Raw genomic sequence first — 72,089 nt, 5'->3', positions numbered from 1 at the left:
CCCAAGCGAAGCAGGAAGTGCTTACAGGACATAGACGAGATTGGCGCAATCCTGGACGACCTACTCTACCAGATGAACGAGAAGGGCCAGTGGTCGATCAACATGGCCATCAAGAAGATGGTAGCACGCATGAAGGAGTTGCAAGTGGAAGTCAAATCCCATCTGCAGGCGCCAGAGGATAAAAGGGCAGCGCCAGGAGGATGCCAGTGCCATGATCACACTGCAGGCCCAACTGGCCCCCTACCCAGGATGACCAAGCCCAGTGCGACTAAGGCGACGCAAACGGCATCAGGAGCCCACAAGAGCGAGGCAACACCCCGAACTGTGGAGAAGAGCGCGCGCGGAAGGCCCAGGCAAGGACACCAAGCTGACGCCACTCGACAAGAGGAAACCAAGATGCAGTGCGGCAAGGCGGAAGACACCAACCCTACACAGAAGTGGAGTGAGGTGAGAGGCAGGCGTGCGAAACGCAAGCAGACAGGCCGACCAGACGCAGTGCTGGTCAAATGCACCGAGGAGGCATCATACGCCGACATCCTCAAACTGGTGAAGGCAGCACCAACGCTCCAGAGCCTCAAAAACAGGGTTCAGGGCATCAGGAAGACAGCCTCGGGCGAGCTGCTTTTAAGGATGCAACAATCCTCAGACCCCGCCACCCAGGAGCTGCAGATGGCCATCCAGGAAGCGCTTGGGGACAAGGCAGCCGTGAAGGCCATGCAGGAGACAGTCGCGGTTGAGGTACTCAACAAAGACGAGCTCACGACAGGCGACGAGGTATGTGAGGCCATAGCTGCAGCGATCGACGGCGACTTAACACAAGGAGCAGTGCCGTACATGCGGAAAGCACATGGCGCAACGCAGGTAGCTACGCTGAACCTTCAGCCCGCACTCGCAAAGAAGCTCCTGGAGCTCGGAAAAGTTCGAATCGGCTGGGTTGTCTGCCGCGTGCGGCAACGGATTGCGCCAACCCGCTGCTTCAAGTGCATGGCCTATGGACACACTGCAGCCAGGTGCAGATCCAAGCGGCCTGTGTCAAGCAATGCATGCTACAAATGTGGTGGGGAGGGGCACAAGCACAACCAGTGCAACAACCCGCCAATGTGCATACTATGCGCTGGCAAGCCAGGAGACGTCCGCTCAGCAGCCCACTCGGCCCTCAGCCGCAGCTGCCCTGAGTATAAGAAGGCACTAGCAAAACTGGTTGATGGTTAAGCTCCTGCAGCTCAACCTAAACCACTGCCGAGCTGCTCAGGATCTGTTGGCGCAAACAGTCCTGGAGCAGAAGATCGACATAGCGCTACTCAGCGAGCCGTACGGCAAAAAACACGAAGGAGTCTGGCAGCAAAGCTCAGACGGAGGAGCAGCAATCTGGAACTGTGGCCCACAACCAGGCCAGCTTACCCACAGAGCATCCAGAGTGGGATATGTGAGAGCTAAGCACAGCGGGACTTTTGTCTACAGCTGCTACATAGCACCAAGGTTCACGCAGCAGGAGTATGAGGCGATCATCAGCAACATCGCTAACGACGCACGAGGCAAATCGCCGGTCCTGATAGCGGGCGACTTTAACGCCTGGGCCACGACTTGGGGCAGCGCCAAGAACACACCCCGTGGGACATCGCTCCTGGACGAGTTTGCAAGCCTGAACGTCTGTCTCCTCAACACAGGAACCACACCAACGTTCAGCAAAGCAGGGCGGGAGTCTATTATAGACCTCACCTTTGCAAGCCCAGAGCTCGCACGCCACGCGAAGTGGCAAGTGCTGAGTGCTTACACCCATAGCGACCACTTAGCCGTAATGACGGAAACCTTTGCACCCAGGAACACAACAAGGATACAGCGGGCGCTCCAGGCCGGGTACAAGGAGGAAAGCCTGAGCAGAGCCGCGCTCCTCTCGGCAGCAGAAAACCTAAGCGCCGCCGGGGATGCTGAGGCATCCGCGCTTGCCGTTTACAGGACCGTCAAAGCGGCCTGTGATGCAGCCATGAAAAAAAGAAAGATCGGAGGAAGCAGGCACCGGCCAGTACCGTGGTGGAATGAGCACATTGCCAAGGCCAGGAGGGAGTGCTGCGCAGCTCGGCGTGCCTACCAGCGAGCAAGAGGCTCCGCCCAATTTGGCAGAAATGGCGCGGCATTCAAGGCCAAAAGAAAAGAGCTGAAGGAGGCCATCAGAAGCAGCAAACTCAAATGCTTCAAGGAGCTCTGCGATGCGGCCGATGCGGAACCTTTTGGTGGAGCATACAAACTAGTCATGGGGAGATTAAACAGACAGCCTATGCCCAAGGATCCGGTGCATATGAGAGAGATAGTCGGCACCCTATTCCCTAGACAACCACCCTTACAAGAGGAAGCTAGGGTAGAAGGAGCTAGCCTGAGGGACACCACCACCATCATCACTGCCAGAGAAGTACTGGATGCCACGGGTAAGCTGAAGATCGGGAAAGCGGCAGGGCCAGGTGGAGTCCCTAATGCAGCACTAAAATGCATAATTAGAGCCCATCCGGAAGCATTCGCCACAATGTACACCCAGTGCCTAGCGGAGCGGACAGTCCCACGAGCATGGAAACGGCAAAGGCTGGCATACCCAAGCCAGGCAAAGAGCTCAACGACCCATCGTCATACCGGCCGCTGTGCATGCTGGATACCATGGGCAAGATTTTCGAGAGGATGGTATGTAACCGACTGGAGGCGGAACTGGCTGAGCGTCGCCGACTTTCCGACCTCCAATTCGGGTTCCGCAAGCAGAGGAGCACCACTGACGCCATCGAGATGGTGACAAACCTTGCCAGGGAAGCCATGGCAGGAACGCGATGGGCTGGAGGCGACAAAAAGTACTGCCTAGTATGTACACTAGACGTACGAAACGCCTTCAACTCTGCCAGCTGGAAGAGCATCCTAGAGGCCCTGACCAGGAGGGGCATATTTGAGCAAATCACACGGGCTCTGCGAAGCTATTTCACGGACCGCGTCCTGATCTACGACACGGAAGAAGGAGCAGAACATCACCAAATCACCGGAGGCGTCCCACAGGGCTCGGTCCTAGGGCCGATACTGTGGAACGTGATGTATGACGATATCCTGCGGCTTACATTACCGGAAGGGTGCACCCTGGTGGGCTTCGCCGACGACATAGCACTGGTGACAGTGGCGAAACACGTAAGAGACGTAGAGGAGAAAACCAACGTAGCAGTCAGGATGATAGTGGCCTGGCTCGCAGCCAACGGGCTAGCATTGGCGGAGAAGAAGACGGAGGCTGTGCTAATGAGCAGCAGAAAAAAGGTCGAGCAGGCATGCGTGAGAGTCGGTAGCACGATCACCAGGACCAAGCCTGCGCTAAAGTACCTAGGGGTAATGATGGACCAGAGGCTTAACTTCAAGGCCCACCTGGAATACGCCAGCGCAAAAGCGACTGCAGCAACGGCGGCCATAAGCAGGATGATGGCCAATACAGGGGGACCACGGCAGCGTAGCAGGCAGCTCATCGCTGGGGTGGTCACCTCCATAATCTTATATGGATCAGCAGTGTGGGCACCAGCAATGATGGTTTCCACATACAGCAGAGACTGCAGAAGCGCATACCGACGCTGTGCCCTGAGGGTTACATGCTGCTTCCGGACGGTGTCTGAAGACGCCGCACTTATTGTGGCAGGCATGGTCCCACTGGATCTCCTGGCAGCTGAGCGGCAGAGCGGAGTGGAGGTAGCCAGCGAGCGGCGAGAGCGCACTATAGCCCAGTGGCAACGGCGCTGGGACCAAGCGGCAAAAGGGAGGTGGACCAGACGTCTCCTTCCCCAGCTTAGCCCATGGCTGCGAAGAAGGCACGGCCAAATGGACCATTATTTGGGCCAACTGCTGACGGGGCATGGCTGCTTCAAGCAGTACCTGCATCGCTTTAGGCATGCTGACGACCCGTATTGCAGCTGCTGCGGGCCTGGAGTCGACGAGGATGCAGAGCACGTCTTCTTTGTATGCCCCCGCTTCTCGCAAGAACGAACGAGGCTAGGGGAGACGCTTGCAGAAGTGAGTGTGGACACCCTCACCGACCAGATGCTAGCCGATGAGCAATCTTGGAACGCGGTCGCCTACATGGCAGCAAGCGTGATCAAGGAGCTGCGCAGGCTGGAGCGAAGCAGGAGCATCCAGAGTGGGATATGTGAGAGCTAAGCACAGCGGGACTTTTGTCTACAGCTGCTACATAGCAACAAGGTTCACGCAGCAGGAGTATGAGGCGATCATCAGCAACATCGCTAACGACGCACGAGGCAAATCGCCGGTCCTGATAGCGGGCGACTTTAACGCCTGGGCCACGACTTGGGGCAGCGCCAAGAACACACCCCGTGGGACATCGCTCCTGGACGAGTTTGCAAGCCTGAACGTCTGTCTCCTCAACACAGGAACCACACCAACGTTCAGCAAAGCAGGGCGGGAGTATATTATAGACCTCACCTTTGCAAGCCCAGAGCTCGCACGCCACGCGAAGTGGCAAGTGCTGAGTGCTTACACCCATAGCGACCACTTAGCCGTAATGACGGAAACCTTTGCACCCAGGAACACAACAAGGATACAGCGGGCGCTCCAGGCCGGGTACAAGGAGGAAAGCCTGAGCAGAGCCGCGCTCCTCTCGGCAGCAGAAAACCTAAGCGCCGCCGGGGATGCTGAGGCATCCGCGCTTGCCGTTTACAGGACCGTCAAAGCGGCCTGTGATGCAGCCATGAAAAAAAGAAAGATCGGAGGAAGCAAGCACCGGCCAGTACCGTGGTGGAATGAGCACATTGCCAAGGCCAGGAGGGAGTGCTGCGCAGCTCGGCGTGCCTACCAGCGAGCAAGAGGCTCCGCCCAATTTGGCAGAAATGGCGCGGCATTCAAGGCCAAAAGAAAAGAGCTGAAGGAGGCCATCAGAAGCAGCAAACTCAAATGCTTCAAGGAGCTCTGCGATGCGGCCGATGCGGAACCTTTTGGTGGAGCATACAAACTAGTCATGGGGAGATTAAACAGACAGCCTATGCCCAAGGATCCGGTGCATATGAGAGAGATAGTCGGCACCCTATTCCCTAGACAACCACCCTTACAAGAGGAAGCTAGGGTAGAAGGAGCTAGCCTGAGGGACACCACCACCATCATCACTGCCAGAGAAGTACTGGAGGCCACGGGTAAGCTGAAGATCGGGAAAGCGGCAGGGCCAGATGGAGTCCCCAATGCAGCACTAAAATGCATAATTAGAGCCCATCCGGAAGCATTCGCCACAATGTACACCCAGTGCCTAGCGGAGCGGACAGTCCCACGAGCATGGAAACGGCAAAGGCTGGCATACCCAAGCCAGGCAAAGAGCTCAACGACCCATCGTCATACCGGCCGCTGTGCATGCTGGATACCATGGGCAAGATTTTCGAGAGGATGGTATGTAACCGACTGGAGGCGGAACTGGCTGAGCGTCGCGGACTTTCCGACCTCCAATTCGGGTTCCGCAAGCAGAGGAGCACCACTGACGCCATCGAGATGGTGACAAACCTTGCCAGGGAAGCCATGGCAGGAACGCGATGGGCTGGAGGCGACAAAAAGTACTGCCTAGTATGTACACTAGACGTACGAAACGCCTTCAACTCTGCCAGCTGGAAGAGCATCCTAGAGGCCCTGACCAGGAGGGGCATATTTGAGCAAATCACACGGGCTCTGCGAAGCTATTTCACGGACCGCGTCCTGATCTACGACACGGAAGAAGGAGCAGAACATCACCAAATCACCGGAGGCGTCCCACAGGGCTCGGTCCTAGGGCCGATACTGTGGAACGTGATGTATGACGATATCCTGCGGCTTACATTACCGGAAGGGTGCACCCTGGTGGGCTTCGCCGACGACATAGCACGGGTGACAGTGGCGAAACACGTAAGAGACGTAGAGGAGAAAACCAACGTAGCAGTCAGGATGATAGTGGCCTGGCTCGCAGCCAACGGGCTAGCATTGGCGGAGAAGAAGACGGAGGCTGTGCTAATGAGCAGCAGAAAAAAGGTCAAGCAGGCATGCGTGAGAGTCGGTAGCACGATCATCAGGACCAAGCCTGCGCTAAAGTACCTAGGGGTAATGATGGACCAGAGGCTGAACTTCAAGGCCCACCTGGAATACGCCAGCGCAAAAGCGACTGCAGCAACGGCGGCCATAAGCAGGATGATGGCCAATACAGGGGGACCACGGCAGCGTAGCAGGCAGCTCATCGCTGGGGTGGTCACCTCCATAATCTTATATGGATCAGCAGTGTGGGCACCAGCAATGATGGTTTCCACATACAGCAGAGACTGCAGAAGCGCATACCGACGCTGTGCCCTGAGGGTTACATGCTGCTTCCGGACGGTGTCTGAAGACGCCGCACTTATTGTGGCAGGCATGGTCCCACTGGATCTCCTGGCAGCTGAGCGGCAGAGCGGAGTGGAGGTAGCCAGCGAGCGGCGAGAGCGTACTATAGCCCAGTGGCAACGGCGCTGGGACCAAGCGGCAAAAGGGAGGTGGACCAGACGTCTCCTTCCCCAGCTTAGCCCATGGCTGCGAAGAAGGCACGGCCAAATGGACCATTATTTGGGCCAACTGCTGACGGGGCATGGCTGCTTCAAGCAGTACCTGCATCGCTTTAGGCATGCTGACGACCCGTATTGCAGCTGCTGCGGGCCTGGAGTCGACGAGGATGCAGAGCACGTTCTTTGTATGCCCCCGCTTCTCGCAAGAACGAACGAGGCTAGGGGAGACGCTTGCAGAAGTGAGTGTGGACACCCTCACCGACCAGATGCTAGCCGATGAGCAATCTTGGAACGCGGTCGCCTACATGGCAGCAAGCGTGATCAAGGAGCTGCGCAGGCTGGAGCGAAGCAGGACAAACTAAGCCAGAAAGATGACCCCACAGCCCGCACCGCGAAGTAATGCCTAGGGGCAGTCCCGCGCGAGCGGCCCCTAGTCCAAACAGTACTCTTGTCCGTTAAATTAAGTTAAATATAAATTGTATAGTATATATTATAGAGCAAATAAATAAGTATATGAATATAAAACGAGAGGGAACGTTGTGAGTTGCTGCGGACACCGCAACTCTACATTTATACCCGATACTAAGTCAGTATGGCTCTCCTCCGGCAGACGCCGCTAATATTAAACGACACGACAAAGAGTGCGTGCGAGAAAGACAGAAAATCAGTCTGAGCGTGACGTCGGGCGCTGCGTAACAACTGCAAATTGATTTGTTCCTATTGGCTATAAAAATGATCCGATCTGATCCAGATTCAGGAATGTGATAGATATGGTCATTATCTATGATTCTGCGTTTTTAGTTTTTTCGTATCTTCAATATTGTGGATGCACAAGATTTTCGTCCTTTGTGTTGGCTGAAGGGGGTGAGGCGAAAATTTGAGATATACGTTTTATAGTGAGATTTAACAGGAGTGCGGATACCAAATTTGGTTACTCTAGCGTTAATTGTCTCTGAGATTTGTGAATATTCCCAGATTTTCGTCCATTGCGGGGGCGGAAGGGGGTGTGGCGAAATTTTGAAATAAACTCGTCTCGGTCCGATATATTAGGAGTATGGATACCAAATTTGATTGCTCTACCTTTTATAGTCTCTGAGATCTAGGCGCTAATGTTTTACTCTAAGCAAAGCCGGCTATACTACGTGTGTGTTAGAGAGAGACAGGGCGAGAAAAAATGAAATTGTTTTCTTGATGCTGGCTCTAATAATAATACGATCCAATTCAGATTCTGTAGTCTAAAATATATAGTCATTCTCTACGATTCTGCGTTTTTGGTTTTCTCGTATCGTTAAAATTTTGGATGCCACAGATTTTCGTCCTTTGTGGGGGCGGAAGTGGGCGGGGCGAAGTTTTGAAATATTTTTGTAGCAGTGACATATCTATCACAGAAGTCTGGATCCAAAACATCGTTGCTCTAGCTCTTATAGTCTTTGAGCGCTAGGCGCTGAAGGGGACGGACAGACGGACAGACGGACGGACGGACAGACGGATAGACGGACGGACGGACAGACGGACAGACAGACATGGCTCAATCGAATCGGCGATTGATGCTGATCAAGAATATATATACTTTATGGGGTCGGAAACGATTCCTTCTGGACGTTACACACATCCACTTTTACCACAAATCTAATATACCCCAATACTCATTTTGAGTATCGGGTATAAAAACACAAGCGGTAGCACACACACTTGCACACAACACACATCGGACATCTCACATTTCACATCTCACTTTTTCACCACTCAGCCGATATCGCACATATGTTTCACTTAAAACCCGTGTCGCAATCGTTTCGTTGTCAAATTATTTTTTAGATGTCTCTCCCCTTTAAACATGCATTAGTCGGGGGGCGAATCAATAATGAATGAATCGATTTCCCTGGCTGTCAATTGGCCTAGATCCGAATTCCCTAGCTTAAGATGTCCTTGTTGTTAGGTTATGGCGTTTAGTTGAATTTTTTCAGGAATTGTTTCTGTTTCTATTTATGTTTCTGTTTCTCTAGAGTTACGTACGTTGTCTATTAATTTACCATTTTGTTAGCCAAGAAAAGAGGCAACTAAAAGTTGCCCACCAGACCCCCACCAGACCCCCACCAGACCCCCCGCCACAACACCAAGCCCTGCCCGATCGCAGGGATTTCCCTAGAAAAGAAGAAACATAGCCATAACTAAAGGCTCCGCATAAACGTAGTTTAAATGTTCAATTTCATAAATGGTACAGTTAAGCACCGAAATAACTAACAAAGCAAGAAATAGCAAATAAATCCCAAGGCAGCTGCTTATTCATCTACGAGTAGTTATTTAAGGTCTCTATATGGTTTATTCTTAAGCTTCGCACTGGAAAATGAAAACGAAAACGAAAATGTTACTAAGGCAAATACAGAACGGCACTGGCACTATCTCTCCATTTACGAATAATATACACTATACACACACACACTAACACAAACACTAACTGCCCTCTAGTACCAGGCAACTAGTTCCGCACTGGTGCCGCACTAGCTACCATTCTCACCTCCTTGGTTCCAGATCGATTACCCGCAATGTATTTCAGCGGAGAATTTAACACATGCATGTCCTAGGGCGGAACCACCCCTGGTTCCCGCTCGATTACCCTTCGATTACCCGTAGTACCCGTACCAAATTCGCAGCATGTTGCAGCAACATATGCTTTATAATGTGCAGCTTGGCAACATGTTGAATGTAAATGTGCATCATATTGCTATGTTATTACGTGATCATGTTAAATAAATACTTATAAGATATCTTATTAACATTGAATTGGGAAACAATTTCTGCTATGTTATTAACTGGTCAAGTTAAATAAATACTTATAGGATATTTTATAAGTATAGAGGGTTGAATGGTAAGAGAACACAAATTAATGGAGATATATACAGGAGCACACAAAGAATAAAATTATAATAGGAAGACATAAAAATTAATTAAGCTACTTATATTAAACATACGGCCGTCCCTTATCCTTTACTACTTGGTGGCGCCACCTATCGGTGATAATGTGAACTAACTTCGATCTCAATCCTGTTTCTCAACCATGTAAAATCCTCTCAAATCGATCCTTCGCTCATTTATATTCTCTCTCCTCCCTCTTACTGTCAATGAACCTGTTTTTACGATTGGTCCCGTGTTGCGATTCAAACAACCCTCAAACAGGTAGGTCATCCCTTTGCAATGAATCTAATGTGATAGTTTAGAGGTATTTTTTAAGTGTTTCCTGAAAAACGGATTCGATGCCCTTGAACCTTTCTACTTTCTCTATAATTAATATTCCTCCTTTGTGTACCTAACACTGCCCCATAGCAAAATGCCTATATAATAACTACTCACAGCTAACAGCTAGTACATAAACTAGTAATCTTTCAACAACGATGGATGACCTTGAAATCATTTTTATCGATTCCCAACCGGAATCAACCATAAATCTGGACTCTCAGCCGAGCTCCGTAGACCTGTCCTTGATTTTTGGGATTAAGACCCAAACCTATCTCGAGAGCAACTTGACCTGGTTAAGTGACATTAAATGGGATGATGACGACGATGACCCAAGGAATGCAACGCCTAATAATGATAATCCATCATACATTTTCCCGGATGATGACAACATTTTCGATTTAGTAGATAATCAGGATGATGATAAAAGATCTAAAAAGATACCATTTAAAAAGGAAACCCTTATTCCTATTTCAATAGTGAAAGTGGTTAGTTCGATAAAAAAAAAAAAAAAAAAAAAAAAACTTAAAATGGCATCAAAAGTTAAGTGCAACATGTGTGATAAGTCCGTTGACTTTTCAGAGTTTCAATCTCATTATGAGAGATGCTCTGATTATCGTAATAATGTGGTGTGTGATCTTTGCTCTAAGTCCATCGACTTAATAGAGTTTGATAGTCATTATGAAGCATGCTTGGGACCTAGGAATGCTTTTGAGATTCTTATGAGCAAAGGATCTAATTCAAGTGATCTTCAAGGTCCTTCAACGTCAGGAGCTTCAAAACGGCCTCGATTGAATACTCCGATGGAACTAAGGATTATTGACTGTTCAATTTGCGGTGAAAGTTACCCTTCGTCTAGGGAAAGACGCCATATGATGTCGGACAAACATAAGAATGCAAGAGCAGCTCAACTAGAGGAAAATGAAAACGTTATTTTAATTTCAACGGAGTCGCGATTTCCTTTAAAATCATATCGTGTTCACTCAAATAAAAGTGAACAGATTGATTTAAAAGAGTTTTTTCATGATTGCAAAAATGATATTATAAATTTATTGCGTCACTGAATGAGTGAGTACAGATCCATAAAATACAATTTAAAAGTATATGGATTATACGTTAAAAACACTGATGATGAAAGCTTAACAGAAACAATGAAGCATTTCATTACTCCATACAAACCAATATATGAAAACGAGCTGATTGATGATCATCTAAATGATACCATAGAAAATTTGATAACTCTCAGCAGTGAATTCCAGGAGAAGGATTCAGGTTGGGCAATAAAGTGTTTTAAATATTTTGAACTTACCATGATAAAACTAGAGCATATCGCTGCAAACAGGTTTATCCAAGCTCCCAAAAAAATTAAGTCACGAAATGCACTCATAAATGTTAAAAATGACGATGATTTTTGTTTCAAGTGGTGTGTTTTAGCATCATTGGCCTATGAAAAACACCTTAAAACTATATATCAAACAGCAGCATTAAAAAAAATTTCCCGAGATAAGTTAACAATACCATCATCCTATCGATGCGGAAACATACGGCAAGACATAATTTATTATGAAGGAGTAAGACTAAATTTTTCCGGAATTGAGTTTCCAATAACAAGCAAAGGAATCAAGCGATTCGAATCAGCAAATGAGGATTTTAGCATCAATGTTTATGAAGTCGATGAGAATGGAAAAAACGTTGTGGGACCCACAGTGAGGACTAAGAAAATTCGGACTCACCACATAAACTTGCTTGGAATTAATAGTGATAATATGCAAATGATGCATTATGCATATATAACGTGCATGAGAAAATTATGTTATTCACAACATAGTAAATCCCATAATACTGCATATTTTTGCGAGAACTGCTTGAAATTTTATAGTCCAACAAATACTATACATGACACTAAAGAGTGTCGAAAAGTTGCTGCTTTGTATCCTGAACCTAATACCAAAACTGTATTCAAAAGTTTTTCTAAAAAACTAATGATCCATCAAAATCATCAACTACTATGGCAAAGAGGCATACAGCATGTGCAGCATCATTTTATATTGTACATAAATACAATGAACATCTAAATGAGATGTGGACATACGAAGGTCAATATTTTAACATTCCAGCAAAGGCAATTAACTCATAAACATTATGATTTCGTTATTTCAGGACCGGATTGTATCCAAAAATTTTGTCAAGCACTAAGGATGAAAACCGATGGACTTTATGAGAAGTACTGGAAGTCCTATAAAAAACCAATCTATCAGTTTAACATTTGGGATGAGGATTATCAGGAACACGGTGATTGCTATGCCTGCGAGAAACAAATTTCTGATGATGATCGAGAAAAATTCTTTGATCAGTTTACAGGACAATATGTAGGTCCTATTCATAAGCTGTGTAAACAGACATTTAGATTAAGCGATCCCTTTTTCCCGGTAGTTTTTCATAACTTGTCTCGTTATGATATACATTTATTTGTTACGTCAATAAAAGATGAACTAAGACCCATTCCTTGCAATAAAGAGTTATATATTGCGTTAACTCAAAATTGTAAGCTCGATGAATCTTATCTTCATCAATATAAAATTAGATATATAGATTCAAATAGATTTTTAAATTCAAGCTTAGAAAAACTCGCTAGTTATATGAACATAGCGAATTTTAAAATTTTGAAAACTAAATATCAAGGTGAAAAATTTGATATGCTACGACGAAAGGGAGTATTTCCCTATGATTATTTGGATAGTTTTGAAAAATTTGATGAATCCCTGCTTCCTTCGCGAGATAATTTTTATAATTCACTGAATGATGAGGAATGTAGTGTTGAAGACTACAACTTTGCTCAGAAGGTTTGGAGTGCATTTAATTGCAAATCTATTAGAGATTATTGAAAATTATATTTGGAAAGCGATGTTTTAATTCTTGCTGATGTATTTGAGAATTTTAGGAGTCTTTGTTCCCGAGTGTACGGGTTTCAGACCATTAATTATGTTACTGCTCCTTCAGTTTCATGGGATGCAATGTTAAAATACACAAGGGTAGAATTAGAACTTGTTAGTGATCCTGACATTTATAATTTTTTAAAAACTGCTGTTCGTGGAGGGTTGACCCAATGTACTCAACGGATTGCAACAGCAAATAACAAATATTTAAATAATAAATTTAAGCCTACCGAACCCATAAATTTCCTTTCATATATTGACGCCAACAACTTATATGGATGGGCTATGAGTCAACCCCTTCCATTTTCTAATTTTAAATTTCTAAGTAACGATGAAATTTCATCTTTCAACGTTCTTAGCATATCGGCATCTAGTGATGTTGGATATATTTTAGAAGTAGATATGCGATATCCTGATGATATTCATAATAAGCATAATAGTTTACCTTTTTGCCCCGAAAATAAGATTCCACCAGGAGGAAAGCAGACAAAACTAGTAGCTGACTTAAGTGATAAAAAGAACTATATAATCTATTTGAAGCAGCTACAGTTATGTATAGAGCAAGGTATGATTTTAGAAAAAATATCTAGAGTTTTATCATTTAATCAGTCCTGTTGGCTAAAACCTTACATTGACCTCAATACATCTCTTAGAAAATTAGCTAGCAATGACTTTGAGATAAACTTTTACAAATTAATGGTTAATGCCGTTTACGGTAAAACAATGGAGAATGTAGAAAAACGTCGTGAGGTTGCATTAGTTAAGCACTATGATTCAAGAGAAAACTCAGCAGGGTTTAGACAACGCATAGCAAGACATAATTTCCAGTGTTGAAATCTTTGGAGATAATTTGGCTGCCATTGAATCAACTAAGTCCCGATTTTTTTATGATAAGCCCATATACATTGGAGTTAGTGTACTAGAACTTTCAAAATGGTTAATGTATGACTATTTCTATAATTTTCATTCTGTAAAATGTCCATCATCAAAAATACTCTATATGGATACAGATTCATTTATTATATCATCAGAAGAAGATTTTTATGATTTAATTAAATTCAATCCTAATCGCTTTGATACAACCAATTACCTAGCCTCAAACAGATTCGGTATCAATCTCGCTAATAACAAAGAGCTTGGATTAATGAAAGACGAAAATGCAGGAAAAATAATGACGTCGTTTGCCGGATTAAAAGCGAAAGCATACTCATATTTAATTGCTAAAGATGATAACACTGACTATAACGTAAAAAAGGTTAAAGGCGTAAAAAAGTCAGTAGTGAAACGATTAACTCATACTCATTATATTGAATGCATTAAACATAAAAAAACTTATTATGGACAACAGAGAGTTATTAGAAGTAGAGGTCATACAATTTATACTGAAATTGTAAATAAGATAAGTCTAAATTATAAGGATGACAAAAGATTTATATTACCTGATAATATTTCAACATTAGCTCATAGTCACTATGAAATTAAAAATATTTTAGGTGCTAGTAATAATACACAAAATATGGTATAAGTAAATTTAACATTATATTATTATTATTTTTTAATATGTGTATAATTAAAACTATATTTCAATGTAAAAAATACACAAAAATAAATTAAATCTGATAAATATTTTGCGTGCTTAATTATTTTAATATACTCTTTTTATCTATCCATGAATTGTGTGTTTCATCGAAACCTAACCATTTAACAAAAACTTGTTCTTTTTTCCTTCTGAGTATTTTTTCCACTAAGAAAGCATTTTCATCTTTAACTTTTTGGAGTTCTTGATCATAAAATGAGCCTTTGATCATTTCCCCCTTATAGTCCTCCAGTTCATATGTTACAGGATTAGTAGACTTTACTTTTAAAATTTTAAAAACTTCGGTTGTCCAGTTTGGATCATAGCCCTTTGTAAAAATACCTTTATATTTACTTATTCTAACAGGATCACCAATGGAAAACTTGTGTTTAGGAAATACCTTACAAATATTATAAGCTGTTTTCAAAATAAACTATTCATTTTGTTTGTTTACATCTATAGGCCTCATTTTTATAGTACGGTGATATGAATTATTATAATCTTTTAGTAAGTCATGCAAGGTATAAATCCACGTATGATTACCCTGCATACTAAAGATTTTCCACTTACGATTTTTTAATGTTCTATTAAAACGTTCACAAATAGATGCCTTAAGGTGTGTATATGTGTGGTAATGGTTAATGTTATTCTTGTTCATTAACTCTCCGAAGGCTACATTAAAAAACTCCTTTCCTTGATCAGACTGAATATTTTTAGGTTTATGTTTAGATATTTTTAACATTTTCTTCAATGCTGATAAAACATCTAAAGCTGTTTTAGACTTAACGGGAACTGCATATGCATACTTCGAGAACGTGTCAATTACTGTCAGAAAGTACCTATATCCTTTGTTTTCCTTATAAAAGGGTATCATTTCAACTAAATCGATTTGCCACGTGTCATTAATTCCCTTTTGTACGAATTTACGACGAATGAAATTTCTTCTAGCAGGCTTATGTATTTCATTAACAACTTGTTGCTTACTCATTTTTAATATAATTTTTATTTTCTATTGTTATGTTGGGATGATTGCTTATTTAAAAGTGTTTGCTTATACTCAAGAACATCGCGTTTTATTTGATTACACATTTTTTTGGAAATTTCAAAGCATAAACGTGTTAAATCTATTTGCACATTTCTATCATAAGTACCGTCTAAATCAGCTAGTTGAACATCAAATTTTTGTAAGGGTGCACACTTAGGAATAATATTATTATAGTAGAGGTATATAATTTGTTGCTTAAGTATCGTATTCCAACATAAAAATGTGGTAAAAAAAATGCCTAATCTTAAAAACGATCTCCAGGACTCACTATCAAATTCAATTTTATTTCCAAACTGATTTATTATAAACACATACTGCTTATCTGATTTTCGAAATCTAAAATTACACTTAATTGTGGGTAATGTTTTTTATCCCCAATCGGCCGACTAATTATTTCGAATTAAAGAAAACTCGGCGCAGAAATAAAATTACGATATGTTCTTTAATGCGTGACATCCAAATTGCAAGTGTGGCTTGCCTGCCCTTTACATTGCCGCTCCGATCGCTAAGCGCAGCTTCGCTCGGCCGACGTCGGTAGACAGACGCAAAGCGGAGATTGCGAAGAGCGAGCTGGCAGAGAGCGTTTAGCAGGGCAAGCAAGCGCAAATCTTTAACAAACAAATGAGTGACATAGACATAAGTAACAAACAAAATAAGCGGCTGAGGGCCAAGAATTAGGTGCTATTTGGCAAGCAGCTAATCGGCTGGGTTTTGCTCCGAACATTCACCCCCCGTTGGAAGGCAAAGGCTTTCAACAGATCCATCCTGAAGGGGCAGAACCGCTATTTTTCCAACGGCCCTCTGGAAGATGCTTGCTTGGGCGCAGCTGGCGGCTACGCTGGGATGATCGTCGAACGCAGCAATCGGCGCTTCTTTACGAAGGCGGCTTGTCGTGATTACGTCTTGATCATCGGGAACCTCTGTAATTGCATAGAATGGCAGGAAATTTGGCAATGTAGAAATTGTTGAAAGTTGAATTTCATTTAGCGTGGATATGTAGGTTTTTAAAACATGGAAAAGTTTGCGCTGCAGTTCCTAATTCTCCGATCGCATTTTTTCCACTTGCACCTGGCACTCGAGCAGCTGCTTCCTGCATTGCTGCTCTAAGTTTTGGTACTACAGCGTTGTGGGTCGAAAATCGTCAATAGAGATGCACGAGGAATTTTCAAAAGCGGCTAAAGCTGCACGCTTATTCTCCGAGCTACCAATGCTTCCTGATACTATCCAACCAAGTTTAGTCTCCTGCAATGTTGGCAATTGGGCTGATAGTCGAATCTGTCCGACGCACATTAAATCGAAGAACAAACCAGAACCTATCAACAGATCGATACGTTGGGGCTTGGAGAAATTAGGATCAGCTAGTTTTAGATTATTCGGCATTGGCCAATCCTTTGCGTCTACGCCGAAGTTAGGCTGCATTTCCGTAATTGAGTTGGTGACAATTGCAGCGAAGGAAGCTCGATAGCTTGCGTCCTGGGATTGTACAACTATATGTACAGACTTGCTCGAAGGTAGAATGGAATCTCCGATTCCAGAGATGTGAACATAAGACGAGCGATTATCCAACTGCAACTGATCAGCAAGTCTTGATGTTAAAAAGTTTGCCTGTGATGCAGAATCCAAAATGGCACGACATGGGATAAGTGCTCCATAACGATCTGTTACATGGACGAGGGCAGTAGGTAGCAACACGTTCTGGCTAGGCTGAGATTTTTGGATCGAGGGGGGAGGGCTAGAACACCCGCTTGCTAGAAGCACAGTCGCGGCCTCTTGCTGGATCGATTCCTCGGCCGGTGAAGAGGAAGATGAAGCACCAGTTCCCGATGGAATGTGGAGTAGCGTGTGATGTTTGGCCTGGCAATGCCTGCAAAGTCCTGACCTGCACCTCTGCAATTCATGGCCTTTGTTGAGGCAGTTCAAACACAAGCGTCTCTTCTTTGCTTCTTTGTATCGTTCAAACGCAGAGAGATTCAGGAATGCCTGACATCTAGATATGTAATGCTCGGAGGAATTGCAATGGTTACATATGGGGTTAGGATGGTCGTTACTGGAGGTAATAAGGGTGACAGGTTTGTCTTCTCCCACCTGTTGACTAGGACTTGTTGCCATGGCTGATCCCAAATTCTCCAGCATCCGACATCTCGCTGAAGTGCACGCAAGTGCGAATTGATTTTGTCGCTGAGCGCGCGCAAGCCGATAGCTGAGCCCTTCTCCACCCCTTGCAGCCCGAAAATAGCCTTGACGTGTGCCTGAAAATGTAACAGTTTATTATCGAATCGCAACATTAGCAAATTCAACGCCTTGTCGTAATTCTCCTCAGAAAGTTCCAAGGAACGAATCGTATCCAGCGCAGCACCATCTAGACATCCACGAAGATATTGGAATTTCTCGAGTATTGCTATACGATTGTCTTTGTGCACCATTGTCGAGAACATCGAGTGGAATTCTGGCCAATCCATGTAGTTCCCCCCGAATCGCGGAAGCTGCGAACAACGACGAATTCCCTTCGCGAGGATGCCGAGCCGTTGAATTGGCAACATTTACCGTGCGAGCAGCCATCAACTCCCGCGACAGCCTGGACCTAACCTTCACATAAACATTCGAAAAGTCCAGTCGGGCATCATGGGCTAACTGCAGAAAATCCAGCCTTTCAAGGCTCGTTTGAGCGGCATCGAAATCCGCATTCATTCGCTCGATTTGCTCTAAGCGAGCTTGAAGTTCTGCCTCATCTAACTCGGCAAGCTCTTCCTTGGTGAGAAAGCGATCCATGGCCTTTACTTGGCGCGCGATGGACTCGGCCTTGTGCTTGTAGAAATCTACATCACTCGGCATTGCTGCGTTCGCGACATTGGTAGGCTCAGGTGCTGCCATGTTGAGGTTTTAAAAGAGTCACTCAGCACGACCGAAAAAGACACCCTGTATACGTATAAACGTGGGAACCGAAAGCAAAGGGATTACAGCTAATGCCTTTAGCTGTGCGGCTGTGCGAGCTGTCCGATTCCGCTTTGTACTCCGCTTGTGTGTATTAGTGAGTTCGCTGCACTGCCTACCGCACTGCACTGACCGAATTGTCGCGACAGAGAAATTAATAGCCAGCAATGCGTGTATGTAGGTGTATGTAAGTTTGTTTTAGCACCGAATTGGGCTTAACCGCCGAAAATTTGCTAGGGCTAACGAATGTCGATCGCGAATGATTATTAATTGACACTGCAACTCAGAGATCACGTCGGGGTCACCAAATTTTATGTGGAGATAATGTTTTTTATCCCCAATCGGCCGACTAATTATTTCGAATTAAATAAAACTCGGCGCAGAAATAAAATTACGATATGTTCTTTAATGCGTGACATCCAAATTGCAAGTGTGGCTTGCCTGCCCTTTACATTGCCGCTCCGATCGCTAAGCGCAGCTTCGCTCGGCCGACGTCGGTAGGCAGACGCAAAGCGGAGATAGCGAAGAGCGAGCTGGCAGAGAGCGTTTAGCAGGGCAAGCAAGCGCAAAGCTTTAACAAACAAATGAGTGACATAGACATAAGTAACAAACAAAATAAGCGGCTGAGGGCCAAGAATTAGGTGCTATTTGGCAAGCAGCTAATCGGCTGGGTTCTGCTCCGAACAGTGGGCAATAATGGATGGTCTATAATTGTATCAGGCATCAAAAAATCTTACTGATCAAGTTTCAATTGGATATACTCCTTGTATGTAACCAATTGCATCCATTCATCTTTATCTAAACCGACGAAATTGTTTTTGCTTTGCTGCATCCATATCATTGGAGTGAATTTTCTTGTAGTTGAAAAACCGCATTTAAGTTTTAAATTATGTACTACATAATATTCGAGACCGAAAATGACTTCGTGATCCTGCTTCTTTCTAGTGGACCTAATTCTTTTTGATTGAAGCGTGTCCATTTGGGTTGAATGCTTTTGTTAAACTAAGAACTCTTACTAAATTGGGCTGTATATAAAGGAGATAGGAATCAACGACTCATTCAGTTTATTACAAAATCTCAACCCAACATGAACACAATCGACAGGAATTCAAGCGTTATAGTTGATTTTCAATATCTCTTTGGAAATAATAAACAACTTTTTAATAAGGAATTGGCGTTTATGCAAACCGGAACAGTAACACCAAACTTCTTTCATTTCAAACCACCATATCATCTGAATGAATTGGATAATGAAATGATTAAACAACAAAATATTAATCGTCAAACCATAAATGGATTGGAATGGTCAGATGGTGAAATATCATATTTAAGTTTAGGTGAAATACTTTCACCACTAAATAGATTTAGCACCGTTATTGTACGTGGTGAAATTAAAAAAAAGTTTTTATCTAAGTATTTAACAAATAATATTATTGATATCGATATAGGAAAAAGTCTCACATTTGTAGGCCGTCTAACCCGGGAATTGTAGTGACCAATATCGGTGCGTGAGTGAACTGTATAGGTATAAAAACACAAACCCGGTGATTTAATGTAACTCTTTTTTATTAGCTGCGCGTCCGTCTCTCACAATCGCCATTTACAAAGTGCCCTCACTCTCTTCTCGATGTTTCTTATCCGATATCTCACTATTGGTATTTCCCACCGAGTGTATCGATGGTGCGGTGAATACCAATGCGCGCTGTATGCTATTTTAAATACTAGTTGAATGCCTCACTAATTATTACCTTGCTACAATTCGGCCATCCTGACCGGAGTGCTCCTGAACTCCTTACATTTAATTTAGTTTCTAGATAGGTTGATTTATTACAGTTGGGTGTGGTTTACTCTTAATATTCTAAGTTTACGTGTTACAATCATTTTCTTCATTTTGATTCCCTGTGACATTTGCATTATTACCATTTTCAATCCACGGCTTCATATTTGCCACCGCCCAAACTCCTTTATACGGGATCCTTGATTGTTGAAACCCCTCTACATCTTCTAGCAAATCCCTATCATTTTTTAACCCCTTTGATATCTTATAAGGTCCTTTGAACTTCGGGATAAGCTTTTTAGACACCCCTGTATGAGTGTCGAAATTTCTCACCATAACTAGATCATTATCTACGTACACGTGTGGCTCCCTTCGCTTTGAATTCGTTGCTTGTTTGTTATTAGACTGTATTTTTTCCTGATGAGTGCCTGCTACTGCTCTAATCTTTTCTATATCCCTTGTTGCCCGCTGTTCGGTTAGTTCGTCTAGATGATCTTTTAGTAAATCTGAAACCTTTCCTTTTTGTACGACCCCAAACAACATTCTGCTCGGGTGTTCATTAATTGTTCTTTGAATTGTGTTGTTCATCGCGTGTTCTACTGTTTCCACTACCATATCCCAATGTAATCCTTTTTCCGGGTCAACAAGCTTTGCAATCATGGGTCCCAAACTTCTGTTCACCCTTTCTACCTGCCCGTTGGCCTGTGGCGACCCTGTTGCTATCTTTACGTGTTTAACATTGCTCTGTTCTAAGAATTCTTCAAACTCTTTTGACGTGAAACAGCTTCCTCTGTCTGACACAATGCATCTGGGTCTACTGTAAGCTCGGAAATAATCTTTCATTGCAATTACTGCTTCCTTTGTGCTAGTGGTTTTGGTCGTATAAAGTCTTACGAATTTGGTGAACGCGTCTATTACTACTAAAACATGTTTGTTGGCCCTGCCTTTGTCGACTGGCCCGAAATGGTCGATATGTACTACCTCGAATGGTCCTGACTCTTTTGGTATGTTGTGTAAAAACCCTACCTCTTTTCCGTGTTTTGCTGAGTACGCTATGCATTTTAGACAGTTTTCAATGTGTCGCTTGGCTTTATACCTTACGTTTGAGATCCAGTAGCTTTTCGATATAGCGTCGGTCATCTTGTCTATACCGACGTGCCCTAGTTCATCGTGGTACTTATAGAGTACGTGGCCTTCCATTTCCTCGGGTACGCAGAATAGGATAGTATTGTTATCTTTTTTCCTGTATATTATTCCGTTTCTCATCTCATAATGTTTGTGTTCTGATTTCTGTAACGTTTCTCTCAGCTCCATCAGTTTGTTATCTCTGTTTTGGCATATAATTAAATTTTCTTCAAAGGTGTTTGTGTCTACCGTGAGTATCTGAACGGCTCTGCTTAGCGCATCTACGTGTTGCATTCTACTTCCTGACCTGTGTTCTAACTTGTAGTCATAATTTTGTAACTCTAACGCCCAGCGGGCAATGCGTGGATTGAGTTCTTTTTTGTTTAGAGTCATAGTTAGCGCGTTGCAGTCTGTCACTATTTTGAAGGGTATGCCTTGCACGTATACTCTAAACCGTTGTAGTGCATAAATTATCGCTAGTGTCTCCAGTTCAAAGCTGTGGTATTTTGCTTCGGTAATTGTTGTCCGCTTGGAGAAATAAAACACCGGGTGCATTCTGCCATCACCCTTCTTCTGCATTAGAATTGACCCGAAACCTAACGAACTTGCATCGCAATGTAATTCTGTCGGATCTCTGGGATTGTAAAGTGCCAAGATCGGTGCTTCCAACAAATTACTTTTGAGTTGTTCGAAACATTCTAGTTCTACGATACCGAATTCAAACTTCCTGTCTTTTTTGACCAAATCATAAAGGGGCTTAGCTTTCGTAGAAAAATCTTTTACGAACCGTCTAAAGTAAGAACATAACCCTAAGAAACTCTGCACTTCGTTCGTTTTCGTGGGGACTGGGAACCCTTTTACTGCCTGTAATCCCTTCGTATCTGGTTTAATTCCGTTACCCGATATGGAATAGCCCAGGTACTTAACTTCTGACTGTAAGAATTCGCATTTATCAATCCTTAATTCAAGTTTATTCTCTACCAATCGTCTCATCACTTCTTGTAAAATTTCCATGTGACTATCACTATCTTTTGTTGCTACCATAATATCGTCCATGTATATTATAACTTTGTCTTCCTTTACCATATCTGCAAAAATGTTGTTTGTGAATCTTTGAAACACCGCCGATGCATTTCGTAACCCGAACGGCATCCTCAACCATTCGTATTGTCCCATGGGGGTCGTGAACGATGTGTATTTAACTGAATCTTTATGCATAAATACGTGGAAGTATCCATTCTTCAGGTCTAACTTGGTGAAAAGTCTTTTCCCTGACAGTTTATCTAGTAGGTCGTCTATCAGAGGTGTTGGGTAATTGTCCTTTATCATACCTTTATTAAGTGTGCGATAATCGACGCACAGTCTCAACTCTCCCGAATTCTTTTTTACCAGTACTATAGGCGAAACGTATTCTGACTCACTGGTTCTGATGTAACCTTTTTCTGTGTATTCGTCTATCATTTTCTGTACTTGGGCTTTTTCGCTATACGACAGTCTTCTAGGTGGGCAATGAAACGGTTTTTCGTGTTCGAAATTCAACTTCATTTCCCACTTGGTTTGTGGTAAGTTTGGTCTTTCTGCGTTTACATACGCTGTCCTAAACATGTATTTAAGTCGTCCTGCGAGTTCTTGGCTACAATCTGTCCCTACTTTCAACTCCCAGTCGTTTTCTTTGTCTGGATACTGGCTTGGTAGTTCGTTGAAATTGGTTTTTACGCTCTCGCAGGTATCGCTGTCTTCCAGACACTCAACCATTGCAGAACACTCATTTTCTACCTTGCCTCCACTTTCTACTTCATGCTTATTCTCTTTATCACCCTCATCTTTAACTTCACATTCATATTCTCCTAAACACTCATTCTCTATTTTCCACTCATTTTTTTCTAAACACTCATTTTCTCCTAAACACTCATTTTCTTCTAAACACTCATTTTCTCCTAAACACTCATTTTCTTCTAAACACTCATTTTCTCCTAAACACTCATTTTCTTCTAAACACTAATTTTTTTCTAAACACTCATTTTTTATTTCACACTCGTTTTTTGTCTCACTCTCCTTCTCCTTGCAAATGTCACTTACAATTTTAAATTTGCATAAATTCATAAAATCCCTACCTAACACAGCCTCATAGCCCATCGACTCGTCTGCCACTACTAGTAATTCAAAGTTGATTCGATTTTTGTTAATAATTACAAAACTGGGTATTTTACCAAAGATGTTAAGTTTGCTATTATTTAGTCCAACATAAGCGTAATCCGCATTTTTATTCAAAATAAATTCAATTTCTCTGTTTTTCTTGTCTTTGTTAAACTTATATAAACTTAAATCATCTTCTTTGATTTCGTTCGAACTTAATCGTGAGCGCTCTTCCACTTTATTTAGGTTATTTTCCGACTGGTGCTCTAGACACGATAACTTCATAAAACTTATTGGGCTCCCTGAGTCGATGAGGCAATCTAAGGACAAGCATTTGTTATTGTAATTGCTAATGTATATATTAAATTTGTATATATAATCGTTATGTACCTTGTACTTCTTTTCGTCACAGTGTGACACCTGGTGACTCATGCTGCCGCATCCGTAGCACGCTCCTCTTTCGCGCTTGGGCTTGCGGCACTCCCCTGCCACGTGGCCCAAAGAGTTGCAGTTGTAGCAGCGAATGGGTGTTGGCGAGGCTCCAGTGTTTGCCCCTTCAGTTGAACCGTACTTCTTTGGCAGCATGATCTTCTCGAACGCCTTGAGTAGTTGATATGGAGCGCCAAAGCACTGCATGTGGGCTTGCCTACGCAGGCCTACATCTGGGATACCTTCGATGACTCCGTCAATAAACTCCTCGTCGTCAATGACTATGCGGGATGCCAGCGACACTTTGGCGTTGAAGTACATCGAGAACTCCTCGCCACGTGCCCATGAACGGGACTCGAACTTGCGACGGAGCAACAGTTTGCTTTCCTTGGGATGGAAAGTGTCTTCCATGACGTTCAACAATTGATCGATTGGCAGCGACATGTGCTCCGGACTCGAATGCAGCCACACCAATGCTTTGTCCTTAAGCTTCGACATTAGCAGCATTAGTAGCTTCTCATCCTTCAGTTTGTTCACTTTTGTGACGGCCTTAAACTGCGCGATCCAAGTTGTGACGTCATCGTTGTTTCCAGAAATGTTGCCATGATATGTTGGCAACATGTCTTTGGCGGCATTTAGCAACATGACGCCAGCGTCATTGCTGGCGGCTGGTGTTGTGTTCTCTCCTCTCCCTTCCTTCTCCCTCTCGCTCTGCAGCTTCAGCAGCTCGATTTGCAGTTTTAACATTTCAACCTCTGCTCGATATTCGCCATGGTTGTTGTTGTGCCCAGGCGCTTGCGGTGCTTTTTCGTTCTTCTCTTTGCGTTCGCTCTTCGTCGAGTCTTGATCTGCGGCCGCCTCATCTTCCCTCTCGTTCTCGCATGTTTCGGCTGCCGGTGGTCCCTGTCCCCGCAGCTCTACTGGTATTTCGTTAAGTCTCGCTGCCATGGCAGCTTTGCTTCCACCTTTTGGTAGATTGAGGGACTCCAGCCATTCGCGCAGCTGGGCGGCCGAGAACTCCTCCGTGCCGACCAAGTCCGACATGTTTTTTTTCAGCGATGGCGTCTTCGACGGACGAGATAATAAAAATTTTCGCTATTTTTCACTGGCGGCGATTGATCGTATCCCACTTCTGAAATTGTAGGCCGTCTAACCCGGGAATTGTAGTGACCAATATCGGTGCGTGAGTGAACTGTATAGGTATAAAAACACAAACCCGGTGATTTAATGTAACTCTTTTTTATTAGCTGCGCGTCCGTCTCTCACAATCGCCATTTACAAAGTGCCCTCACTCTCTTCTCGATGTTTCTTATCCGATATCTCACTATTGGTATTTCCCACCGAGTGTATCGATGGTGCGGTGAATACCAATGCGCGCTGTATGCTATTTTAAATACTAGTTGAATGCCTCACTAATTATTACCTTGCTACACATTTTATCCAAATTTTTTTACAAACTGTAGAATCCACAAAAAAATTCCTCTGAGATGTGCTCTAAATAATTTATTTAAGCTATTTGTTATCTTGGAAAATTCTAACTACGCTATCTACTGTAATAGTGACTCATATGTTTAGATTTTCAGTTTATATTCAGCACTTGTAGTAACTAGTTGTTTAAAATGGATTCATTTAAGCGTTTGTTTGAAAAGGATCCTCACAAAAGCGGATACACACAAGTTGTTTATTGTAATTATTGCGGATCTGATACTCACTTAGAAAAAAACTGCCCCAAAAAGCGCGATCAGGAGACGCGTAATTAGAATATCTTAGATGTTAGAAAACATTTATAAAATATTAATAAATAAAACATAACCCAAAAATGTTTAAGCAATTTATACATCCTTTTACAATGCTTATTTGCGGACCTTCAGGATCTGGTAAGACAACGTTTTTAGAAAATTTAATAAACAAAAGGAATGATTTGCTGAGCATTTCAATTAATCGAATAATTTGGTGTTATGGAGAGGAGCATGCTAAGCCAAATTTTAATCCCATCGAATACTATAAAGGAGTTCCCGAAACAATTGAAAATGAAAATCATGAGCCTATTCTTTTAATACTAGATGCCTTAATGATGGGTGCATTTAATAAAAATGTCTGTGAGCTATTTACAAAAGGATCACACCACAGGAATTTATCCGTAATAGTGGTTACACAAAATATATTTCATAAATCATCACATACTCGAGATATTTCACTAAACACAAAATACATCGTTGCGTTCAAAAATCCTAGAGATAAGCTACAATTTCAATGCTTAGCAAGACAAATTTATCCTGAAAATTCTCAGGAGCTCTTCAGAATATATAAGGAGGTGACAGATGAACCACATGGTTATTTACTTATTGATCTTACTCAGGGAATAAATGATCTCCTTAGATTTCGTACACATATTTTTAATTCTGAGTATACGGTTTGCTTTTCAGATGAAAATGGTTTACAAAAAGAATCTAAATCGACTGAAAGCGAACAAACATTTATTGTATGTGCTCAAAAGGGCAAATAATAAACTTCGAAATGCAATTATAAGTAATTGTGACATTGAGTTAGTAAAAGCATTAGTGGAGATAGTGTTGAATACTCTACGAGGAAATCATAAGATATCAAAAAAGCAACTATATGCTCTAAAAAAGTATAAAAATGCATTACGTCTTATTTCATGTCCAAAACGGTCAATAAATTCTAAGAGAAAAGTTCTCATCCAAAAAGGAGGATTTTTACCTGTTTTAATAAGTTCATTGCTTTCGGGGATTTTTGGAAAAATATTGAACAATGCTTAAAAACAAGCATCAATTAACCAAAGTTATTTTAATTCATCCGAATGCATATCAAAAATTGGTAAATAATGCCCAGAAAAACGATTTAATAAATATAACGTTTTTGCCTATTTTAAATGATAAAAAAACTAGTGACTTTAATAAATGGATTAAAATACGTCAAGAATTGTGTTACTATCAAAATAAAAAAAGAAATAAGACAATGGATATACGAACTACGCAGAACAAACGACTTTCACCACCTCAAAGCATTGGAAAACAAACACAAGACGAGTCAGTTTGGTTAGATGTAAAACCTAACACTTCCATTCTTAACAATACAAATAATGAGTCCTCAAAAAAGGAACTCTCTTTCACAAATGAGTTCTCTGATTTACCTAACGACATCGATGATGAAGATTTTCTGACCGAAAAATCTTTCAACTCAAAACCTAATAAGCGTAAAGTTGAGGATACTTCATTTTTAGACACTCAAGCATCAAAAAAATCAGCATTGACTAAAGTGAAGCTTACTGATAAACAGCGAAAGCTAAGAGTAAAACTTAAGAGGTATAAAAGTGAACCAAATCCATTTCAAGACTTGAAATACGTAAGTGGACGAGAAAAGTTGATGAGGGCTGTTAGAAACAGTAAGGCCGTGCAAATTGGAAAAAACAAAATTAATTGGTTTTCCTATAATTAATAAACTGCAAAGAACGTAGAACTAAAAATGGTAAATGTAACAGAGTTTTTCGTGACAGTACTTAGTAATGATTCGTTAAATGTATATCATTATAACGATAAGTGTGCATTTACAAACATTGTAAATATTCCTGAAAACATGAACGATGACTGGGAAGTAGGAATTACAGACTTATATCTAAATAAATGTATAAAAAGCAGGCCTGAGAATACCTCAATCGCATCTGAAGAAACAACAGAATTCGTTATTAGCTTAGTAAATGGAGAAACATTTCGATATGAAAATGAGTCAATAGAGTCTGAACAGTTTCAAAATGGGTTGATTTTTGTTTACACTGACATTATCAAACCAAGATGTGTTGGAAATAAAAGACCTCGATGTCTTCGAGTATTACATTATAATGGAAAAGAGCAACTTATACAATTCAACAATATTGAATATTATCCCATTGAAATATGGTCTCCAAAAGAAATTTCGATCTTAATTACCGATTCCAAAGGGTATAAAGTACCATTTGAATCTTCAGCAATTCCAATTTTTGTTACCCTTCACTTTAAAAAACGAAAAGAAATGCTATAAATAATACTGTAAAGATGGAATTTTATTCAGAGTAGAAATAACCACCATGACGAAATCTTATCAACAATATTATTTAAATCAGTGTGGAGGAGGGTTGAATCATATAGGAAGTCTTTATGTTTCACCCAGAGTTATCCAACAAGGTAGAGGAATTGGGAATTTTTTTAGTGGTCTTTTTAATTACATAAAACCACTATTCCTTTCGGGGATAAACGCTATTAAAAACCAAGCTTCTGAGACTGGAAAGGCAGTAATAAATGAGTTTGGTCGAAAACCTTTAAGAACTATTATCCAAGAACAAAGTAAAATTGCTTTGCAAAACCTGTCAAATAAGGTCTAGGAAAAAACTATCTCATTTATCATCTAAAGAAGGAAGCAAACATACGCAGTCGAGACCCAAAAAAAAAATCAACAAAGAAATTAACTATAAGAGACATTTTTTCTAAATCAAAATGACCACCAATATTGAATGTATGAAAAGCGATTTGGATCTCTTTGAGCCACATCCTACTATCACATCCTTTACTACTTGGTGGCGCCACCTATCGGTGATAATGTGAACTAACTTCGATCTCAATCCTGTTTCTCAACCATGTAAAATCCTCTCAAATCGATCCTTCGCTCATTTATATTCTCTCTCCTCCCTCTTACTGTCAATGAACCTGTTTTTACGATTGGTCCCGTGTTGCGATTCAAACAACCCTCAAACAGGTAGGTCATCCCTTTGCAATGAATCTAATGTGATAGTTTATAGGTATTTTTTAAGTGTTTCCTGAAAAACGGATTCGATGCCCTTGAACCTTGCTACTTTCTCTATAATTTATATTCCTCCTTTGTGTACCTAACACTGTCCCATAGCAAAATGCCTATATAATAACTACTCCTTCGATTACCTGTAGCTAGCTCTGACCTAGTTACCAGTAACTAGTTCCTAACTGACTACTGGTAGTAGTCAATCTGGCAGTCTGGAATAATACAAAAATAAAAACACAATGTCTTTCAATATAACGAATAATTTTTAATTATATGATGCTTAGCCTACTCCTGGTTTTTGGCAAGATACTTCTTTTTAAACACCCTTTTCTTCATCCTTTGCATTGCCTTCCGTACAGTGTTTTCGGGGGGCTCATCGCCAGGCGGAATACATTCTATAATTAATATTTGTTTTAATTTATATGAAAAATTTTTAAATCTCTAGAAGTGTAAATGGTATTTTACCTAGCAAAGCAGCAAAAAATTCTTTGTGGGTCCTAAGGGCCTTCTTCCCTTGGACCCCATGGACGTTATAGGCTAGAACAATTTCGTCACTCTAAATAAAGTTTAAGCCGCTCAAAACGCCAGCTGGCTGGAGAATCGATTTCATTGCTGTTATCTGTTATCTTTCCTGCACAACGCTAACTTTGCAATGTTAGCTTCCCTTTCACTCTTACGGAGTCTACGCAAATGCCTTTTGCTCATCATTTTATTTGAAATATATAATATATATTTGCACGTACCTGTTTATATTAATTTGATTTATTTATTAATTCTTTTCCACTTTTTTAATAAATGTTTACACAAAAGACTCTTCCAGCGATTAGATGTTGTACAGAAGTGAACAAAATCAACGCATAAAGCAAACGAGGAAAACAAATGCATTTTGTTTGTGTAAATTCTTGTCTCTTTCATTCCACGAGCGCAACTACAGTAAAATATCACGATTAACTTACCATTTCGGTGCTTATTGCATGTCGTGGCTCGGTAAAAACTAGCTGAGTGGGAACTCCACGGAATTGCGGTTATTTGCCGCCTTCAAAAACAAACCGAAGGCGGCTTCGTTTTTCGGTTCTTTTTCGACTGGTCCGCGTTCGCTTCCCGCGTAACTAGTTGCAGAACTAGTACATTGTAGTCGACGAAGACCTGGTCCGCGTTCGCTTCCCGCGTAACTAGTTGCGTAGCTAGTTGCGCGGTAAACAGCGCAGAACTAGTTCGAGAGGGGTCAATTGTCCCCTTTGGTTCTACAGGATAACTAAATGTGTTTCTGTGTATGCGTAAGTGAGTGTATGTATCTATGTATCTTTAAACGTATATTTTGTCGTCTAATTGAAAACTAACTGTAAACGCTATTAACAGCAAAATGAATGGAAAGGAGAAGAAGCACAAGAATATGGAAATGAAGTAGGAAAACATAAAAACAGAAACACCAAAAGCTAAAGCTAAAGCCACCACACACAGATACACTTACACCCAACACTCAGACATTCAGAATCCATTTACATGTGTGTAGCCCCGGGGGAAAACAAATTGTCATTCACTCTATGTCTCACTCTTTAACTCTTTATATAAATGTATCTCCGTATCTGTCTAACTTTAGATATACTCTACTACCGTATGATTGTATGATTGCATGTGCAAAAGCAAAACCAAAACCAAAAACCAACGAGGGGGAACGTTGTGAGTTGCTGCGTACACCGCAACTCTACAGTTATACCCGATACTAAGTCAGTATGGCTCTCCTGCGGCAGACGCCGCTAATATTGAACCACACGACAAAGAGTGCGTGCGAGAGAGACAGAAAATCAGTCTGAGCGTGAGGGCGCTGCGTGGCCACTGCAAATTGATTTCTTGCTTTTGGCTACAAAAATGATCCGTTCTGATCCAGATTCAGCAATCTGATAGATATAGTCATTATCTATGATTCTGCGTTTTTAGTTTTCTCGAATGTGCAATATTGTGGATGCAACAGATTTTCGTCCTTTGTGGGGCGTAAGGGGGTGGGGCGAAATTCTGAGATATACGTTTTATAGTGAGGTCTAACAGAAGTGCGGATACAAAATTTGGTTACTCTAGCCATAATAGTCTCTGAGATTTGTGGATGCCCCAGATTTTCGTCCTTTGCGGGAACGGAAGGGGGTGTGGCGAAATTTTGACACAAAACGGTCAAGGTCCGATATCACAGGAGTGTGGATACCAAATTTGGTTGCTCTGGATCTTATAGGTTCTGAGATCCTTGAACTCATATTTTGCAATTGGCAAAACCGACCATGAAACCTGTGTGTTAGAGAGAGACAGAGCGAGAAAGAATGAAATTGTTTTCTTGGTTCTGGCTATAATAATTATACGATCTAATTGAGATTTTACACTCTAGAAAATATAGTCATCCTCTACGATTCTGCTTTTTGGTTTTATCGTATCTTTAAAAATGTGGATGCCACAGATTTTCGTCTTTTGTGGGGCGGAAGTGGGCGGGGCAAAGTTTTGAAATATTTTTGTACCAGTGACATATCACAGATGTCTGGATCCAAAACATCGTTGCTCCAGCTCTTACAGTCTTTGAGCACTAGGCGCTGAAGGGGACGGACGGACGGACAGACGGACAGACAGACAGGGCTCAATCGACTCGGCTATTGATGCTGATCAAGAATATATATACTTTATGGGGTCGGAAACGATTCCTTCTGGACGTTACACACATCCACTTTTACCACAAATCTAATATACCCCAATAATCCTTTTGAGTATCGGGTATAAAAAGCAAATACCAGACTTAGGCTTATTCCAAAAATATGTATTTGCTATGACAAACGACACGTAAACACCGCACAAGCCCATCCCATCCCATCCCATACCCTTCTATCTGCTCTATCCGAAGATGCTATACTATGATGATGGGAGGAGTGGGTGTGGCATAAGAGTCAAATGGCAATTGAAAGATACAGAAATTCAATTTTTGTGAAACGAGAGCAAGCGATAGCGAAAAACAAAGAACTAAGTAAATAAATAAATGTTCCTTTTGAATCATAAACGAAAACAGCCAACGGAGCAATCTCTTAGTTGTATTTATTAGGGAAATGATGGTTTGTATGGGGCACTTTCATCTTGTGGCATCTACGGAGTCCAAGCTCGGGCTTGGGAGTGATCCTGGGATCTGATCTCTCAGCTTTATTATACGTGGCGGTTCCTCAGGGAGGGATTTCAACCACGGCGTCTAATGTTTATTTGCAGCTTAGCTGCGATATATATACATATATCACGCCATCACGCACCACCGCTACATACGCAGGAACCTGGTACGATGCGCCAGTTAGCGCCCCTAAAAAGAAGCTATAGCTATGTACATAGCGACTCTTCCGGTACCAATTGAAAGTATCCTGGTCGGGCATACAATCCCCCTTGGTGAGGGGCGAGGTGTATCTAACACGTCTTCCGATCTATGGGTCTCGGCACCCGGTTGAGAGCGCAACTCCACGAGGAGCCTAGCGGCTCTCCCCGCGTAACGTTTGGGTATCAACCACAGCCACCACGATACTCCCACTAGGGGGCCGACCTCAATGTGCAGCCTTGGAACTGCACAACCCGTGGTACCTATCTTAAGGACTCAGCTCGATCCTCGCTTTTAGCCCCGACCGGCCTGGATAGGGAATCCACCCAGCCCGTGCGCCGATTGCGCGTTCAGCAGCTGCTGTCGCCTGGAGAACGCCAGTCCGGCGAACCCGTCGAGAGTCCGCATTCTCTCCTGAGAAGCCGTCACATCGGAGAAGGTCCAGTCGCCATCCGTGTACTGCACTCCAAGTCCATCGAGGTCTCGCAAGTCTGCATAAAGGGGACAAGCACATAGGAAGTGCTGCCAATCCTCGCGTTCTGCGCCGCATAGACATGCTGGCGTGTCGCTAAGGCTTCTTCCATGCAAAAATGCATTGAGCGATCCGTGGCCCGTCAGCAGGAACCCAGCGCGCAGCGTGAAGCCAAACCTTCGTTCGCTGTAAACGAAGCCTGCGTTCGGGATGAAGCGGTGCGTCACCCGACCTGGGGAGTCACCATCATCCCATCTGCGTTGCCACTCGCACAACAGGCCTTCGTCTAGTCGCGCCATCTTTGGTCCTGGGATCAGAATGGATCTGATCTCTCAGCTTTATTTTACGTGGCGGTTCCTCAGGGAGGGATTTCAACCACGGCGTCTAATGTTTATTTGCAGCTTAGCCTCGATTAGTGCGATATATATACATATATCACGCCATCACGCACCACCGCTACATACGCAGGAACCTGGTACGATGCGCCAGTTAGCGCCCCTAAAAAGAAGCTATAGCTATGTACATAGCGACTCTTCCGGTACCAATTGAAAGTATCCTGGTCGGGCATACAATCCCCCTTGGTGAGGGGCGAGGTGTATCTAACACGTCTTCCGATCTATGGGTCTCGGCACCCGGTTGAGAGCGCAACTCCACGAGGAGCCTAGCGGCTCTCCCCGCGTAACGTTTGGGTATCAACCACAGCCACCACGATACTCCCACTAGGGGGCCGACCTCAATGTGCAGCCTTGGAACTGCACAACCCGTGGTACCGATCTTAAGGACTCAGCTCGATCCTCCCTTTTAGCCCCGACCGGCCTGGATAGGGAATCCACCCAGCCCGTGCGCCGCTTGCGCGTTCAGCAGCTGCTGTCGCCTGGAGAACGCCAGTCCGGCGAACCCGTCGAGAGTCCGCATTCTCTCCTGAGAAGCCGTCACATCGGAGAAGGTCCAGTCGCCATCCGTGTACTGCACTCCAAGTCCATCGAGGTCTCGCAAGTCTGCATAGAGGGGACAAGCACATAGGAAGTGCTGCCAATCCTCGCGTTCTGCGCCGCATAGACATGCTGGCGTGTCGCTAAGGCTTCTTCCATGCAGAAATGCATTGAGCGATTCGTGGCCCGTCAGCAGGAACCCAGCGCGCAGCGTGAAGCCAAACCTTCGTTCGCTGTAAACGAAGCCTGCGTTCGGGATGAAGCGGTGCGTCACCCGACCTGGGGAGTCACCATCATCCCATCTGCGTTGCCACTCGCACAACAGGCCTTCGTCTAGTCGCGCCATCTTCTGCTTCCAGCTAAGATTTGCCAAATCTTCGCCGTACAGCCAATCGCTCTCCTCCAGCGGGTAGTCACGCTTTAGTTTGAAGCTGATTGCCAGGCGTCTGGCAACCAGATCAAACGGGGGGCTCCAGCTAGTACTTGCAGCGCCATGGTGGACACTGTTCGGCATACCGGTAGGCATCCAATCAGGATGATCCTTTGGCACGCAAGCAGATGCCTCCTGGCAACCACTTGCGTCGTCGTCACGACAGACCAAACCGAGGCACCAAATAGTGCGCAGGGCACCATGAGTCCGGCATATATTGTCCGCTTTGCGCGGGGACTGAGTCCCCAGTCAACCCGCAGTACGCGCGACAATGCCCCTACGACTCCGGTCAGCTTATCACGCAAGCCCGTGATGTGCGGGAGAAAACTCAACCGCTCGCCGACCGTGATGCCCAGGTACCGATACTTGCGCTTATATGGCAGGCTTGCTCCAGCAAACCGTACCACTGGCGGCCGTCGAAGTATGCCTTTGAGCAGCATGATCGCCGTCTTGCTAGTTGAAACGGCAACGCCGACTTCAACTCCCCAAGCGCCTACGATGGACATTAACTCACCTCCTTTTTGTTCGAGCTCTGATCGGGCATTCCCTTCGATGAGGAGGAGCAAGTCGTCAGCATACGCGCTGAGCGCACCAAGGGGCTCTAAGCGCTGGAGCAACACGTCCATTAAGATGTTCCATATAAATGGACCACTTATGGACCCCTGCGGGCAACCTCATGTCACCGGAACAGTGGCTACTCCATGCCTACTGACGATGCTCGCACTCCGGCCGGAGAAGAAACTTCGCCACAAGCTTGCTTCTCGGCATCCCAGCTCAAGGAGGCGGCGTAGTGCAGCATTCCACTCGACGTTGTCGAAGGCTCCCTTGAAGTCCACGAAGACTCCGAGCACGTATTTCGACCGGCTGGCCGAAACAGTACTCACGACGTGTTTCCAAGCATCCTCCACACAACGTCCTTGGCGAAAGCCAAATTGCCATCTGCAGCCATCCGGAATGGTGTCCTTCAGACGATTCACCATGATGCCCTCAAGCACTTTGCCCAGCACTGGCAACAGACAGATACCCCGATATGAGGTAGGATCGGTCCGGTCCTTATCGGGTCCCTTCAGAAGTGGAACCACCCTAGGATGCTTCCATTCCGTTGGGAAATACCCTGTCTCCAGGAAGCGGGAATACATCGCTGTCATGTGCTGAGGGATGGCACGCCACAATGCCTTGCAAATGGCACCTGTGATGCCGTCCATGCCGGGAGAGCGTCTGCTCTTCAACCTGGCGACGCATGCATCAACCTCGAAAGCTTCGAGCTGCATTCGACTCCGCAACAGGAAAGAAGTTGCGAAGGAGCACACCCGCACAGTCGCGCCATGTTGCGACCAGCCTACCATCCGTTCGAAGGCATCCAATCTCCGTGCTCTTTTTGCGGCCTCGGCAAATCCTGTAGACGTGCCCCATGGATCATCTCTGTTCTCTCCCACGAAGCGTCGCCAGTTGTCTTCCTTCGATCTCAGGATGAGCTTCTTGTACTGCGCTGAGGAGATCCTCAACGCGAGCACAAGTTCCTCTGCTGCGTCGGTCTCGTGCCGACGAGCGTCCTGGAGCCTTCGCCTCAGTCTCCTGACCTCTCGGCGTTTGGAGTGTAGTTCGGCAGTCCACCAAACTACTTTTCTCGCGGCTCTCGGTGTGCTGCGTCCCAGCACTCTGTCGCACACACTGTGCACTACAGAGCGCAGTGCAGACACTTGGTTGTCCAACGGCGATTCGGCGGTGTCTTCCGGTAATTCGGCTGTCTCCCTTACCACTTCCTCCTCGAACAATCGCCAGCGCGCATTGGAAAGCTTCCAGGACGGCACAGGAGCAATGGGCTCAACTGCGTCGTTCGGGTCAGTCGTCACCACAACATGGATCATGTTGTGATCGCTGGTGTCCCACTCCTTCACTTCCCAATCGTATGTGGCCCACATAGTCGCAGCTTGGTTGACGATTGTCACATCGATATCGCTTTGGCCTCTACGGTTATCGAATGTAAACACCCGACTGGCTTCATTGAGCACGCCGGCTCTCATCTCGGTTATCCACTCAGACAGCAGCTCACCCCGTGCATAGTTAGCTTGCCCCCGATTGTGTCCGGAGAGCTTGCTAAACCACGCTGGGGATACTGCGTTCGCATCGAGCCCAAAGATGACAGGAGTGCGGCTGCCCAGCAGCAGCACCGCATCTAAGTACCTGAGGTACGGCGCCAAGTCGGTGTCGAATTGGCAGTACACGGAGCATAGGAAGATTGAGCCGAATCTTCCCGTATCTCTGACGCATACTCCAAAATCCGTGGTAAGGGTCTCCATTGGCATGCAGATGGCGTCCGGTTCGTCGACGATGATAGCAGCTTTTCCTCGGCGGTCCTGGAATACTCGCATTCCAGAAGGAAGGCCGGTAATCCGCCCTGCTCTATCGACGTACGGCTCCTGGACCAGTGCGAACTGACGGCCAGAGCTGCGCATGATGGCTCCGAGTTCCATCACAGCCGCTCGGCCACGGCCACAATTAGCTTGGATGAAGCTAAACATTAATGTCTAGCTTGCACCCTCGCCAGTACCGCTGCGTAGATCGGGCACGCCGCTGACAGCATGGAATGTGCTGCAGGGTACCCCTTGAAGCGGCAGTTGCGGCAGTCCACGGGGTTGGTACACCGTGCAACGTTGTGGCTGTTCTGTCCACACCGGTGGCACACGTTCTCCTTTAGGCGACATTGCGACACCTTGTGGTCAAAGCCTGCACATCTGTGGCAGGCGTATGTTCGGAACAAGGAGCGGCAGCGGCATCTAAACCACTTTATGTACACGCATTCGTGCAACGCCTCCTGTGCCTTCGTGTCGACCTCTAGCGTCACGTTGATCGTGGCGCCGTCGGTGACCGACCAGGGTTTACTGCCCAGGTGAACCGACTTTTTAAATTCATGGTCTCCTCCAGGTTCTTCGCGAAGAGCTCCTCCATGAACTCTTCAGGTGTGATCGACGTGTCCACGTCATACACCACGACCTGAGGCTTGGTCTCCGGCCTCTTCTTGACCACCAGTCCTGCTTCGGCGAATTTGCTGCTGGCCACTACCTTCCTCAGTTCGCTCACTGAAGGGGTGCGAATAATCGCTCCTCCGCTCTTCAGCTCGTAAACCTCGTGGACGCGGACTCCAAGTGCCGGCACCACGGTCTTCTTTACACGCTCCACAAGCTCCTTGCTGGTCTCCTCCGGGTTCTTGCTCCTTATTAGAGCAGACCAGGTATCCCTAGGCCTTGGGATCGGTGCAGCGACGGCGCTCGTTGCGGGCAGGCCTGGGAAGGCTGTCGCATACGCAGCGGTTGTGACGGCGGTGGTGCCCGTGTGGGCAGCAGCAGCGGGTCTCGGTGGAGGCGGCATCCTTGCCCTCTCCTCCAGGCGCACCTTTTCTCCAGCCAGGGCCATGACCAACTCGTCGTACCGGTTGGTAGCGACGAGGATTCCTATGGAAGCCTCTGGCGGCATCAGCCCCTTCAGCACAGCCTCGTTCACCGCCATCCTGATCGCAGACATTTCCGCAATGATGGCCGAGTAGCCTGCCGCGACAATGCCAGTTGCCGGGCATGTGGCAGCGGCAGCGGTGGTGGCAGCAGCGGTGGCGGCAGCGGTGGCGGCAGCGGTGGTGGCAGCGATGGTAGCAGCGGCGGCAGAGGTACTGGCAGCGGTGGTGGCAGCGGCAGCGGCGGCGCCAGAGGTGCCTGGAGCCTCCTCAAAGGGGAGCGATGGTGGCGGCGATCTCTCGGCAGGGTTCGGCAGCTCTCCGGCTATCCCAATCCCAAGCCCGATCTTTTTGGCTCCCTTTTTGGCGGCTGAGGACTTCGGCCGACCCCGCCTGCGGGCGGGAACGCTTGACGACGAGCTCGCCCCTACACTAGCCAGGCTAGTGTCGCTGGCGTCGGCCTCCGTATCCACTTCCATACTCGGCGAGTTATGGCTCCCTCTATTGGCGTGACTCGACACTAAACGGCACTAGTAGAGACGCGAACCAAAAGTCTCAGCGGAGACACGAACCACAAGTTCTAGCGGAGACTAAACCCGAAAGTTTTAGCGGGGACACCAACCGAAAAGCTCCGAACTCAAGCCAAAGCTTCGAACCAAAGCTTCGAACTCGAACGTGCTGACGAACTATTCCGACTTGTTGTCGAACTATTCGCACTGGTGGACGAACTAAGGTTCCGCACGTGGCTGTTTTTAGCGTTTATTTTACAAATATTAATTTGCAAATAGCTGCTCTGTTTTTTCACCAAATTAACACGCGATTGCACTGGCGAACAGCGCGTGATCTCGCGGCAATTTTAATATATTTTCCACTTGGAAAAATCACTTTTTACTTTACTCGAACGACGGTATAGCGGACCGCTTGAAAAACACGTCTGCTTCGAGTGGCAGTCAAAAAGCAACTGGTCCTGGGATCAGTCGGGCTTGGGCGCTGCTCCTGATGCATGCCATGACACGTACGCATACAACAGGAGCGTATCAACGATGCCAACGGGCTAGGGCGCCGGTCATGGGGCTCTGGAAGAGACCCGCCTGAAAAATCTGTTGAGGCAGGAAGCTCCTCTAGTGCTTCGAGTGTTTTTTTAGACCGATTACATAGCTTCCTTTCATTGTTCTGCTGCTGGGACTGCCCTCCAATATGTGTGCCCTTGGGCCTCTGAAACGATCCTGGTCATCGGCGGCAGGGCCACCATCCTTTCGTTTGGACCAACATGTTTGCTGTGCGTGTCTACAACTGAGAGATGCGTATGATCCCCCGTTCTCCTTGGTTCATCCACTGTGTGGCCCCCAGACTCGTTTGAACCGCTCTAATTACAAAGAACTAACAACGACTGCCTCGACTTGGGAATACCCATTATTTTTAGCGGTATGTGTGCTGTCCTGGATGGCCTGCATGCCCCATTTCTCTGACAATGCATTCGCCGAGTACCGGGGCCAGTCAATTTTTTCCTCCCGTCCTCAGAGCTGTCAGTGGACATACGCTTTTTGCAACCCCTTTCTCATAACGACTAACGACACAGACTTTGAGTGTCAGCCCCAAGCAGTGGGGAGGCAGGAAAAACTGCGTTATGTGTTTGCTCTCTGAGCGGGCAAAAAGCAGAATCAGAAAACAAAACAAACTAAATGGGAAAATCCGGGAGGAAGTTTGTCGTGGAACAACATCGTTGGCACTGCGTGTCCCCAGGGTACCGACAGCTTAGGCACCGTAGCGGAAGTGTGACAGGAGCCCAACAGGTGACCCCACCTTTGCCCTAGGGCATGGGTGGCTTCAATATACCGCTTCAATATACCGCTGGAGTGTGGGGCCATCGTACATACGTAGGATTATATCTGTAATTATTCCGATTCTGATTGATTCGGAAATCATGTGTGGTAATTAATGAGCAATTAGTCCGTGCATCGCGAGTGTCCGCCCAGATCGATTTGTAGCAGCCTCGATTAGTGGCGCTGCAGCTGCAGCGAGGAAATTGCTTACACTCTGCAACATAGTTCGGTCTGGGGGCAGCAAAGGAAACATATTTCAAGTTCCATTCAAAGGCATTTTTTAAGTCACAAAATAATTTAATTCCCTATCCTATAATAAAGTTTAAAAAGACTGTTACTTCGAAGCTCGCGAATCCGGGCTCAGTGAAATCCGTGAAGGATATAGAGAAGTCCCTAAAGACCCTATCCAACGAGTTACTGAACGCCTACCATGCATCGTGCAAACCCTCGAGAACGAAGAGGAGCTCCAAGCCACTCTGGGGGAACCGAGATCTCTCTCTCCAAAGGAACAACCTCAAGGAATTCTTCAAGATCGCCAAACAAGCGAACGAAGAGATTGTCAGTGAGGAATAAACAATAAACAATCCTACTTAGGAGCTACAAGAAGGAAATACGTAAGGCACAAAGGAACTCGTGGAGAAACTTCTGCTCCAACATTGAGAAAGTGCCCGAAACCGCTAGGCTCCGGAAGCTGCTCTCAAAGCAGCCCACAGTACAGAGCCAACTAAAACTAGACAACGGACAGTGGACAGAGGGCTGTAAAGAAGCCCTAACAGCACTAATGGAGGCGCACTTCCCTGGATGCACCGAGGTCACTGACGCCAAGGAGCATCAGGACCTAGCAACTGAGGAACAGCACCCCCCAATAGGTCTGTTAACCACTAAGAGAATCCACTGGGCCATAGACTCCTTCGCGGCCATAAAAGCACCAGGACTGGACGGGATATTCCCAGCCATGATGCAGTTGACCAAAGAGGTTATTACCCCATGGCACTTCGCAATATACTCAGCATGCCTAAGTACAGGCTATATCCCCATCCAATGGAGAACCTCGAGGGTTGTCTTCCTCCCTAAGGCAGGAAAGTGCAGCCACGTGAGTCCCAAGGATTACAGACCGATAAGCCTTACCTCCTTTCTACTAAAAACACTAGAAAAGCTGTTGGATTTACACATCAGGAATGAGGTAGGGGGACTGATGTCAATAAACCAACACGCCTACACCAAGGGGAAATCAGTGGAGACGGCACTACACTCGCTAGTAGCCACCATCGAGAGCGCCCTTCACAACAAAAAGTATGCTTTGGGAGCATTTGTGGACATCTCAGGAGCATTCAACAACGTGGCAACAACCGCAATAACAAGTCGCCTAGAAGCGGATAACATACACCCTGCAATCAACGTCTGGATCAAAAACCTCCTAAGTTGTAGACGGGTGCAATCGGAGTGGGGCACCGCTTTCATGGTAAAGGGGGCACACAGAGGCACACCTCAAGGTGGAGTCCTATCGCCACTACTGTGGAATTTGGTGGTCGACGACCTCATTAAGAGATTTGAAAGGAAGGCCCCAAAAATAACAGCCTATTTATTTATTTATTAAATTAACAAATTATCTGTTAATAATGGTACTTAGTTACTAAAGGCGGAAAAAGATAAGTTAAAAGTTAGCTAAATTTAAATGATTATAAATATTGCATGCAATTAGTTTAAGAGACAGTTCAGGGGATAGGGTTTGACAGAGCGAGTTATAATTATGGCATAAAACCCTAAAAGGTTCATGATCAGCATAATTAGACCTACATATGGGTAGACGGATAGGCCTAAAAGTACGGGTAGGTCTGGATGGAACGGCCAAGTCAATCTGACCCAAGAGAGTTTGGGAGTCAACAGTCCCAAGAAGGAGCTTGTGCACGAACATTACGCCATTGCATATTCTGCGATCGTGCAACGACGGCAGGTCAATAAGATTTAGCCTAGACCGGTAGGGTGGCAAGATTCTACCCTAGTCCCAGTTAAAGTTCCGAAGGGCAAAAATTAAAAATTGCTTTTGCACGGATTCAATAACAGCCTGCTGCTCTTTATACTGCGGGCTCCACACACAAGAACAATACTCCAATATAGGACGTACTAACGAGATGTACAGTTGTTTCGTAACGTACGGGTCGTCAAACTCCTTGGACCAACGCTTGATGAACGCTAAAACACCCTTAGCTTTATTTACAGTTGCAGCTATATGGGTGTTGAAACACATCTTATGATCAAAAAGGACTCCGAGGTCATTTGAACTCGAAATTCGCTCAAGGACATGATTTCCTAGAACATATGAGACAAAATGAGGAGCGCGACGGTAAAATGTCATAAGTTTGCATTTGGAAAGGTTCAGAAAAAGAAGATTAGTTGAACACCACAATAGTAGTTCACTTAGATCAAGCTGAAGGCGTGTGTGCAAATACCAATCAGAGTAAGAAAGACAGATTTTGACATCATCAGCATACATTAGTGTAGTAGAGTATGTTATAACTTGAGGAAGGTCGTTCACAAATAAAATAAACAGAAGCGGGCCCAGATGACTTCCCTGTGGCACACCTGAAGTAACATTAACAGTATTTGACAACCCGTTAGAAAACAAAACACGTTGAGTACGGTTAGAGAGATAGGACAAAATCCAATCTAGAAGATTCGTTGGGAACCCTAATAAAGAGAGCTTTTGAATAAGCAGAGCCATGGTTCACAGAATCGAATGCCTTGCTGAAGTCCGTAAAAACTACATCCGTCTGCAAACCAATTTGAAAACCACGGTGGATTAGGTTAGAAAACTCAAGAAGGTTAGTCGATGTTGAACGATGTCTGAAAAAACCGTGTTGCGACGGAGATATCAAGCTGCAACAAAGATGTTGCAGTTGCCGGGTGACCAGGAACTCAAGAAGCTTCGGGATGGCGGAAAGCTTTGCGATACCACGATAGTTTTCAATGTTTGATCTTGAACCTTTTTTGTGAAGCGGAATGATGTAGGACTCATTCCAAATTACTGGGAGACAAGACTGTTCCAAGGAGAGGTTGAAGAGAAAGGTCAAGGGTTTGCAAAGGGACTGGGCACAGTGTTTTAAGATGCAACTTGGTACTTTATCTGAACCCGCAGAAAACGATATGTCCATAGATGACAAACCTTCCAGAACAACGCTTTCCTCGAAAAAGGGCAGAAAAATGCTGTTAGCTTGAGGTAGCTGGTACGGATACGGAGTGGATGCGTTGTAAATATGAGACGAGTACGTTGTTTGGAAAAAGTTAGCGAATAAATTTGCAATACCAACAGCAGAAGCTTCTGTTTTGTTCTGGTAATGAAGGGACGGAGGAAGCAGATGCAGATGACATAAGCATACTTATTACGGGTGTATGTCCATCGACCCTCAGCTCCATAATGGAACGTACACTCAGGGAGATACGTGAGTGGGCGGAAGAGGTAGGACTCAGTATCAACGCGGACAAGACGGACCTCATCCTCTTTACCAAGAGGTACAAGGTACCGATATGGACCCCCCCGAAAATTGACCAAACTAGGCTGACTCCAAAATCAGAGGTGAAATACCTAGGCACAGTACTGGACAGCAAGCTGGCATGGAGGCCCAATGTAGTGGAAAGGGTGAAGAAGGCTACCATTGCGCTTTATGCATCCAAGAAGATGCTCAGCAGCACATGGGGCCTGTCACCTGCTCTAATGCACTGGATCTACATCTCGGTGGTGCGACCAACTCTGCTGTATGGAGCCTTAGTGTGGTGGCAGGCTATTGAAAAGAAGACATACCATAAGCTTATGGAAAAGACTCAGCGATAGGCTCTGCTCTGTATTACAGGGGCGCTGAGGTCAACCCCAACAAAAGCACTCGAAACTATACTCGGAATCGACCCCCTGGACATTCACGCTCGCCTGATTGCGGGAAAGGCAGCACAACGCCTTATAGCATCAGGAAACCTATCCATACAAGGATACGGGCACAGTTCAATTGGCAGGGACATGACCAGATCAACTGATTACATGACCCCCCAAACTTGCCTTGACGTCAAAACAACCACATCTTTGGGACCTGGAGACTGGAAAATTGGAAGGGACCAAACTGAGCACCTCAACATATACACAGACGGCTCCAAGATGGAAGGAGGAGTAGGAGCTGGCCTATACTGTACAGACCCTGAGATAAGGCTGTCGTATAAGCTACCGGACCAATTCAGCATATTCCAGGCAGAAGTTTTTGCCATCGGGAAGGCAGCGGAGGTCGCTCTCCTAACAGAACGAGCACACGATGCGGTCAACCCATTCGTCGACAGCCAAGCGGCGATAAGATCCATGCAGTCGTCCGCGGTCAGTTCCAGTAGTGTCTTGGCGAGCAGGGAGGCATTAGACATCCTAAGCACGACAAAGACTAGCTAAGGAAGGCGTCGGGCTGGAGAATAGGAGAACCGAGAACGTGCCTGTCTCCCTCAGAACGCTGCAAGGCGATCTAGAGAAGCAGGCTAGAGCACAGACTGATAGCAGGTGGAGGAGTACCACCACCTGCAGAACCTCGAAGATAATGTGCAAGGAGCGCAACGAGAAACTTAGCCACTACCTACTGCACCTACCACGAAAGGACTGTAGATTGCTAGTGGGGATACTAACAGGTCACTGTCTGGCTGCTGCACATGCAGCAAAGCTAGGCATCACCAACAGAGACATTTGTAGGAAATGTGAGGAACCTGGGGCTATCGAAACCCTGGAACATCTCATCTGCAACTGTCCGGCTCTCTCAAGGGCAAGGAGGAGATACCTGGGCGCCCCAGTGTTGGCATCACTGGAAGGTGCCTCCAAAAGGACGCCACAGGAACTGCTGGCCTATGCTAAAAACACCTCGATTCTCGGGGACTTTTTAAAACCACATTAACACTCCCGCGACGGTTCATACACACCCCCATCCGGATAACTAAGGGCCATATTGGCCTATGCGTGGCCCCGCTGAGGGCCGTCCGGGTTAACCTAACCTAACCTAACCTATGGTGCTATATGGTGCACTTAAGAGCGATACTGCTCTGGTGTGGGTCAGGACAGTGTGGCACGGAATGTGTGGCAGAGTGCGGGGTGAACAACCCCGCTTGGCAGGCATAAATCAGAATTCCTGATTGGGCTTATCGCAGCAGTATCGAATTTTAATCTATTTAGCATTTAATTGGCACAGCCAAAGAGCCGAATTGGCCATGAAATGTGCCATGCAGTTTTAAATCATTTATGACTCTTTATTATTTATGAATTCTGATGATTTGTGGCGCAAAACCAATTAAATATCAGTAAACATATCAAACGAATTTGGTGGCAATGATCTATCTGTTAGATTAAAAATAATCCACATTTTAGTCGTCGGTCTCGCCAATACCAACTGTTTCCCCCCCTGTGCTCCGCGGGTTCTCCACTGCTCAATCGGTTTAATTGCATATGCAGTCCGCGTATGCACGGAATGTTAAACAAATTGCGGCATCGCGGACATATTGAATTTATATCTGGGATATACTCGTGCTGATGCCTTTTTTACCGCGTTTAATTAAAATGATGTACGACATAAGCCCGTCCACGGCCGTGTGTAAATATTATGGTAAAAACAGGAGGAAAACCGCGCCGCGAACTGTCGACTGGCAACTTTAAATTGCATTGGAAAGTTCATTAAATTCAATTGCAGTTACTCGATGGTTGGCATGATAGTGGCTAAGAACAAAAATAAACCCTCTCCGGATGCGCCCTCTTCCTGCTCCTGCTCCTGCACCTGATCCTATTGGATATCATGCTTGTTTGTCAGTGGTATGCCGAAGTTTCATTAATTAAAATTGCACACCAGGCTGCACGAGAGGAACAACGGGAATATCTCAACTTGATAGACAGCAAAACTAACAATTAAACAACCACTGCGAGTGGCCCACCCGATATCAAATCTAAAGTTTTGTCTGCCCCAACAAAAGAGTAACTGGGAACAGACTGAAGAGAACGATCAACAAACTACGCTGCCGGTGGGTACCCCCAGTATTCAGGCAACACTCCCAAATGTCTATTGAGGCAAAAATACTTTCGATTTCCCTTCAGGCATTCTGCTTCTATAATCTGGCATCCCTCTGTTTAATGGGGACTTCCACAGGCCCATCATACCCTTGCTCCCTACGAGTGTAGGGTATGATATTAGCAAAACAATATAAAGGAAGAAAACTTATTAGGCGGACAACCAGACTGCAGCTGCTTTGGCCATTTGGCTGAATAATTTGTGGCGTGGTCGGGGTATTGATAAAATGGCAAAAACAGTTTGCAACTTTCGACTGTTTACTGCTGACAGGGTCACAAATCAAGTGGCAATGGAGGAAGGACATTGCCTCCACCCCCCTTGGGGTGGTGACTAACCGGAAGTCGCCATGTGCAACGGCCCCACCGCCATCTGCATTCAAACCCCCGCCATTAAGGCGCCATTAAGTCAGCAATTAACAACTAAAGCAAGAACAACAGCAACAACAGCAAGAGAAATACGAGGGGGAACGTTGTGAGTTGCTGCGGACACCGCAACTCTACAGTTATACCCGATACTAAGTCAGTATGGCTCTCCTCCGGCAGACGCCGCTAATATTAAACGACACGACAAAGAGTGCGTGCGAGAGAGACAGAAAATCAGTCTGAGCGTGACGTCGGGCGCTGCGTAGCCACAGCAAATTGATTTGTTCCCACTGGCTATAAAAATGATCTGATCTGATCCAGATTCAGCAATCTGATAGATATGGTCATTATCTATAATTCTGCGTTTTTAGTTTTCTCGAATCTGCAATATTGTGGATGCAACAGATTTTCGTCCTTTGTGTGGGCGGAAGGAGGTGGGGCGAAATTTTGAGATATACGTTTTATAGTGAGATCTAACAGGAGTGCGGATACTAAATTTGGTTACTCTGGCTCTTATAGGTTCTGAGATCCTTGAACTCATATTTTGCAATTGGCAAAACCGACCATGAAACCTGTGTGTTAGAGAGAGACAGAGCGAGAAAGAATGAAATTGTTTTCTTGATTCTGGCTATAATAGTTATACGATCTAATTGAGATCTTACACTCTAGAACATATAGTCATCCTCTACGATTCTGCGTTTTTGGTTTTATCGTATCTTTAAAAATGTGGATGCCACAGATTTTCGTCCTTTGTGGGGGCGGAAGTGGGCGGGGCAAAGTTTTGAAATATTTTTGTAGCAGTGACATATCACAGATGTCTGGATCCAAAACATCGTTGCTCTAGCTCTTATAGTCTTTGAGCACTAGGCGCTGAAGGGGACGGACGGACGGACAGACGGACAGACAGACAGGGCTCAATCGACTCGGCTATTGATGCTGATCAAGAATATATATACTTTATGGGGTCGGAAACGATTCCTTCTGGACGTTACACACATCCACTTTTACCACAAATCTAATATACCCCAATACTCATTTTGAGTATCGGGTATAAAAAGCAAATACCAGACTTAGGCTTATTCCAAAAATATGTATTTGCTATGACAAACGACACGTAAACACCGCACAAGCCCATCCCATCCCATCCCATACCCTTCTATCTGCTCTATCCGAAGATGCTATACTATGATGATGGGAGGAGTGGGTGTGGCATAAGAGTCAAATGGCAATTGAAAGATACAGAAATTCAATTTTTGTGAAACGAGAGCAAGCGATAAGCGAAAAACAAAGAACTAAGTAAATAAATAATTGTTCCTTTTGAATCATAAACGAAAACAGCCAACGGAGCAATCTCTTAGTTGTATTTATTAGGGAAATAATGGTTTGTATGGGGCACTTTCATCTTGTGGCATCTACGGAGTCCAAGCTCGGGCTTGGGAGTGGTCCTGGGATCAGTCGGGCTTGGGCGCTGCTCCTGATGCATGCCATGACACGTACGCAAAATCTGTTGAGGCAGGAAGCTCCTTTAGTGCTTCGAGTGTTTTTTTAGACCGATTACATAGCTTCCTTTCATATTTCTGCTGCTGGAACTGCCCTCCAATATGTGTGCCCTTGGGCCTCTGAAACGATCCTGGTCATCGGCGGCAGGGCCACCATCCTTTCGTTTGGACCAACATGTTTGCTGTGCGTGTCTACAACTGAGAGATGCGTATGATCCCCCGTTCTCCTTGGTTCATCCACTGTGTGGCCCCCAGACTCGTTTGAACCGCTCTAATTACAAAGAACTAACAACGACTGCCTCGACTTGGGAATACCCATTATTTTTAGCGGTATGTGTGCTGTCCTGGATGGCCTGCATGCCCCATTTCTCTGACAATGCATTCGCCGAGTACCGGGGCCAGTCAATTTTTTCCTCCCGTCCTCAGAGCTGTCAGTGGACATACGCTTTTTGCAACCCCTTTCTCATAACGACTAACGACACAGACTTTGAGTGTCAGCCCCAAGCAGTGGGGAGGCAGGAAAAACTGCGTTATGTGTTTGCTCTCTGAGCGGGCAAAAAGCAGAATCAGAAAACAAAACAAACTAAATGGGAAAATCCGGGAGGAAGTTTGTCGTGGAACAACATCGTTGGCACTGCGTGTCCCCAGGGTACCGACAGCTTAGGCACCGTAGCGGAAGTGTGACAGGAGCCCAACAGGTGACCCCACCTTTGCCCTAGGGCATGGGTGGCTTCAATATACCGCTTCAATATACCGCTGGAGTGTGGGGCCATCGTACATACGTAGGATTATATCTGTAATTATTCCGATTCTGATTGATTCGGAAATCATGTGTGGTAATTAATGAGCAATTAGTCCGTGCATCGCGAGTGTCCGCCCAGATCGATTTGTAGCAGCCTCGATTAGTGGCGCTGCAGCTGCAGCGAGGAAATTGCTTACACTCTGCAACATAGTTCGGTCTGGCGCAGCAAAGGAAACATATTTCAAGTTCCATTCAAAGGCATTTTTTAAGTCACAAAATAATTTAATTCCCTATCCTATGGTGCTATATGGTGCACTTAAGAGCGATACTGCTCTGGTGTGGGTCAGGACAGTGTGGCACGGAATGTGTGGCAGAGTGCGGGGAGAACAACCCCGCTTGGCAGGCATAAATCAGAATTCCTGATTGGGCTTATCGCAGCAGTATCGAATTTTAATCTATTTAGCATTTAATTGGCACAGCCAAAGAGCCGAATTGGCCATGAAATGTGCCATGCAGTTTTAAATCATTTATGACTCTTTATTATTTATGAATTCTGATGATTTGTGGCGCAAAACCAATTAAATATCAGTAAACATATCAAACGAATTTGGTGGCAATGATCTATCTGTTAGATTAAAAATAATCCACATTTTAGTCGTCGGTCTCGCCAATACCAACTGTTTCCCCCCCCTGTGCTCCGCGGGTTCTCCACTGCTCAATCGGTTTAATTGCATATGCAGTCCGCGTATGCACGGAATGTTAAACAAATTGCGGCATCGCGGACATATTGAATTTATATCTGGGATATACTCGTGCTGATGCCTTTTTTTACTGCGTTTAATTAAAATGATGTACGACATAAGCCCGTCCACGGCCGTGTGTCGGTGAACACTCGTATGTTTCTGTAAACCACAGAAGTCGAAACCACAAAATAAATAGATTCCCAGCGAATGGGAATCCAAAAAAAATAGTGCGATTATGTTCACTGGATTCCGTCCGGCCCGCAATCACTGAATCCCGCTCTGACCGGATTGCTATTACAGTTTCCAGTTATCGCAATGGATTTTCCATTTGATTAAACGTAAATATTATGGTAAAAACAGGAGGAAAACCGCGCCGCGAACTGTCGACTGGCAACTTTAAATTGCATTGGAAAGTTCATTAAACTGACGGGGAACTCAATTGCAGTTACTCGATGGATGGCATGATAGTGGCTAAGAACAAAAATAAACCCTCTCCGGATGCGCCCTCTTCCTGCTCCTGCTCCTGCACCTGATCCTATTGGATATCATGCTTGTTTGTCAGTGGTATGCCGAAGTTTCATTAATTAAAATTGCACACCAGGCTGCACGAGAGGAACAACGGGAATAACTCAACTTGATAGACAGCAAAACTAACAATTAAACACCCACTGCGAGTGGCCCACCCGATATCAAATCTAAAGTTTTGTCTGCCCCAACAAAAGAGTAACTGGGAACAGACTGAAGAGAACGATCAACAAAGTACGCTGCCGGTGGGTACCCCCAGTATTCAGGCAACACTCCCAAATGTCTATTGAGGCAAAAATACTTTCGATTTCCCTTCAGGCATTCTGCTTCTATAATCTGGCATCCCTCTGTTTAATGGGGACTTCCACAGGCCCATCATACCCTTGCTCCCTACGTGTGCAGGGTATGATAATAGCAAAACAATATAAAGGAAGAAAACTTATTAGGCGGACAACCAGACTGCAGCTGCTTTGGCCATTTGGCTGAATAATTTGTGGCGTGGTCGGGGTATTGATAAAATGGCAAAAACAGTTTGCAACTTTCGACTGTTTACTGCTGACAGGGTCACAAATCAAGTGGCAATGGAGGAAGGACATTGCCCCCACCCCCCCTTGGGGTGGTGACTAACCGGAAGTCGCCATGTGCAACGGCCCCACCGCCATCTGCATTCCAACCCCCCGCCATTAAGGCGCCATTAAGTCAGCAATTAACAACTAAAGCAAGAACAACAGCAACAACAGCAAGAGAAAAACGAGGGGAAACGTTGTGAGTTGCTGCGGACACCGCAACTCTACAGTTATACCCGATACTAAGTCAGTATGGCTCTCCTCCGGCAGACGCCGCTAATATTGAACGACACGACAAAGAGTGCGTGCGAGAGAGACAGAAAATCAGTCTGAGCGTGACGTCGGGCGCTGCGTAGCCACAGCAAATTGATTTGTTCCCACTGGCTATAAAAATGATCTGATCTGATCCAGATTCAGCAATCTGATAGATATGGTCATTATCTATGATTCTGCGTTTTTAGTTCTCTCGAATCTGCAATATTGTGGATGCAACAGATTTTCGTCCTTTGTGTGGGCGGAAGGAGGTGGGGCGAAATTTTGAGATATACGTTTTATAGTGAGATCTAACAGGAGTGCGGATACTAAATTTGGTTACTCTAGCGTTAATAGTCTCTGAGATTTGTGGATGCCCCAGATTGTCGTCCTTTGCGGGGGCGGAAGGGGGTGTGGCGAAATTTTGACACAAAACGGTCAAGGTCCGATATCACAGGAGTGTGGATACCAAATTTGGTTGCTCTGGCTCTTATAGGTTCTGAGATCCTTGAACTCATATTTTGCAATTGGCAAAACCGACCATGAAACCTGTGTGTTAAAGAGAGACAGAGCGAGAAAGAATGAAATTGTTTTCTTGATTCTGGCTATAATAATTATACGATCTAATTGAGATTTTGCACTCTAGAAGATATAGTCATCTTCTACGATTCTGCGTTTTTGGTTTTATCGTATCGCTAAAAATGTGGATGCCACAGATTTTCGTCCTTTGTGGGGGCGGAAGTGGGCGGGGCGAAGTTTTGAAATATTTTTGTAGCAGTGACATATCACAGAAGTCTGGATCCGAAACATCGTTGCTCTAGCTCTTATAGTCTTTGAGCACTAGACGCTGAAGGGGACGGACAGACGGACAGACGGACAGACGGACGGACAGACGGACGGACGGACAGACGGACAGACAGACAGACAGACAGACATAGCTCAATCGACTCGGCTATTGATGCTGATCAAGAATATATATACTTTATGGGGTCGGAAACGATTCCTTCTGGACGTTACACACATCCACTTTTACCACAAATCTAATATACCCCAATACTCATTTTGAGTATCGGGTATAACGAGGGGGAACGTTGTGAGTTGCTGCGGACACCGCAACTCTACAGTTATACCCGATACTAAGTCAGTATGGCTCTCCTCCGGCAGACGCCGCTAATATTGAACGACACGACAAAGAGTGCGTGCGAGAGAGACAGAAAATCAGTCTAAGCGTGACGTCACGCGCTGCGTAGCCACTGCAAATTGATTTGTTTCCTTTGGCTATAAAAATGATCTGATCTGATCCAGATTCAGCAATCTGATAGATATGGTCGTTATCTATAATTCTGCGTTTTTAGTTTTCTCGAATCTGCAATATTGTGGATGCAACGGATTTTCGTCCTTTGTGGGGGCGGAAGGGGGTGAGGCGAAATTCTGAGATATACGTTTTATAGTGAGATTTAACAGAAGTGCGGATACCAAATTTGGTTACTCTAGCCTTAATAGTCTCTGAGATTTGTGGATGCCCCAGATTTTCGTCCTTTGCGGGGGCGGAAGGGGGTGTAGCGAAATTTGGACACGAAACGGTCAAGGTCCGATATTACAGGAGTGTGGATACCAAATTTGGTTGTTCTGGCTCTTATAGGTTCTGAGATCCTTGAATTCATATTTTGCAATTGGCAAAACCGTCCATGAAACCTGTGTGTTAGAGAGAGACAGAGCGAGAAAGAATGAAATTGTTTTTATGATTCTGGCTATAATAATTATACGATCTAATTGAGATTTTGCACACTAGAAGATATAGTCATCCTCTACGATTCTGCGTTTTTGGTTTTATCATATCTTTAAAAATGTGGATGCCACAGATTTTCGTCCTTTGTGGGGGCGGAAGTGGGCGGGGCGAAGTTTTGAAATATTCTTGTAGCAGTGACATATCACAGAAGTCTGGATCCAAAACATCGTTGCTCTAGCTCTTATAGTCTTTGAGCACTAGGCGCTGAAGGGGACGAACAGACGGAAAGACGGACAGACGGACGGACGGATACTCATTTTGAGTATCGGGTATAATAAACACTCTGCTGCCTTTCCAACTTTGCACAATGTTTTTTTTCTTTTCATACCCGATACTCAAAATGAGTATTGGGGTATATTAGATTTGTGGTAAAAGTGGATGTGTGTAACGTCCAGAAGGAATCGTTTCCGACCCCATAAAGTATAAATATTCTTGATCAGCATCAATAGCCGAGTCGATTGAGCCATGTCTGTCTGTCTGTACCAAAAGCGCAGAATCGTAGAGAATGACCATATCTTTTAAACTGCAGAATCTGAATTGGATCGTATTATTATTATAGCCAGCATCAAGAAAACAATTTCATTTTTTCTCGCCCTGTCTCTCTCTAACACACACGTAGCATAGGTGGCTTTGATTAGAGTAAAACATTAGCGCCTAGATCTCAGAGACTATAAAAGCTAGAGCAACCAAATTTGGTATCCATACTCCTAATATATCGGACCGAGACGAGTTTGTTTCAAAATTTCGCCACACACCCTTCCGCCCCCGCAATGGACGAAAATCTGGGAATATTTACAAATCTCAGAGACAATTAACGCTAGAGTAACCAAATTTGGTATCCGCACTCCTGTTAGATCTCACTATAAAACGTATATCTCAAAATTTCGCCCCAGCCCCTTCCGCCCCAACAGAGAACGAAAATCTGTTGCAACCACAATATTGGGGATATGAGAAAACTGAAAACTCAGAATCATAGATAATGATCATATCTATCAGATTGCTGAATCTGGATCAGATCAGATCATTTTTATAGCCAATAGGAACAAATCAATTTGCAGTGGCTACGCAGCGCCCGACGTGACGCTCAGACTGATTTTCTGTCTCTCTCGCACGCACTCTTTGTCGTGTCTTTTAATATTAGCGGCGTCTGCCGGAGGAGAGTTATACTGACTTAGTATCGGGTATAACCGTAGAGTTGCGGTGTCCGCAGCAACTCACAACGTTCCCCCTCGTTTTTTTTTGTAGTATTTGACTTTGTTCTCTTGCTTTGACAAAAGTTTTATTAGGGGTACGTGTCAGGTCTCTGCCATGTGTGTGCGAGGGGATGTTTAGGGTTAGCCGGAGAGCAGAAGAAGGGGTGGAACAGGCTGACTGGCGAATGAATTGAAACTGTCAAAAGTGCACATACCGCACTGGACATTTTACCAGAGCGCAGCTTGAGCCCGTGCCCCTGCCTCTGGCTCTGCCCCTGCCACCTGCGGGCATGGATGCCGTGCAACCAATTGGCATTGAAAGCGAAAATGAAAGGGAAGCCCCCCCCTTTGAATGGTAGTGGCAGTCTGCGATGGATGGAGCGATGGAGCGACGGAATCCCAGACATCCCAGAGGGTGAAACCAGCCAACAAATACCGACGGCACGTGTCGACCCCCTGTCAAGCAGTTAAAAGCAGCAAATGGCAGCGGGAACGGGCGCAAGAACGTGGCACAAGCCCAGAAATTTGCTCTCTGTTCGTTTATTGCTTTTAAATTTGGCAATTGTCGAATCTTGGGCTGGCGAGTGCATGTGTGTGGGTGCCTGGCAATCCTTGCTACTCGTACAACAAATTGCTTATCAAGCGGGTGCATGTAACATTCAATGTCTGGGGGCGGAGGGGGTGGACTGAAAAGCAGCCCTTAATTTGGCCAATTCAAAAATGGAAATCGATTCCCCCGAGTGCGCCTCGTGCTGCAGCCGTCATCCGCCCTGCGAATGTGTTAATAAAATGTGATTAACAGGTTTCTGCATAAAATGCCAGCACAGACTCGCAATGATGTCGGACTGGCTGCAATCGGATAATGGCGATGTCTCCCCCGACATTCCCCTAGGCAAACAGTTCTTCCCCCCGCGATGCCGTTTCCATTGCCATTGCCTGGTATTGTGACGTTTTTTTTGTTTTGTTGCTGCAATCCTCGGGAAGCGTGGCAAATTATCCCTTGTATAAGTGACAAATATGTCTGATTCGGAGACACCCGGCTCCGGCACCCGGCACCCAGCTCCTGCACCCTGTCCACCCTTATCAGTGCGACAGGGCAGGGGCTGCTGCTGCAAGTAATGAGGTTTTATTCCAAAGCAAGTGACCGGGGGTTTTGTAATTCGCAATAAATATGCAGCCAAACCATTCCGGAGACCGGAGACCGGAGACCGGAGACCAACTCAGTGTCAGGCAGTGGCCGATAAGGATGAGCTTGCCCGGGATGCCGGGTCCATGGTTTCCCCAGTACTTCGACACGCCCCCGCGGGGGCTGATTGTGGTGCATTTTGTGAGGGATTCGTCACCACATCCGTGCCACGGATAAGACTGTTACTTAATTAAAATACAGCGTAATTCCCACAAATGGAAGCTGCCGGTGGGGCAATGTTAATACTTGCACAGCTTCTTATTTCTGTGTGTGTTTGCAGTGGAAACCAGGAGTACATAGGTACGAATGGGGGTGGGATGAATTCCAATGCATTCTGATCTCATCACAAGGGAGGTCCAACCTTAGCTAATTTAAAGCGAAATTCCTTCAGCTGGAAGCTGCAGTTTGAGCAATATTAATGCCTGCAGGAATGTAACACGACTGAGGCTCCAAAATTTAATGAGGTGGGGGATAGATTCCAACTAAATTTTATGAATATTTACCAATTCAGTTGGGCGTTGAAAGGATTCCTATTTCCCCTATCCAGTCACAAAGCACTGTCTTTGTGCTCCATCTCGAGCTTAGATTTTTAATAGCCAGTTCATTCTTAATTACATAAAGAGAGCCTCTAGTCTAATCTGTAGTGCTTCTAGCCATCCGCCCAACACATGGAATACAGTCCACTTTCCGAAAACAGCCGTTCCGGGATTTAAATGATTCGAAGATAAGGTATTTTATTGAACAGACAGTATCTTTCTGGCGAATTATGTCTCCGACTAACATGCCATTCAGAAAAGTCCCAATCTCAAGGGCTTTTTGCGGTGATAGCATATCGAAAAGTAGTTTTCCTGGAAGGTTGAGAACCTTTTTTAGGAACTTTCGATTGTTATGAACAACCGCTGCTTCTGCCGTGAGTCAGATATCTTATCTAGTCGGCGGCTTTCTTCGCTTATGATTTCTTTTTATTTTGCTTTTTTGCAAGACCTCGCCAGAGGTCTGCCCGACCGCCCCCAGCCACCCACCGGAAAGATAAGCTGGCCCTGAAGAAAAACTTAATTGAAGACGGAACTCTCTGTAAAGGCTGTGTTACTGGTGCCTGTTGTCGGTGGGCAATCCGATTGTGTGTATATAAGACAGGGCGCCCCAACAGCTGACACCACATCTGCCTAGAACGCTCAACAGTAACCATGAAGTTGCTCCTCAGTCTCACCATCCTCGTGGCCGCGATCTTTGTGGTGCACGGTTCCAGCGTCACCTGGGGACGCCGCAACGACTTTCTGCTCTCCCGCCAGGTGGAGGTCCGAAGTGCCATTAAGAACAACTACTGGAACATCGACGTCGACTTCCCACGTGCGGTAAGTGCTCGAATTCGTACTCCTACTTGAAGTGCTGAAGACAGAACACAATACTAATTTGATTCCCCCGATTGCAGGACACCGAAAACTACTACAAAATCTCCGCCATCTTCGTGCCGGCCTGTGGGCCGGCGGACCAGGCTACCGCTTAGCTCAGCTCAACCTCCGCAGCTTTGAGAACGTTGGCCTCAACTCCACCATGGAGATCTATGGACGCTAATCCAAGGATGCAATAGAACCGAATAAATTTGAATAGAAACTTAAACAAACCTAAAGTGTTCTATGACTGGATGTTCTCATAATTTGGTATCGAGCTTCCAAGATACGCTTTGGCTTGAAGGCACACATATCAAAGGTGCAGTGGATTTTGCGATGTTTTGAAATCATCTTGCAGACATTGTTGTTCCAAAGAAGACGCCCCTGTCAATGGTATAGCCCTATTGATGTATCTAACCGCAGATATCTGCTTATGCAGATATTTGCCCTGGGTCAATAGCAAAACTCCCTTCAAATGTATAGAGCTTTCTCCCTGTCTCCCTATGGCTCTGGGCACAAAGGATGAAAGTGGCATTGAAGAGGGAAAGTAAAACTTTTCCTTTTTTTTTGGGAGCCAGCGGCGTAGTCATCCAGCGAGGGAAAACATTCAATATTTAATGAATATGTGTGTGCTCCAGATACAGAGGTGGGCTAGGACGTGAGTGGGGAGTGGGGAGAGGCGCGAAGGCTATTTCCCGCAAATCCTGTGATGCCCAGACAGACCAGACTGTTAAAAGGGCTACATGGCTTACCGGAAAAAACGAATGAAAGAAGAAGGCCGGCGAGACTGCAGAAACTTATTGGCCTTGGCTCATTTGATTCCGAGGGATGGTGTAAAATTTGTATTTCAAATTGTGTGAGGGGGGCGGGGACTTTGGAGCACGGTCAAAAGGATAGATCGAAGCGCAGTCCCTTTTTTCTATTTCCCCCATTTATGTATCGAATTTAAATTTCAATTTTAAACGTCTTCGGGCATCCGTCCTATCTGGGGTATCCCCAGCATCTCGAATCCCCGATCCCCCGCTGTTGTTCGGCCAACACTGGGATCGGTAAATATTTATACACTGTTTCACTTAGTTAATATGCAAAGCGAGCAGGCCCTGCCACGGCAAAGCCCGGATATGTTTACGGATTCGGCAACGGCAACGGCTACGGATACAGCCTGAGGTTGTCCTGGCTATCCCCCACCTCATACAGCACACACCCCCCATACACCCTACACAAGTGCAGTTATCGAAGAGAGAGAAGTCGCTAAAAAAAAGAATTGGCCTCAAAAAAGTCACGTAGTGGCAGTGCAGAAGCGAAGTAGTGGTTCGGCGTGGGAGCAGTGCATCCGAATTCGATTTGGTCATCCGTCCATCCTTCTCGTCCTTCCATATAGCCGTAAGGACCCGCAAATGCGACTGGCGACGGCGACTGCCAAATTTCGCTTCAAGCCGCATTCACCAGACATTCCCCATACGCCGCGTGGCCCCCGAACGAAATGCCTAACATAAGCCTCTTGCTGGCTAAGCTGACCGCCACACCAGTGCCCGGGGTAACCGAGCTGCCACACACACCCGAGCTGCCCGAGCAGACCGACCTGCCCGAGCACACCCCTAACTCACTGTCAGCGGCAACAGCTTGCCGTGCAATTACTTCAGACTGTCCGGAAATGTCGCCCCAATCTAGCAGCAGGAGCAACGGCAGCAGCTGCTTGGAGCAGGTCCGAGGCCAGGTCCTGGTTCACCAAGAGCCATTGCAATGTTAGCTCCAAATCGGTTTTCAATTAGCAAAGGAAGCAGTTCGATTCGGGGGTGGGATCTCTGACTTTGTTGCACAGTGTTACCCCTGCCACTCTGCCACATTTACCGGAGGACAACAGCACCCAAACAGGGCGAATGCTCATGCTTGGGCCCTGAGGAAGGGTGTTGGACACGGCGTTAAGGCTGCTGAAATTGCTGATTTTCTCTTGTCGCTGGGGCTGGTACTGGTTTTGTGGCAAGCAGCATTGGTTTTTAATAAATAGCAATACCAATTTGGCAAACCAATCTGAGTTGTGATTATTTTGTCTGCACGTTACGACCGTGTACCGTGGATCGTGGACCATGGTGCACGTGGTCAAGTCGAAAAGCTTTTCAAATATGCAACAAGCTACACAGGTGGAACCGGTGGAGCAGGAGTCGCCGCCCCCAATGTGCTACTACTCGGGAGGGTAATGAAGTATTTATGATTGGGCTGATTGCATGTGCCGGACAGTCCTGCCCGTGTGTGAGATGTCACCTCGGCACCTCGTCTCCCGTTTCGACAGCCGCTGCTGGGGATTTGTGGCATAACAAATTTTTCCGGATAAATTGTAAAATACCACAAATGGCAGTAAAACACGGCACATACAACGCTAGTACAGTATAGGCGGGGCACAGCAAACTAGAGCGCCCGCCAATCAATATTGATGATGGCCAAATCAAAAGGCAACAACTCCTGCACTCGACATGAATTTTATTGCATTTTTGGCAAGCAGCTAAAACGCATCCACTGAAAATATTCGTCCTGGCTCGTGCTGTTGCAGTTGTTTATTTGGTACTCGTTTGCATAAAAGTTCCCAAGCCCCAGTAGACAGAACGAAGACGCCAGGAATTCGGAATCCAACTACTATAACTTTAATCCAAATCTAGTTTTAATTGCCATAAAGCTGATGAACTGTTAATGCCCGACAACGTAAAAAAACAAATACGAGTATGCTGAGATTATTTTGGACTGTTTTGCATTTTCCATTCTGTGGAGATTGTCAAAAAAAAATGAACAACCTGGGGAAATGCGAAAGAAAAAAGTCGAAATGATGCCGAGTCCATTCTTGCCGATTTCTGTATACCAATAGCTCATGGCAAAATTGGCGGCACAGAGTTGAGCCTGTGAGAAACCCAGGAACTCAGAAACTGGGCAAAAACACTGTCAATTCCCGACAACAACAAAAATGGTCAACAAATACGATTATGCTGAGATTATTTCGGACTGTCGACTTCCTATTCTGTGAAGAGATTGATTCCAGAAAAAAGAAGACCCTAAAATGGATGGGAAAATATGAAATAGGAAATGAAAGGCCCAACCGAGGTGGATCAGTATCTGGTTTGACTTCCTAGGGGCTCTTCCGACTGCCCTTCTTTTATCTCCTGCTTTAGGTTCTCGGATTGCAGGGTTTCCGCAGCTTATGATTGTGTTTGAACCATTTTTTGCAAGATTCGACCCAGATTTTAGACTTTTCCACAAAATCGACTACTACGAAAGTGGGAATTGCATGAATTTCCAATCATATTCCGACAGAGATCCTGCCACGACCACTTCCACCACCTCAAATGCTGATGCAAACACACTCACACATATCGACAAAACAAAGAAGTGGAAAATGGAACATATCACATGCGAGGATACCCTATTCATGGAAATCCCTCTTGACACATCTGGTCGGCCGGAACCGATCTCAAACCAAATTTTGTATCCAGACTTCTGCCACATATCAAAATTTAGCACCGCACGGGCGGCAAAACCCGTTTTATGGATTTTTAAATAGATGCTTTAGGAGGTAAGGGTTTTTTCCTTGTAGATTGGTCAATTCACCCACTGTGCACTGTGCGCCCCCTGACGGATAGAGCTCCAGGTCTCCAGCTTCCATTTATTACCGCCAGGGTATTCATATATGTCCAATAAATAATATCGCCTAGATGGCGCCATACCAGTTACCTTTTTGGCGGGTTGGCCAATGTACGCTTGTACGCAATGATTAATATTCTTTATTTTATTAATTATTATTTCGATTTAACACAAGCTTTGTTTAGCGTCGAAGTCAGAGATCAAGTGAATATCCTTCAGCAGGAAGAGTTTGGGCTTGATGTGATGCAAAGCTGGAGTTGGCTTTACCACCAGCATTCTTCTTCTGAACTGGCTGGCAAAGTCGAGTGGTTCCGACGGCACATCCAATTCGGAAAAGTATTCGTTGGGAAGACGTAACGTACACCCATATAGCATCTCTGCTGCTGATGCCTTAATGTCCACCTTGAAGCACGTGCGGAGGCCCAGCATGACGGTTGGAAGCAGCTTGATCCATGGTACATCCGGTTGGCACATCAAGGAAGCTTTCATGGACCTGTGCCAACGCTCGATCATGCCATTTGACTGGGGGGTGGTATGGTATATTGCTTCACATATGGTCTCTGCAGTCATATCGTTCAACGGCACTGCCTCCGGCCAGCGGGAAAAAGGTCAATCATTGTCAGACAATATCTGTATCCGTCAACCAAGGGCATCACAACGATGTATAGATGTATGTGATCAAATCTTAAATCGGGGACGGTGATCTTTTCCGGAATCAAAACTTTGTGCTTATGGATTTTGGCTCGTTGGCACGGAAGGCGATTCCTCGACCACTCCAGAACGTTCTTACGCATTGACGGCCAAACGTACTTTTGAGAGATTTGTTTGAGAGTTGAAGTGTAATTCGCAATAAATATGCAGCCAAACCAGTCCGGAAACCGGAGACCAACTCAGTGTCAGGCAGTGGCCGATAAGGATGAGCTTGCCGGGATGCCGGGTCCATGGTTTCCCCAGTACTTCGACACGCCCGCTCAGGGGTTGATTGTGGTGCATTCTGTGAGGGATTCGTCACCACATCCGTGCCAAGAATAAGACTGGTACTTAATTAAAATTTCTGGATGTTGACATGCAATGAATGCATCTTGCAAGAGGCGATGCAATTACTGCACCGTCAAGAGGCCCGTCTGAAACCAGCAGAAGGCTGTTACGCGAGCATGCAGGAAAGATAGCTTTTAGACAAATTTTCGAGGAAAATTAGCATTAAAGTTACTGAGAGAACTAGGCATGCATTTAAAATACAATACCACTACAATTACTAATTACTAGAAAGGTGCGTAAGGATAAGTGATTTAATAAGAGGAAGAGAATTAGTGGTGGATATAATATGGTAGAGGGACTTATAATCCGAGCATAAGACCCTGAACGGTTCATGCAAGGAATAATTCGATCTACAAAGTGGATGCAACAACGGTATAAAATTTCTAGTAAGTCTAATAGGAATCGTGAAGTTTATGTGGCTCAACAGATCAGGGCTGTCTATGTCACCCCTGATCAAGTTGTGCATTAAAATCACACCAAGCATTTTTCTACGGTTAACTAAGGATGTGAGGTTTACTAATAGCAGTCTACTAGAGTAAGATGAGAGTCTTACACCCGCATCCCATCCCATCCCAAGGCCCCGCAGAGCCAAGAGTAAAAAGTTGTTCTGTACTGATTCTATACGGTCCTGGTGTACTTTGTACTGAGGGCACCATACACAGGAGCCGTATTCTAAGATCGGACGAACAAGCGAGGTATAGAGAGTCTTTGTTATATAGGGGTCGTCAAATTCCTTTGACCACCTCTTTATAAACCCAAGCACGCCCATGGCCTTATTTACCATGGTAGAAATGTGTTCGGAAAACTTTAACTTGGGGTCTTACATAACACCCAGATCATCCACCAGGGTAATTCTCTCAAGAGAACCACCAAATAGGGTATAGGGAGCCAACAAGGGGCTAGAACGATGAAATGTCATAACTTTGCATTTCGAGGCAGTAAGGTGTAACAAGTTTGCACAACACCATGACTGAAAGTTATTGAGATCGGATTGCAAGCGAGAATGAAATGTGATGTCCTTTTACTGGACACAGAGTTTAACATCATCCCCATACATAAGTACTCGAGAGTATTTTAATATCGGAGGCAAGTCAATAATAAAGAGTGTGAAGAGTAAGTGGCCTAGATGGCTGCCCTGTGGTACTCCTGAAGAAACCTTTACTGGTAAAGAGAGAGAGTTTTTGAAGAGGACTCTTTGAGACCTGGAACAAATGTTGCAAGTGCGAGTTAATACCTTCTCAAACATTTTGGGAATAGCGGATAACTTTGCTATACCTCTATAATTTTTTGCGTCAGACTTGCTACCTTTTTTTTGGAGAGGAATTATAAACGATTCCTTCCAGATCGGGGGGAAGCAAGAAGAATCGATGGACAGGGCCTCGGCGCAGTACCTGAGTACACAACCTGGAACCCCGTCTGGAACCCCGTCTGGACCCGGTGAAAACACCGGCTTAACTAGTCGAAGATCATGATGTAAAGAAGATTCATTTAACAAGGGACTGAAAATGCCGTTCGACCTCGGTAAACCGTATGGGTACGGATGACCAGAGTAGCTTTCCTCAGAATAGGTGGTTTGGAAAAATTGGGAAAAAAGATCGGCAATTGCCTGATCATTATTTGCCGACGTATTACAAAATGATAGCGAGGGTCCTGAGTTTGGTCCTGTTTAGGGTCCTGAGAAAAACGTATCCTGTATCGAGATAGGTAGTTCTTATAGAATGTGCATTAAAAACTGAAAAGCTAGACCGAGCTATTACATAGCGAGGGTGAGGAGTAGTAGAACCGACTTCTTGAAATTTTTTATAAAGTCCTGATTTTAAGTTTTTTAGACTGGAAACTCTTTGATAAATCAAGGGGGTTTTCCAGATCTAATCGGACAGGAAAGCGAGACACAAGAATCAAAAAAGGTGCCAAGATCATTGTAAAAAATGTTTGTACCAATCAAAATCCCTAATGAGGTTATTAAGCTTCGCAAACTCGGCTTTACGAAAGCAGCGGACACGTTCAGGTAGCATAGGTACGCCAGGTAATTCCAAGGGATGGATTTAATTTGTGCTCAAAACAAAGCCATTTTAGACCTTCACTGGGATCCTTTGCATTCACAATTTGTCACTCCAATTTCTTGAAAAAATATGTAGACTAAACTAATATAAAGCGAAATTCCCTTAGCTGGAAGCTGCAGTTGGAGCAATATTAATGCCGGAAGAAATGTAACAGCTTCCCCACTTTAATGAGGTAGGGGATAGATACGAATTAACTTTAATGAATATTCAGTTGGTCGTTGAAGGGATTGCTTATTCTTAATTACATAAAGATAGATCTAGTCTAATCTCTAGTGCTTCTAGCCATCCGCCCAATACTCCTCTATGCATGGAATACAGTCCACTCTCCGAAACAGCCGTTCCGGGATTTAAATGATTCGAAGATAAGGTTTCTGTTCTGTTGAACAGATAGTATCTTTCTGGCGAAATGTATCTCTGACTAAGATGCCATTCAGATAAGTCCCAATCTCAAGGACTGAAAAGTAGTTTTCCTGGACGGCTGAGAACTTTTTTTCGGAACTTTCGGCTGTTATGAACAACCGCTGCTTCTGCCGTGAGTCAGTAATCTTATCTAGTCGGGGGCTTTCTTCGCTTTTGATTTTTTTTTTATTTGGCTTTTTTTGCAAGACCTCGCCAGAGGTCTCCCCGACAGCCCCCTGCCCCTACGGAAAGATAAGCTGGCCCTGTTGAAAAAGTTAATTAAAGAGGGAACTCTCTGTAATCACTGTGTTGCTCACGGCAGCTGAGTGGCTGTGCTGGTGCCTGTTGTCGGTGGCGATACAATTGTGTGTATATAACACAGGGCGTCCCAACAGCTGACACCACATCTGCCTAGTCTCACCAGTCTCAGTCTCACCATCCTCGTCGCCGCGATCTTCGTGGTGTACGGTTCCAGCGCCAGCTGGGGACGCCGCAACAGCAACGACTATCTGCTCTCCCGCCAAGTGGAGGTCCGCAGTCCCATTAAAAACAACTACTGGAACGTCAACGTCGACTTCCCACGTGCTGTATGTACTCGTACTCCTACTTGAAGTGCTAAAGTGCTGAAGGCTGAACACATTACTAATTTGATTCCCCATCGATTGCAGGGCACCGTCAACTACTACAACATCTCCGCCATCTTCGTATACGACAACTTCAAGAACACCTCTGGGGCCACTCCGGCCCTGTGGTCCGGCGGACCAGGCTTCCGCTTCGCTCAGATCAACCTCCGCAGCCAGGTGAACCGTGGCCTCAACTCCACCATCGAGATCTATGGACGCTAATCCAAGGATGCAATAGAACCGAATAAATTTTAATAGAAACTAAAAAAACGAGGGGGAACGTTGTGAGTTGCTGCGGCCACCGCAACTCTACGGTTATACCCGATACTAAGGCAGTGTGGCTCTCCTCCGGCAGACGCCGCTAATATTAAACGACACGACAAAGAGTGCGTGCGAGAGAGACAGAAAATCAGTCTGAGCGTGACGTCGGGCGCTGCGTAGCCACTGCAAATTGATTTGTTCCTATTGGCTATAAAAATGATCTGATCTGATCCAGATTCAGCAATCTGATAGATATGGTCATTATCTATGATTCTGCGTTTTTAGTTTTCTCGAATGTGCAATATTGTGGATGCAACAGATTTTCGTCTTTTGTGTGGGCGGAAGGGGGTGGGGCGAAAATTTTGAGATACATGTTTTATAGTAAGATCTAACAGGAGTGCGGATACCAAATTTGGTTACTCTAGCCTTAATAGTCTCTGAGATTTTTGAATATCCCCAGATTTTCGTCCTTGCGTGGGCGGAAGGGGGTGTGGCGAAATTTTGAAACAAACTCGTCTCGGTCCGATATATTAGGAGTGTGGATACCAAATTTGGTTGCTCTAGCTTTTGTAGTCTCTGAGATCTAGGCGCTAATGTTTTACTCTAAGCAAAGCCGCCTATGCTACGTGTGTGTTAGAGAGAGACAGGGCGATAAAAAATGAAATTGTTTTCTTGATGCTGGCTATAATAATAATACGATCCAATTCAGATTCCGCAGTCTTAAAGATATGGTCATTCTCTACAATTCTACGTTTTTGGTTTTCTCATATTTTTGAAATTGTGGATGCCACAGATTTTCGTCCTTTGTGGGGGCGGAAGTGGGCGGGGCAAAGTTTTAAAATATTCTTGTAGCAGTGACATATCGCAGAAGTCTGGATCCAAAACATCGTTGCTCTCGCTCTTATAGTCTTTGAGCACTAGGCGCTGAAGGGGACGGACAGACGGACAGACGGACGGACGGACAGACAGACAGGGCTCAATCGACTCGGCTATTGATGCTGATCAAGAATATATATACTTTATGGGGTCGGAAACGATTCCTTCTGGACGTTACACACATCCACTTTTACCACAAATCTAATATACCCCAATACTCATTTTGAGTATCGGGTATAAAAACAGAAAGTGTTCTTCGACTGGATGTTCTCATAATTTGGTATCGATCTTCCAAGATACTCTTTGGCTAGGAGGCACACATACACTCCTCTGTCAATGGTATAGCCCTATTGATGTATCTGACCGCAGATATCCGCAGATATGCAGATATTTGTCCTGGGTCAATAGCAAAACTCCCTTCAAATGTGTAGAGCTTTCTCCCTGTCTCCCGATGGCTCTGGGCACAAAGGATGAAAGGGGCATTGAAGAGGGAAAGGAAAACTTTTCCTTTTTTTTGGGAGCCAGCGGCGTAGTCTTTTAGCGAGGGAAAACATTCAATATTTAATAAATATGTGTGTGCTCCAGATGCAGAGGTGGGTATTTCCCCCATTTATGTATCGAATTTAAATTTCAATTTTAAACGTCTTCGGGATTCAGTCCTATCAGTCCTATTCAATCCTAAAGTGGAAATTGAATGAATTTCCAATCATATTCCGACAGATCCTGCCACGACCACTTCCACCACCTCAAATGCTGATGCAAACACACTCACACATAGCGACAAAACAAAGAAGTGGAAAATGGAACATATCATACGCGAGGATACCCTATTCATGGAAAGCCCTCTTGACACATCTGGTCGGCCGGAACCGATCTCAAACCAAATTTTGTATCTAGACTTCTGCCACGTTTCAAAATTTAGCACCGCACGGGCGGCAAAAACCATTTATACTTTTTTAAATGGACGCTGTAGGAGGTAAGGGTTTTTTCCTGGTAGATTGGTCAATTCACCCACTGTGCACTGTGCACCCCATTTATTACCGCCAGGGTATTCATATATGTATGTCTAATACAAAATATCGACTAAATGGCGCCATACCAGTTATCTTAGTTCTAAAAACAGCCAACCATTTTTGAGTAATAGATGAAATGACAAGTAGATGGCGAGCATGGAAGTATTTTATACGAAATATACAGGAATATGCATATCAGTGTCACAATTTGAATAAAAATGTATTAATTTATTGAATAAACTTACTAGAACATGTTTTAAAACATTGCGCCTGCATATATTCTTTATACATATATATGTATATCTTTCAATATTAAATATATGTATACTTAATCATACATTATATACATGTGTGTATGTATATCCATGCATAGCATATTTTTCACTCCACCTATTTTTTCTTTCCACCCCGAAAATCACCCCGAAATCACACACACACACAGTAACTGAGAAGTATTTTCCTTTGTTTTGACTTTTTCTTTGCGCATTTTGAGCTCATGGAAAGATATCTTTCCATATGGCTGACTCTGAATGGACGTGTAGATACAGTTTTTCTGCTGTCATTTTCGTAATGAATAATGAAGGGAAGACGTGCAGCCTTTGCCGTCCCGTGAATGGGAAACATTTCAGCAGGTCTGTCACTCAGATGGTTCGGAGCTTTGTGAACGCAACTGTACTTGTTTTGTTTTTGATGTCGCAGTACTTTGCGCCTGCTTAACATACATAGGCTTCATTACACTGATCAGCTCTTAAGTTCTCCATCAGCAGCGTTAACGGCCACGGTATCCAAGGTATGCTTTTTTTGGAGCTGCAAAAAAGGGAACAGGCATCCACTAGAGTCAGCTCGGATCAGCGGCAGCGCTTAATATCCGCTCATTTCTCAACCAAATCCCATGCCAATACCAAAGGAAACGATCGCAAAGAAATGCAGCATAGAAGAAGTATACCGCCTTGCGTCCTTTTTGCGGAAATCACCCACCCACCAACGAAAGTAACCGATGCCCAGCACACAGCCAGCAGTTGTGCGGCCATTTAGATCCAGCGCCAAGCACCAGTACGATTATTCCTTTCCTTGAGGGTTATTATTTGTGATCCGGGTTCGTCGAGACAAGAGCCTAGGAAACCGAGCAGTTGATCACGGAGTAACATAGAGAACGTCCGTGTTTTCACCACGCCGCACCACCAACCCCGCCCCATGAAGCTCATCAATAATAACGGCTTGTGCAGACAACATAAAAACGCCCAACAGAAGCGGGAAAACCAATGGCACCATTCGGCTGCACAAAGTTGCAATCGTGGGCCAATACGAAATCAGAACCACTTCGGGTGTCTTTCGGCGTCCAATCGGACGTTCAACCAACCCGACCTGTTTGTTTGTCTTTTCGTCGATTCCAATTCGCCGCACGGCGAACTGTATTCGCTCGCAACCGGTTTTCTCTCGGTGGAGTGGATGGTTCTTCTGTTCTCTCTTCTCTTAATCTCCTGCCTTCATTTTCTACGTCAGCCTGTACTTCTCTGATAAGCCATAAATACCATACCAGAATAATGAAAATGGATGTGAAAATTGAACATTTTTGTTGCCCAAAACTCAAAGTTGTTATTGGATAGTCAGTTTTGAAAAAGGCCCAACTGTTACCTACTAAAAACGAGGGGGAAAGTTGTGAGTTGCTGCGGAGACCGCAACTCTACAGTTATACCCGATACTAAGTCAGTATGGCTCTCCTCCGGCAGACGCCGCTAATATTAAACGACACGACAAGGAGTGCGTGCGAGAGAGACAGAAAATCAGTCTAAGCGTGACGTCGGGCGCTGCGTAGCCAGTGCAAATTGATTTGTTCCTTTTGGCTATAAAAATGATCTGATCTGATCCAGATTCAGCAATCTGATATATATGATCATTATCTATGATTCTGCGTTTTTAGTTTTCTCGTATCCCCAATATTGTGGATGCAACAGATTTTCGTCCTTTGTGGGGGCGGAAGGGGTTGGGGCGAAATTTTGAGATACACGTTTTATAGTGAGATCTAACAGGAGTGCGGATACCAAATTTGGTTACTCTAGCCTTAATAGTCTCTGAGATTTGTGAATATCCCCAGATTTTCATCCTTTGCGGGGGCGGAAGGGGGTGTGGCGAAATTTTGAAACAAACTCGTCTCGGTCCAATATATTAGGAGTGTGGATACCTAATTTGGTTGCTCTAGCTTTTATAGTCTCTGAGATCTAGGCGCTAATGTTTTACTCTAAGCAAAGCCGGCTATGCTACGTGTGTGTTAGAGAGAGACAGGGCGAGAAAAAATGAAATTGTTTTCTTGATTCTGGCTATAATAATTATACGATCTGGTTCAGATTTTGCACTCTAGAAGATATAGTCATCCTCTACGATTCTGCGTTTTTAGCTTTCTCGTATCGTCGAAATTGTGGATTTTCGCCCTTTGTGGGGCGGAAGTGGGCGGGGCAAAGTTTTAAAATATTCTTGTAGCAGTGACATATCACAGAAGTCTGGATCCAAAACATCGTTGGTCACGCTCTTATAGTCTTTGAGCACTAGGCGCTGAAGGGGACGGACAGACGGACGGACGGACAGACGGACAGACAGACATGGCTCAATCGACTCGGCTATTGATGCTGATCAAGAATATATATACTTTATGGGGTCGGAAACGATTCCTTTTGGACGTTACACACATCCACTTTTACCACAAATCTAATATACCCCAATACTCATTTTGAGTATCGGGTATAAAAAGATCAGTTCGATTTCATTCGATATATTACCAAAGACTATACAATACCAAGATGTCGCATGAGCGACCAAAAAGCTGTTCTATGGCGGGTCCTAACATTAGGACCCAAAAGGACCCTTTTCGCCTGTGCTTCGTCTCTACCGGTGGTCGCGGATCGCCGATGTCTTTAGAGCGGCACAGTGGGACCTTTGGCCGTCTCAGCTTGCTAAATTAGTTAGCTAGTCAATAAATATTTGCACACTGAAAAAATGTTAAACTTTGAGTGCTTATATCTCCTAAACTAAAACTATCTTGAAAATTCGATTGGAAAATTCTCTACATTAAATTTATCTAAAGCACTCATACAATTTTTTGATTATTTCGGCTGAGTCCCCACTGTGCCGCGCCAAAGACATCAGCGACCACGCTGCCCTACGGTTTCGGCACGCAGCACTGACATGCTTTCAGTGCGCTTGTGTGTGAAGCTAAAAGCCGTATATGCTGCGGGCGAAACCGGTTTATGGCCGTGCCGACCTAGGACATACACACATATACACAACTACAAGCATATTTCTGGGTTGGCTCGAGCTCGTGCTGACCGAGGCATTGACGAAGCCGAGTAGCACTTCGGAGGCGAAGGTAGCGTAAAAGAGAATTGAAGTACTAGCCCCGCGCGCCCGTACCATGAAGCGTCAAACGAAAATTGAAAAAGCATTTGTTCCTCATGCGACATCTTGGTATTGTATAGTCTTTGATATTACTTAATGTATGTACAGTGACGAACTAAATTTTTGGCACAGTAAGCTTTTTAAACTTTCTGGCCACTGTGTGACCCTTTCGATAACGATATATGGTAAAAATAAATTTAGCCAACCAGATCATAGTATTTAGTATATATATATATTAAATTTGTTTACAAAAATTAAAACTAAGCATTAGTATTAAATAAAAAACTTTAAAAAGTGTATATTTCGTTGAACAAAATTATTGGCACACTAGGCTTTATACATACATACAAACGTCTGAACTACGCCAAGGAGTTTATAACTAAGCCCAAAGATTTCTGGCAACAGGTGCTATTTTCCGATGAAAGTAAATTCAATATTTTCCGATCGGATAGATTCCAAACAGTGTGGAGAAAGCCAAATACCGAGTTCGACAATCAAAACATAACTCCAACTGTTAAGCATGGTGGTGGAAGTGTCATGGTGTGGGGTTGCATGTCTGCTGCTGGTGTGGGTGAATTGGTATTTATAGACGGCATAATGGACAAAAATATCTATCTGAATATTTTGAAGGATAACCTAAAAAAAAGTGTCGAAAATCTAAATTTACCAAATTCCTTCACATTTCAGCAAGACAACGACCCCAAGCATTCGGCCCATATAGTCAAAATGTGGCTTACTTACAATACCGCCCATGTTCTGCCACACCCACCACAGTCCCCGGACCTCAATCCAATTGAACATTTGTGGGAGGAATTGGATAGGCGCATTAGAAAGCGGGCTATAAGGACAAAAGCCGACCTAAAACAAGCCTTAATGGAAGAATGGCAAAATATAGGGGAGGCAACTACTAAAAAATTAGTAGACTCGATGCCAGCACGCTTATCGGCCGTCATTAAGGCTAAGGGATTAAACACCAAATATTAAAAATTTTTTACATACGTACAATATCTTATTTTTAAGTTTTTCTTGGGGTGTGCCAATAATTTTGTTCATCGAAATATACCTTATTTTTTAGTTTTTTAATTTTTACTATTCTATGTTTAAGTTTTTGAAATAAGTTTTTTGTTTATGTATAATAAATACTTTAATCTCTTTGTTCAATATACTTTTTACGATTTATTTTCATTCCAAGGGTCACACGGTGGCCAGAAAGTTTAAAAAGCTTACTGTGCCAAAAATTTAGTTCGTCACTGTACATATATTATATTAATGTCACTTACTGTCAAACGGGATTCAATTCGTCTGCCTGTGGTGGTTTTGCTCAATCCTCGGTACTGTGGGTACGATTATTCTCTCGTTAACTTTTGGCTACTACTGTACTAGAAAGCATAGTGACTATTCATCCATTTGTTCGGAGGATGGCTTCTTCTGGCAGCTTACGGAGGCACATCATCCTCCGCTGTGCGAGGGCGTTTTCGCCTCCTCTTCCTCCACGCCACTCCACACTACTCTCCCCATAGTTCTCTATTTTCGGTTTTTATGCTCGTTCGCCCCGTGGTTGGCCTTCTGAGTGACGGGCCATAAAATGGTCGTTTGCCTCCGAAGCCGCTGCCACCACTGACTCATTCCCCTGCTCGGAGCTCCTCGGCCGGTTGCAAATTACCATTTTTAATGAAATGGCCTGTCTGTCGAAAAGGTAGATTTATAGAGACCTCCGCTGGCATATCCGGTAGCCGAAAGTGGGCCTGGGGCCTGTGGGCGCGCTAATGTTAATGGGATTGAGAGGTTTGGCAGCTTCCAATTTGAGAAAAACATCGTGGAACTATTAAGAAACTGATTTTATTGGCTCTTTAACAGAAAACAATCAAATATACTCGTAATTTAACAATCCCGCTGCCGGGAGAATTGAGCTTACAATCAATTTCATTCAAGTTTAAATATTGTTGAAAATCTATGTATATGGGAATTACCATATTTTTGATCATTACCTTCACGGCATGATATTCTTTAAGGTTCTAGGGGCACAGAGTATGTTCAGGCTTACCATATCTTATCCCATCCTTGAGTACCTATTTGCTTTGAATTCTATAGATTGTATTGTCACAAGTTAAAAACCGCAAGGAGGTCCTGGACCTCACGCTTGCCTCTCATGAGATACAGCGTAACATTGTATCCTGGAGGGTCCTGGAAGAGCACTCCTTCTCGGACCACAGGTACGTGGAAACTGTCTTCTCCTTCTCAGTACCGAAGCCAGTCCGATTCCGGAACATCAGGCGGACAAACTGGACTCGGTACTCTGATTACCTCTGTCGTGTTCTCCCTGAGCCCCCATCTGAGGAGGAGTTCTCCACGGAGGCCACGACTCGTCTTCTTAAGATCTTTACCGACGCCTGCAATAAGGCGCTCGACAAAGCATGCCCCTCTGGCAAGAACAGAGGCCGGAATAAACCTGAATGGTGGAATCCGAAACTGGGTGAACTCCGGAAAGCCTCCCGGAGACTCTTCAATAAAGCTAAGGCTGAAAACGTTGAGCAAAACTGGGCCGAATACAAGGCCAGTCTGTCAACCTACAACAAAGAACTTAGAAAAGCCAAACGCGCCTCCTGGCGTAAGTTCTGCAGCGAAATCGAGAGTAACTCAGAAGCCTCACGCTTGCGCAGAGTTCTCTCGAAGACAACACACACCCTGGGCTACTTGAAGAACACCGACCAGTCGTGGACTACGTCCAGCGAGGAGTCGCTAAATCTTCTCCTAAATACCCACTTCCCTGGCTGCGATGAAAACAGACCCAACTACCTCGCGCCTCCTTCTGTCGCCTCAAATGCCATCTTGAGACTGCTAAGCCAGGAGAACATTTCCTGGGCGATCAGAAGCTTTAAACCCTACAAGTCCGCGGGGCCAGACGGCATTTTCCCTGCCCAACTGGTTCACGCGGGACATAATGCCATTAACTGGCTCAAAATAATTTACGAGGGAATCTTCTCCCACGGGTGCATTCCTGACACCTGGCTTCAGACCAAAGTCGTATTCATACCCAAGGCAGGCAAGCCCTCGCACACTGCCCCAAAAGATTTCAGACCCATAAGTCTATCGTCTTTTCTTCTAAAGGCGATGGAGCGGCTCCTGGGGCTGCATCTAACGGCGTGCATTCCGTCCAGTCTGATCTCAGACTCCCAGCATGCCTATCGGAAGGGAAGATCCACCGAAACGGCCCTACACTCGATCACATCGATCATCGAAGCATCCCTTAATTTTAAGGAGTACACCCTAGTAGCCTTCCTCGACATAGAAGGCGCCTTTAACAACATCCTTCCGACCGCCATCACGGGCGCACTGACGGATCTGGGCGTTGACTCCAGGACGGTGAGCCTGATCGATCAGATGCTACAATGCAGGACGGTTGAGGCATCACTGGGGACGTCAACGTGTACCAGATTTGTCAGCAGAGGCACACCGCAGGGCGGAGTCCTCTCGCCCCTCCTATGGAACGTGGCAGTGAACACACTGCTGCGGGAGATAGAGGGGGGTGGCTGCCGTGTGGTGGCGTACGCGGACGATGTT

General features: G+C 45.0%; 2 protein-coding genes and 2 long non-coding RNA genes across 4 annotated transcripts; 2 read left to right on the top strand and 2 right to left on the bottom strand.

Annotated features, from left to right (window-relative positions):
- The first annotated feature begins 11,755 nt into the window (after positions 1-11,755).
- Positions 11,756-12,242, top strand: LOC117191309. Its single transcript, XR_004474001.1, has 2 exons — positions 11,756-11,836; positions 11,901-12,242. It is a non-coding gene; the product is annotated as an uncharacterized LOC117191309 (long non-coding RNA).
- Positions 12,243-23,353: 11,111 nt separating this feature from the next.
- Positions 23,354-24,971, bottom strand: LOC117191314. Its single transcript, XM_033396216.1, has 2 exons — positions 23,657-24,971; positions 23,354-23,586 (listed from the first exon to the last, which is right to left on the bottom strand). Exons 1-2 carry the CDS (start codon positions 24,737-24,739, stop codon positions 23,557-23,559), a joined length of 1,113 nt encoding a protein of 370 aa, XP_033252107.1. The 5' UTR covers positions 24,740-24,971; the 3' UTR covers positions 23,354-23,556.
- Positions 24,972-28,627: 3,656 nt separating this feature from the next.
- Positions 28,628-29,754, bottom strand: LOC117192079. The gene is made up of 3 exons (XR_004474192.1): positions 29,230-29,754; positions 28,952-29,168; positions 28,628-28,881 (listed from the first exon to the last, which is right to left on the bottom strand). It is a non-coding gene; the product is annotated as an uncharacterized LOC117192079 (long non-coding RNA).
- Positions 29,755-62,745: 32,991 nt separating this feature from the next.
- Positions 62,746-63,256, top strand: LOC117190403 (probable salivary secreted peptide; the record flags this gene model as incomplete). The annotated part of the gene is made up of 2 exons (XM_033395480.1): positions 62,746-62,952; positions 63,034-63,256. Coding segments are annotated over 2 exons (384 nt in total), but the record flags the coding sequence as incomplete, so codon positions are not given.
- Positions 63,257-72,089: the final 8,833 nt, after the last annotated feature.

Source organism: Drosophila miranda, assembly GCF_003369915.1.
Source record: "Drosophila miranda strain MSH22 chromosome Y unlocalized genomic scaffold, D.miranda_PacBio2.1 Contig_Y1_pilon, whole genome shotgun sequence".
Lineage (NCBI taxonomy): Eukaryota > Metazoa > Arthropoda > Insecta > Diptera > Drosophilidae > Drosophila > Drosophila miranda.
The sequence above is the reverse complement of the archived record's forward strand: the minus strand, read 5'-3'. Positions and strand labels throughout refer to the sequence as shown.

What these genes read in the sequence shown, in the direction of transcription:
- LOC117191314 (XM_033396216.1), bottom strand. Translation starts at nt 24,739, where the DNA reads ATGTCGGACTTGGTCGGCACGGAGGAGTTCTCGGCCGCCCAGCTGCGC. An exon ending in GTGACGAAAAGAAGTACAAG is followed by an intron (nt 23,587 to 23,656) that starts GTACATAACGAT and finishes GCTTGTCCTTAG; the next exon opens with ATTGCCTCATCGACTCAGGG.